Source organism: Thalia democratica, chromosome 3 (assembly GCF_965202585.1).
Source record: "Thalia democratica chromosome 3, ktThaDemo2.hap1.1, whole genome shotgun sequence".
Lineage (NCBI taxonomy): Eukaryota > Metazoa > Chordata > Thaliacea > Salpida > Salpidae > Thalia > Thalia democratica.
The window spans coordinates 72543059-72604742 of record NC_139167.1 but is presented as its reverse complement, the minus strand read 5'-3'; the positions used below and the strand labels follow the sequence as shown (position 1 = coordinate 72604742).

General features: G+C 24.6%; 1 protein-coding gene across 1 annotated transcript; it reads left to right on the top strand.

Annotated features, from left to right (window-relative positions):
* The first annotated feature begins 2984 nt into the window (after nucleotides 1-2984).
* On the top strand, nucleotides 2985-47020 carry LOC145832523 (thrombospondin-type laminin G domain and EAR repeat-containing protein-like). Its single transcript, XM_082939837.1, has 18 exons — nucleotides 2985-3030; nucleotides 3422-3572; nucleotides 3643-3738; nucleotides 3914-4104; nucleotides 4930-5026; nucleotides 5118-5226; nucleotides 5738-5914; nucleotides 6201-6439; nucleotides 6789-6978; nucleotides 7297-7367; nucleotides 7542-7703; nucleotides 7923-8092; nucleotides 8399-8497; nucleotides 8603-8712; nucleotides 45105-45252; nucleotides 45525-45669; nucleotides 46278-46388; nucleotides 46916-47020. The coding sequence occupies exons 2-18, from the start codon at nucleotides 3450-3452 to the stop codon at nucleotides 47018-47020; spliced, it is 2343 nt and encodes a 780-aa protein (XP_082795963.1). The 5' UTR covers nucleotides 2985-3030; nucleotides 3422-3449.
* Nucleotides 47021-61684: the final 14664 nt, after the last annotated feature.

Sequence of the window (61684 nt, the reverse complement as noted above, 5' to 3'; positions counted from 1 at the left end):
AATTTTATTTCTACGTTTTAATGTTTGAATTTTAATTTTTGCAGTAGAACGTCCTAGATTGAAATCTAAAATTAATTTGTCAAATTTTAGAAGATTTTATATCTACTTTAAAAGTTTAGATTACAAAAATTACTTAAAGTAATGATATTAAGCAAAAAATAGTTAGTTTATTTATTTAAAGAAAGTTGTTATAATGATTTATTTAGCGAGAAGAAAAAAAGGAACTGTTGAATTATTTTGAGTTGAAGTAAAATTTTTAAAGCATAAAACTGTAGTATGAGTTTGATTATAAAATAAGCAAAGTAGATTTTTTTGTTTTAAAACTTTTAGATATGTTATTATTTTTAAGGTTTTTAAATTAAAAATTTTATAAACTGGTAATACGTATTTCGAATTTATATACAACGATTTTAAAATAGTTTCTTTTTACTATTAATCAGAGTTAAAGTCATATAAAAATAAAAATAAATAATTTTTTACACTAAGCAATAACTTTTTTCTCTAACTATAATTGTAAATACTTGGCCAAATTTAAAATTACGAAAATTAAAAAGGTTATAGGGAATATGTATATTTTTTACAAACAACATAATAAACATTTTTTACAAAAAAGAGTAGATAAACTAAACTTTATTTTAATTATTAAACTATTTTTTGTTGCAGAGCATTAATATATTTTTATATAAATTAAACTAAATAAACATTTGACATAATCTGGTAGTGATGTCAGAATCTATTGGTTTTTCTCAACTAAAACTACCCGAATATTCTTGCCAATCAAAGAAGCGGTAACTCAATTAGTACAATGAAATGCAATTTTAAAAACTTCTTTCGAATATTATTTTTTCTTTCTCTTCATCGGTTATCTATTACAAGTGGAAAACCCGTATCTCGTCTATGTACAGGTAATCATTATAAGCTAACTAAAGCTAAACTTCTTATACTTTTAATAAACTAAATTAAATTTATTTAAACCAATAATAACGCTTTTGACAATAAGATGTGGGTGTAATTATAATTAAAAAAATAAATATTTTTAAAAGTAACTTGTCAGCGCTTTACCATATATCGTATTCATCGTTTCTAAAATATTGTTTGACATAAATATGCTTGTTTGCACTGAATGGTCTGCAAATATTTACTAAGATTTTATTGTTTGTTCTCAAGTACAAGTTTTATTGAAGTTTTATTTCCTTTTGATTTTAATTTTGAATTCAAGAGGTTTCTTTCCTACATTGTTCATTATCATACAACTACTACACTAAAGCACTGTTTAAACAAAATAAAATTCAAAGTCCAAAGACAACTTTTTTCTTCAACTTCTGTTTAAGTGTTCGAACAAATAAAAACAAGACTTTATTTATGACAAACAAAGAACAGCTGTTTTTACACGCAAGGGTCAATTCACAACTTATTGTGAACCTCTTCAACTTAAGATAAACGTATTGCTTTAATTTGATACTGAATATTTTAAAAGTTAATACTTAATGCCGATTGTCACATATAGGATGCTAGGATTATTAATTAAATGTTGCCAGTATAATACTCAATAACGTGTCAGTTCTATATAGTATCAGTTTTATTATATTAAAAGCAAGCAATATAGTTTCGTGACTATTTTAAAATCAAGTTTTTAGTTTAAACATAAGCGTGCAATATATTGCTTTAAAACAATAATTAAACATTTTTTTTTCTTATTTTAAAAATATACCTATAACTAATTTAATATCAATTTAGTTGTAACATTTTTATTATGTTGTGCAATACGCGCAACATGCTACAATAAACTATAATGCACGGTTAAATAGATATATGAAAAAAAACTTTTTTATTCGAATTAATTCATTATAAATATACTTTTTATTATCTTCTGATTTAAAAAACATTTATAAAATATAAGTTTTACTTTAAATTTTTAAAAGCATTCACCACAGAAAAGTTAAAATAAAATTTATCTTTAAGCTCATAAGTATAGCTCAGTGAAATGTGTGAAAATACAAATAAGGTGTCATTTATATTTGTGACAAATTATACTTTACTTGCAGTGATTAGATGTAACTCGTTCTTATACTTTTCTTTTCAAATTTTAGATAATTATAAACTTTAGAAAACTTTGGCTCACTATATTTTGTATGATAACCAAAGCACAGTAACTATAAGCTATTTAACGATTTCGATAAAAAATAATTTAACTTGGTTGAAAAAGATTGTTATATATTCAAATATATACAGTGCTTAAAACTACATTTTTTCTTCAACTCAAAAATTTATAAAACTTCGTGTGAAGAATATTTTTGTCAAATTTTTTCAAACTGAAATGAAATTTTAGAAAATTAAACACAAATATACGTCATCAAAATTCTTGTTGTAAAACTTAAAGATTTATCTTAAACAAACAAACTTCTATGTGAAAATTTTAAGACTCTCCCAAAAAATCGAAAGTTAATAAACAATATCATTTTGTTTGTATAATAAGGTGTAATTAAATATTAATTTTAAAGTTAGCACCATTGTCAGTTATTCTTTTTAAACAAACAAAATAAAGTAGAAAAACGTTATTTGTATTTACTACCAATACAAATTGTTTGCTTATTTTTGTTATTTTATCTTTTTTATAAAAATGTGTTGGAATTCATAAAATAAAACTTTTGTAGAGACTGGTAAAAATGTAAGTACTTTGTATATTCCATTTTTTACTTGTTGCGTAAATTAAACTAACTTGATATTAATTCATTATAAACTTTAAGGTTGCGTACTTTATCAACTAAGTTACAATTAGTATCAATTAATAGAATATCAATTTTACTATAAAGTTAAAATAATGCAATGTTTAAATTCCAATGTAGTTTTCACTACAAAAGTAATAAGTGTTGTATAACCAATCGATTTAGTAAAAGTTTTGGTTTATTATCAGCATTATATATTAAAAGACACTTCCCAAGTAGATATTCTAGCAACATCAGTAACTTCAACTTGGAAGAAAACTAAAGGAGTTGAAGTTGTTACCGTTGACAATCGTAAAGGGTATAGGTAAGCTAGTTTTAGTTATTAAGTTATTATCTGGTAAGCTCATTTTTAAAAGTGTGGGTATAAAACAAAGTTTTATTACTAACAACCAAAAAACAAAACTCTTTATTTTCTAAAAGAAGGTGGAATTTGTTGTTAGGTAACATAATAAAGGATCTTTCTTAATAATATATCTGTGTTTGTGAAATAGCAAATACTTAAAATTGTTAAGCTTTGAGTTGTCAAACATCTATTTCATAACAGAAAGACTATTTTAACAAAACGTAAAGAAAAACTTTTTACTAACTTTAAGGGCTTGCAAGTCGCTTTGAATATTAAGTTAGATTGATTATGACAAAATATCTAAAGATAACATTATTTTTATGCTTTTTTAACTTATTTTACAAACTTGAAGGTTTGACTCTAAAGATCGCCTTTTAAGTATGGATGCAAATAGTTTGATGAAAAACTGCCAATTTTTTCCATCCGAATTTTCGTTAGCAATTACTTTTTGGAAAAACGAATTTAGAAACGAAAACGAGTACTTGTTAACGCTGATTGCTCCTGTGAGTGAATGTTTTTTATAAACTATTTGTTACAAAAGTAAGTTATCTTAGTTTTATAATACGTTTACAGGACAGAAGGAGTATTTTGTTAGCTGTCAGAATACTAAGATCGACTATATATTTTGACTTTGTTTCAACAAATAGATCAAAAAGTACCAGTAATGAGGTAAAATTTTTGTTATTTTGTAGCTTTCTAGAAAAGTTTGTAGAATTTAACTATTTAAATACTTAATTTTATTACTAAAACACTTTATTACACAATGATCTATCAATTATTCTAAAATCTGTATTAAAGCTTTATATAATATTTATAAGTAATTTAACTTAATGATTTATGCAAGGTTCTGAAAAACAAACGAACTGAGAAAGTTCAAACTAATATTTTTTCTTATACATTGAAACCGGAAAAAAGTAAAACGTCATCAATCGTCGACGGAAATTGGCACACCGTCATAATCGTTGTTGCCGGAAATTACGTCACTTTCACGCTTGATTGCGTTCAATACGACGCCACTCTAAGCAATGTCAAAGGGTATTTTTTGTGTGTTTGTATAATAAAATTTAGTTTTAAGTGTTGAAAGTCATAAGACATCTTTTATTTTCCTAAAATCATTAGTAGTTTAAAGCGTGTCGTTATTCAAAGCGCACCAAAAAAGATCGGCTAAATAGTAAAATAATTAAAAAGTACCGTACTACTTAATGTATTATCTAATATAAACTAGTTTTTATAAACTTGTTAAGAGTTTTCTTATAGTACTATAGTTCTACATTGTATGTCGTATCTATAGCAAAGCTAAAATTCATTAATTAAAGTTAATTTTAAGTCATATTCATTAGTGACGTAGCAACGCTTCGTCATTGTTTTATTGTTCATGCATGAGTTCACACGCTTACTACAACACGATGACAAGTATAATGTGCATTTATCGCTTTGTAATGTAAATTGTTTATAGAACAAAAATGTTTGACCTATTTTTAGAGTCTTGGTGTAAAATCATTGATTTTTGTGTAATCTTAGAAAAATTTTGACATATTGTTTATAATACATAAACTAACAATAACAAAATATTTTTTAAGTTCAGTATTTGAATTTTATTGTAAAAAAGATAGTTGAAAAATTAAATGTGTTTTATCAAAAGTTCAAATTAACATATGGATTACTAGTAAGTTATTAAAAAACTTTTAACATTACATAGTATACTTCATTTAAAAACTTATATATTGTAAAGTAAATAAACTATTAAAATTGTAACTAGTTTTTTTATTAAATTATGTTTAAATTTGATTATAACCACTTTAAATTAACCTAAAGATAAATTAACAAACTTGTAAACAAAAGTAAATTTTATAATTACAGAAACATAACACCAATTGAATTTCCGTCTAATTTACCAGTTTATCCGTTTTCAAGATTTCATGTTGCTAGTAGAAGAAGTAGAAGAAATCGATTTACTGTAAGTTACTTTAGAGTTAAAAGAATAACATATAAAACAATAACTGACATCTTTAAAAAAGACTTATTATAATATAAGTGTATTATTTTAGGGACTTCTTAATGAAGTATTATTAACACCAGGGGCTGATATTTCAAGTCGAAGATGTTCAAAACAATCATTTTTTGATAAATTAGACAGATATCTGTCTAAGTCACTACGTAAGTAGTTTTTGAAACATAAGAATGTAAATAAAAAGCTCTCTTTATTTTGAATTCAAATTTGTGCAAGCCAATTTATTACACAATACGTTGAAAAATTAAACTAATAGCAAGTTAAATTATTTTTTTCATAGTTTTATTAAGATACAAATTTCGTTTTAAGACTAAAACATGATTTTTTTAAAGCTTAACTTTTAAACTAATTAACTTGACTGAAGCTTTTTTTTTTTTTTTACTTTCCTTGACAAATTTTAAAATCTTTTTTTCTTTTTAAACTTTTTGTTTGTGCTTAATTTATCTGCAAAGTTTTGGTACATTTATGTGATTGTATATTTCATTCATTTTTTTCCTTTTAAATACTTAATCGTTTTATTACAGCTAAACATACCTCTTGTAAAACACTAATGTATAAAAATCTCTTTTTAGTCTGTTATTTTTTTTAGTATATTTGTAATCAAAATAAGTGTTTAATAAGTAGTTGCAATATACCATTGATAACACTTTTTTTTAGCTGAAAGCATGCAAAATAGATACATAAACTATGTTGTCAAAAAAGGAATGCCAGTGAAAATACATAATGATGAACCCCTTACCTGTATGAATGACAATAAAGGACAACTTATTTACAAGGAAAACGAAGGAAATGTTGAAATTTGTCATCAGCAGCAATGGAAGAAAATTGCATCAAGTATAAAAAGCTTTATTAACAAAAATTATTAAGTCAAATGTATTGATTTAGTTTTTTTTAAGAAATAAAATATAGTTAAAATTTTTTTTTAAGTTTCAGCAAATTTAAAATTGAGTTACTTATAAGAAAGGTGAGCATTTGCAATTTGAGAAAGTTAAACTACTTAAGTTTGTGATTAGTAATTAAGTTCGTTATATGTTAGTTATAATTTCGTCGCAAGCTTATATTTTTATATAGACTATTATCTTTTTTAAATTCTTACTATTAATTGGATATATTGTTCTAGCAAACCAAAAGTTGGACTACATATCAGAATATTCAGATCTATCAACTCGTAGTAAATCTCACGATGTCGAAGTTTTTCAAATTAATGGCCACGGACAGTTTATAGCTGTTGCAAACCAGGGAAGAAATAATGATATGGTATCAACTATTTTCAAGTGGACTGGAAATAAATTTGTAGTCTATCAAAATATAACCACTGACAATGCTAGAAAATGGGAATTTTTCAATATTAGTACAGAGGTTAGTTTCAAGGAAAAAAACATGTTTGAAATATAGAATATACTTATTTAGTTCTTAAATATTATTAAATGAATTTATTAGACTTGTTAAAGTGTTTCAAAGTATGTATAGATGATTATTGCTCCTTATTTTGTCTTTAAATTGTTCTGTTTAAATGTGTAAACACTTAATTTTTAACTAAAAAAGCAATGCTTGTAAGCTTAAAAAAATGTAGTTAAGAACTAAAAGTTAATAAAATAGCTTCAAGACTTTGTATCTTACTTACTTTCTAAATTATTTTGTTAGTGACAAAATAACAAAACCTTAATTTATTATCACCATAAGATTATTTTGAAAGAAACTTTTACAGCAATTTCTAGCAGTGGCAATTCAAGGATTAAACAAATTTAATGCTGAAACTCAAAGCAAAATATACAGATGGAAAGAAGAAAATGAAAAATTTGTACTTCATCAGCTGATTACTACATTTTCAGCAAAATGTTTAAAAACTTTTAAAATTGACGGAAGAACTTATCTAGCTGTTGCAAATTATCAAAAAAGTTAGTGTTAGTAAAACGTTACTTTATCGTATATTATAAAACTTAACATCTTTACTTTTTGATTGAACAAATCAAATTTATGAACTTATTTCAAATAAATAAAAACTTAAAATGTTGTTTTGCTTTTTAATATGTTATATCTATTATTTAGTTTTGTAATAAGATTATTTAATTAGAGATAATTTTAGTTTGTTACAACACAATACAAGTTTCAGAAGTTATCCACTTTACAAAAAGTTGAAATATAACTATAAAACACATTTATAAACTTATTTTAAAACTTAACATGTTATCAAATAGTTTATGAATATTTTTCAGAAAATGATCATCATACCATTAGTTGGATTTATAGATGGGAACCAGATGAAAGAGCTTTTATTAAATATCAGGTACAAATTTCAAACTTTTACTTTTTTATCTTTATTTTTATTTTTTAAATAAATTAAAAAAAAATGATTGAAATAAGTTAATGCTTTATTTGATAGGAAATAGGTATCAGTTTTATACAGTTCAGTTAGAGTTTTTTAAATTCTAGGATTTTTTAGACAATTAAATACCAACAGCCACTAGAAACAGTGGGAGCTTACGATATTGAATTTTTCAAACTTTCATCGGACGAGTATTTTATCGCAATAGCTAATTCTTTCAATGGGGTAACCACCAAAGTTGATAGTGTTGTTTACAGATGGGATTCATCATTGTTTGTTGAGCACCAATATATTCCTGTTAGTTTTAATTTTATTAAGTTTTATTATTTAATGCATAGTTCAAACATCAAATTAACAGCTTTATGGTAAAACGTCATTTACTAAATATTAACGATGTATTTCATTTAGTTTAATTTTATAATTTATACAAACTAGTGATTACTTATAACTCTAAATACAAATTAGACTTGAATGTTGTCGCCACAGCTATTTTTTAACAATTGCATTTATATATAGACAACAGGTGCTACTGACATCGAGTATTTCAAAATAGAAGGAATTAATTTTATTGCAATTGCAAACTATTACGACCATGAGAGGAAAAGTAACAAAGTATCGTCTACGGTTTATAAATACAGAAAAAGAAAGAAACTTTTTGAAAAAATTCAGGAATTTCCAACATCTGGGTGAGTTATAAAGATAAACTTTTTTTCATAAATACAGTAACTTCTTATTTAAATTTTATAAGATACCCTTATTTGGAAAACTTTATGTGTTTTTTTATTGACATTAATTAAGTATCTTTTAAACAACACAGCTGTTCTTTTTAAAAATTTTACTAATTGGCTAGACAGTTACAACGAACTGTTGTAAGTAATTAACCTAGTCACCTTATACAAACAATTTCAATTAGATCTTAGACATAAAATGTTTCTTAAAAATATACCAACCGTGATAAACCAAAAACAAAAATTAATTTTAATATTTTACAGAGCTTTAGATTTTGAGTTTTTTGAAATCGGAAAAGAATCGTACTTAGTAGCATCAAATTCAGGAGATGGAAATAAAAAACTTAGCAGTAACATATATAGGTTTAAAAATTAATATTTTTGAAATTGTAATGCCACATGAATTTAATCTAGTTTATAAATAGGTTCAAAATTAAATGTTAAATTTAATCAACTACTCAATTTTAGATGGAAAGGGGTAGAAGGGTTTGTTTCAGAACACAAAATTCCAACACTCCCATGCAGCGATTTTGAATTATTTACTACAAAAAACAATCAGCATTATCTTGTTTCTGCAAGTTCTGAAAATCAGCATTCTAGATTGTTTCAAATCGTCACTTTTTGATGTACATTTTGCCCTAAACATTTTCTAAACAACTTTATTTAACAAATTAAAGTGTTTTAGTAGACTTTTACTTTTCTTTATAGTACTATAATCGAAAATATTGTTTTTTTAGTTGAAAATCATTATATAGTTAAATTAAGTTTTAATAAAGTATTTATTTATAGTTTTGTTCTAAAACTTTAGGTATAAGTTTACAAAGTTTGTTTTGTCTAGATAAGCACTAACAAAAACTTGTTAGCTTAAAATAAAAAGTTATCAAAACATACACACATACCTTAATCTTATTCTTTTAATGTAAACAAAGTTGAAATTTCGAAGTAAATTTTAAGCAGATTAATAACTTGTTTTTTAATACTTTTATACAAACAATGCAATTTTACGTACAAAAAATAACTTACGTCACATAAAATAATCATACGATTTTTGAATTAGAAAACAACTAATTTAAAAAATTAAATTATAAAGTTTTTTCTGTTTCTGTTTTCTAATGATCAATCATAATAAATGTTTTTGAATATATTCTTACCTCAATTTTTTAACTTTACGTAAATAAAACTTCAAAGTCACATTAAGTTGTTTATTATTACTTTGAAGAATTTAAACTAAATATCTGGCAAATTCTAAGGTCTCCTTATTTATTTAGTTTTGTAATTTACCATTAAATGTTTTATAGTGTTTAGTTAGTTATTAACACTTTTAAATATCTGCCTAGTATTTATTTTACAGTATTTTGTTATGTTTATACACTTGACAGCCAACTTATCTAAAGTTATATTGTTTATATGTAATTGTATTATTTATGGAAAAAGTACAAATTTATTTTAAACTTATATTAATTTTATATTTGATATTTATTGACCGTAGTTAAAACAAAGTTTTAGTAATAGTTAAACTAGTCATAAATAGTTTTCTACCAACTTATTAGCTTTTATAAATTAATACCAAGTCAAAGGTTTAAGTCTTAAACTGAATTTAAAATCAGTTGTTTTTTATTTGCTTCTCTTATCAATTGTCTGAGAAAAACAGTTTAAAAAGCGGTAAGTAAAAAGAATTAAGTGACAGCAATGTTTATTTTCGTTTACTTTTATCTCTTGCTAGGTGTTATTCGTACAAGAAATACAAACTCAAATTAAACAGAAATGTGTTAACCTTTAAAGTTTGTTTATTTTTTATACCAGAAACAAATAATATTGTTTTTTTTAACGGTAGTTTGAAATAATTCAACTTATTTTCGCATTACTTATATTAATAAAATAAAGTTTAAGATATAATACATTTTAAACGGTATAAGATTTTGTAAAAACTTTATTGAACTTAAAAAAATAAATAGTATCTTAGTTCTTACATATTAACTTACATTATTGATTTATCACTCTAGTAGAACTAGATTTAATTAGTTAGATTTAGTTTTTATTTTATTTCATTTATTTTTCTTCTGTTAAATACTGAAAAATATTTAATGTATTCAGTAATTGATAAAACGTAAAGACCTTTTAGACACAATAACTTTACTCTGATAGATTGTTCATTAAAACTAAAGTTTAAACACAATGTTTAGATAAAAAATTACAAACTTAAATCAAAACATAGTGCTATCAGTAACGGTGTAGCTAAATATATGTGCAATATAGTTTTGTAAATTGATACACAAAATATCAACTAATGAATGTTTGTGACGTCATATCACAACGACACACCCTTGATTGACCTATAAAATGTAAAACTTGGGTATAAAATTAACTATGTAATTTGTTTTCATGGCAGTTGTATTGTTGCTAAGGATAAATGATGAACAATACAAAACGATTGCAGTTGTTATAGTATAAGTAACATGAGAATCGAAACTGTTATTATATCTTTGAACAAATGCTTTTTTTAATGTGAGAATTTTTACAGCCTTCAATACTATTGATATTTTGTTGTTAATTTATAGCTTTTTTAATTAAACTTAATTGTAGTTAAAACCTAATGGTATTGACAAAAAACCTAAATATATCTAATATTCTTTTATCTATTATTTAAATTAAGTATTTCTACTTCAATTGTAATATAAAAATATTCTTGTTTGTATTGAGTGGTCTGCAAATATTTACTAACACCTTATTGTTTGTTTTCAAGTACAAGTTCCATCGAAGTTTTATTTCTTTTAGGTTTTCAATTTTAATTTAAATGGTTTTTATACCAAATCGTTCGTGTTTAAACAACTACTTCAGTAAAGCATTGTTTAAAGCTTTTCTCAGTGTTTAAGGACTATTTTTTTAAAGACTTAATAAGCGTACGAACAAATCATAAAAAGTTTTTCTTTTAAGGCAATGAAACAGCTGTTTTTACATGCAAAGGTCAATTCACAACTTGTTATAAAACTCTTCAACATATATATACTTTTCTAATTAGATAATAAATGTCAATTGTCACATAAAATGTAATTGGATTTTAATCAAATATTGCCAAAATAAAATTCAACGATGTGTTTTTTTTATCGGTCTGAAACAGCAATATAATTTTGTGGTTTTGTAAAATACAGGTTTGCAACTTAAACATGATCGTGCAAAAAAAATTTATTTTATAAAACAATATTTTCTACTTTTATTTTGAAACACTGACTCATTGTATTATATAATAATCGCAAGGTACTACTATAAACTGTAGTTATTGGTTTATTTAATACTAAAAAAATGACTTATTTGATCAAAGTTAGTACGACTTGCGTTCTATTTTTTCCTTATTTTAATAAAGTTTTTAAAAATAAAACTCTAACCTTAGATTTATAAACAACGGTGACCATAAAAAATACTTTCATTAGAAATAAAATGTCTTTGAGCTGAAAAAAAAATGCGCTTGCAAAACACATAGTGAAATGTGTGAAAATATAAATAAGGTGTTTTTTATAATAGTGACAAATAATAATTTACTTGCAGTAAATAGGTGTTATTTGTTCTTTAATTTTCTTATCGTATTTTAAATAGTTAGTGGCAATAAACTTAAGAAAAATTTTGCTTACTAAAGTACTTTGCTGTCAAAAGTAGTACCTATAAGTGTTAGAATTATTTTATAAAAAAAAGTTTTGTAAAATTTAATGATTATCTCTTAAATTTATAACAAAATTTTTAGGTTGTTAGTTTCTTTTCTAAAACTCGAAAATTTATAAAGTTTGGTTCTTTGTTTTGAGTTTTTATCGAAAATTATTAAAATTGTCCAAAATTTGAGCACAAATATACGTCATCATAACATCGTCGTAAAATTTTCCGATTTATCTTAAATAAACAAACTTCCATGCGAAAGGTTTTTGACTCTCACAAAATTCGAAAGTTAATAAACAAAAGTGCAAATATTTAAAACAAAATGTATAGTTTAGTTTGAACAATGAGGTGTACCTAAATATTTATTTTTATTAAGAGATATTGTCAGTTGTTTTGTTGTAAAAACAGACAAGACAAAGTACAAAAAACGTGACTTGACTCAAGCAAGAGTCGTTTGGTTAATAATGAAACATTATTTTCTATACTAAAAACCCAATTTTTTTAAAACTTTGGATACGACAGTATAACTAAAAGTAATTATATCTTTACACTTTTAATATGTCACAAACTCTTTTATAACACTTTATAAAAACTAATTAAAATTGGTTAAAAATCACTAAACTTATTATTTAATTAGCCTAATCAAAAACTAACAGCTTTTTTGTTTCTAAAGTATTTTTGTTACTAAGATTGAAATACATACCTGTTTTTACGTAACTTATTAGTTTCTTTTTAAAAGCTGTTTATATTACACTTATTATATATTTTAAGATGCTTCACGAGTAGATATATTACAGTTATATTATACTTCGTTCATCAACAAAACATGTTGCGAAAAAGAAATATGACAATTATGTTTTGTATTAACAAGTATGTTAGTTTGTTAAAAAATGGTTACTAGGCATGACTTTTAGACGTAATGCGTCATTATTACTATCAACCACTTAATAAAAGAACTATACTATATGTTGCAAGTTTTATATTTAAAGTTGAATAACTATGTTTATTTTTTGTACTAGTTTATTAGTAGACAAAGTTGTAAACTTACAAAAACTATAAACTGTTTAATAACGTTTTCTTTTTATTATAACTTTTAATTCAAAAAAGACAAAATAATTTACATTAGACTTAATGTTAATTTCATAAATTTATTCTAAATAGAAAAAAAAAATTTTTACTTCCTAAGTCGATAAAGATAACTTTCAAATAAGTAATAACAAGCTTTTGAAAAATGCAAAGCTAAAAACTCAAGCTAACAAAACGTGTTAATGCTTTTTGTTGTAAAAAGTTTGCAACAACAACAAATGTTTGCAAAATACGTCAAAAGTGAATGACGTATTAAAACTTTAACAAATGATTTCGTATAATTTTTATTTAAGTCTTCCAAAGCATTAATTGTATATATATAAAAGTATTACTACTTTAAAGTGACCAGTGAATATTTAAAGTGTATTTTTCTTTAGTCAAAAACGATAAGACTTCAAACTAGTTGACACAAAAAGACTTTAAAAGTTTTCATATTTCGATTAAACAAATTTCCGTTGAAAATTTTCCATCTTACGTATTTTATTTTGCAAGGAAAAAGTTTAACATACAAACATTATCAATTTTATATTTTAAGTTTTTATACCTTACATAAACCTCTTTGAGTTAAAAATTTCAAAAAATCAAGAATCAACTTTGTGGCCAACTTATATACAAAAATAAAACAACTAAACTAAATATTCAGATTTCACTTAAAAAAAGTGTTTAGACTTTTACAATTAAATTAAAATATCTTAAAATTATAATTAAATGCTTGCCTGACGGTGCAGGGATTCTAATAATGGATTTGAAATCTCTCTGAGTTGAAAACTTAAAAAAATCAAGAATCAACTTTGAAGCCAACAGACATATATAAATAAAATAACTTAAAAAAAAATATTAAAATACCATTAAATGTAAAATAACCAAAACATACTTAATAAACAACATTTTTAGTGATATTCTAAGAACGTTTTTTCTTTTTTCTTTTTTTTAAGGGGTTCACAGGAAACAGGAAATGAGTCAAAACGGTAGTTTGTACATAAATGTTTTAAGAGGTTAAAATATTTATACTACTCTTCTTCAAACCCGTTTAGTAGACAACTAAAAACAACATTCATTTTTTAGTTTTAAATTAATTTAAATCAGTAAGCCTGATAAATTAATTACATAAACTCTGAAGTTACCGATATGATTGAAAGTTGTATTAAAAAATTAATATATTACAAACAACTAAATTATCACATTTCAATACGCTATGTCACATTTAATCTTTATGCAAACACGTCGAACTACTTATTTTACAAAAATAAAACTTCTTATAGCTGCTTATTAAATTATTACTCAAGTATAAATTAAATATCTAATATCTAAGTATCTTACTAGCAACTAAATTGAATAGTTTTTTGTCTAAAACCGTAATATAAACTACTTGCATTAATAGTTGATATTAAAAATGTCAGTTTTAATAGGTATTAGTTCTCAAGTTGTAAATGAAAAGTCTGAATATAAAAATTCTTAGAATTTTTTCTTTAAGAACAATGATAGTTTGACATTCATGAATATGTTGTTGAATGTAATTTATAAGCTCCTACTTATATTTAAATTTATTAAACGAAGATAAAATAGATTTAAGTGGAACTTTTATGTCTAAGGTTTTTCAAGACTTGAAATTCTATTTTTGAAAAGATGTTTCAATATTATTTTTATTTCCGCTGCAAAACAGATTTCTTTTTATCATTAAATGTGTTAAAAAGTATTTAAAACGTAATTTTAATCTAAATAGAAAATTTAATGATATAAACTTCTACAATAAAAGACACAACTAAATATTGCTATTTTTATGACTTAATAAGTAAAGTAATACATCAATCATGTATAAAGTTATAAAGTCGTAAAATAAAACTTAAAGACTAAAATACGTGTTAATGTTAAAACCAATATTGTAACTCACGTGAATATGTATGAACTTTTTAGCAAATGATACACAAAACTTTTGTAGAGATAAGTAAAAATGTGACAATTGTACTAAAACTAGACTACTAACTAGATTAAGTTTTGTTTTAATTTAAAGTAGATTAAAATAAATTTTTAGTAACAAATTTTATTTTAAGTGCATTTATAAAAGTAAACAGGACAATTAGTACAGACCTAACTTTGGCCAAGGACATCTGTAGGTTTAAAACAAGCTTTCTGAAAAATACATTGCTTAAATATATTTTTTACAAAAGGTAACACTTTGTAAATAGTTTAAACATTATCAATCATCAAAGCACATACTATTACTATTCCTGATCACAAATTTATAATGTAGCAAATAAATGTACAGTTTGTTCTACATTGTCACTCAACCGATCAGACATAAAATATTTATGACGTCATATCACACCCTTGTCTGACCTATGAATGTAACAAAAGGGTTTCAATCGACCGTCTAATTTTTTGTTACTGCGACCAAGCTATTGGCAAGGTTGAATGATGAACAATAGAATGTGTTATATAGCAGTTAATTACAAGATGAAAAATTGTAAATGTTATCAAAAAATTTAATTTTCATCGTAGTTCTAATTAATACAGAAAAAAAATGAACTGAAATAATGTTTTTAGTCACTTTATATTAGTATATTAGTGATAGATAACAAAATGGGCATTTTTTGTAAAAGTAAATAGAAGTTTTGGTTAAATTCTCCTTTCATTACAATACTTTCTGTAAATTGCTTATTAATATTTTTGTATACGGTATACAATTTACAGCAGACCGTGATGTTTTTTTTTAATGGTCTGGCTGCTAAATATTTTTTAAGTAACTTTGATTATTGTACTTTTTAGAAATCGCTTAAAATTGATATTGGCACTGAAAATTGTTACATAATAGATCTCAATTATGCTAGAAAGTGAAGTTCTAACTTTATTTCTATTTTTTTTTTATAGAATTACTACAAACATTCGTTGAGTGGTCTGTTTGTTTATGATTTTCTTGACCAATTTTGATATTATGAGGTTTTATAGTTGTGCAGTTTAGTATGTTACTTTATTTATAAGTAAACAAATTTATTAGTACATCTAAGATAAGTAGTACAAACATATTTTACTGATTACGCTTTGTTTTATTTTTACAACAAGTGGACACTGAGTACATCTTAAGTATTTTTTTTTCTCAGACCCTTGAAAGTTTAATTAACTTGAACTAATTGTCCGAAACATATTTAGATTACTACTTGTACGACTTGAAGTTAAATAGTAAAACACTCGTAGATGACCTCAACAAAATTTATTAATGACGTCACACAGTTATCAATTACAAAAACAGATTTGCAGTTATTCAGTTTTTTGTCAATAAGAGCTAATTGGTTACGAAGGTCATGAAAACTATTTTTTTTAAAAATTTTATCCTCTCAAACTTAAAATATTACTAGTCGATTTCATTAAACTATGGTTGAAAAAAAAATACAATTATAAAGTAAATAAATGTTTCTACAAGCTAATTATGGTCAGATTGTTTCAAACAATAAGCGTTATAAAACTATCTAACCTGAACAAATTTATATCTAAAACTTTAGATATTTATGAAAGTAACTTAGCATATTTAGCTTTATATATACAATAAACTATTTTAACAAAATAAGTGGTTGAAGTACAATACATCATCAACTTAAAACTTGTCGATACATATAAAATTGGCATATTTTAAAATTTGACTACAAATAAATTCATTATCGACTTAAATTGACCAAAATAAACAAATAATTCAATTACAAACAACCTTTTTTTGAGTAAGTTAAACTCAATGTTTTTTTTCAATATATTATTTTTAGCGCACAAGCCGTGAGTGTACAAACTTGTCAAGGAATTTAAATTACACATTAATGTCAGCAATAAGTATTATCAGTAAACAGATAAAGTGTCGTTATATGCTAATTGTTGTTTATATTTAGGTTTAGCCTTGACAATGTTTTCTACTTGTATCCTATGATACGTCATGCTTAATTCATTTTTCAATTTAGTTAAACCTCATTGATAACAATTGTACTTAAACTACTAGACAGTTAGTTTTATACGATTTTAGACAATTAAATGTATAACTAAGTGTAATGTATAACTAAATGTATAAAAAGTTTTGTTGGTACAAATAACTTTTGTTTGTATATTTTAATTGTTAGACATGCAAATTTTATTGTGTGAAATTTTTCTATAATTTTTTAAAAAAATTTAAAAGCAAGATTAACTAAACTTAAACTAAGTTAAAGATAAACTTATGTTTATAGTGTCCACCATATAGTTTTGTGAGATAACAATATTTTTTCACAGTATTTCATTTTACAAGTATTTGTTTAAATACAAATATTATGAAAAGCAAAAAGAAATATTTTAAAGAAATTAAAGAGTTTTGCTAATTGTATTAAATATGCTTAGCATTTATAAGTCATAAAAATAAAGATTTTTTTTTAAACCATTTCAATTTAAGGTTCATTGAAAATAGTATGTAATTGTTTGATTAACCCCATAAAAACAGATTAACATTCTCAAGTGCAAACTAGTATATGTTTTAATATTAAAAATGTTTTAAAATTTGTAAATCAAATATTTATGAATAAATGTTAACGCTTTTTATTGTTGTTAAAAGTTTGCAACAATAATAAATGTTTGAAAAATAAGTTTAACTCAATAGACGATTTAAAATTATATTAAGCGCCTCTTTTACTTTTGTGTATAAGTTTTATATGTGCCTTTTTTAGGGTTTAAGTCAATAAAAAAAATTTACTTTGAAGTTATAGTTGTTGTGTTTAAACTTTGTATTTTACGCTGTATAAGAAGAAATAAACCTAAACATCAATGGGTTTACAAATAACTTAATACATTTTCATCTTTTTGTTAGGAAGTTTCGACGTTTTAGTGCCTTTTTTATCACTTTTTTGAACATATGTTGTTTTTGTATTTCTGTTGAAAGCTTTTTTTTTTAAATCAACACAACTTTACAAATATTTTACAAAAATTACTGAAATACAAAAAAACGTCAACCTAACTTTTGATTTAGTAAAGTAATTTAAAATATTTACATTAAACTGGTGATTCGTCTTCACGAAAAATACTTTAAGTTTATATTTAACTTTAGTTTTAGTTTTGTAGAGTTTTTGTAGAGTAATCTAAAGCAAAATACTTTCAAAATTTTATTTATATTGTAGTCATAGATTAAAAAAATTGTTGCCCCTTACTAACTTCTAGATAAAAAATATTTATTTGTTTGAATCGCACGTTGTAGTTATTTAAGAAAGTAGTTGTAAAATGGTGTTATTTTAATAAACAGTACAATAACGTATATCAATATTTTAAGCTGAATTTTGGTAGTAAAATTAGTTTATCTAGTTACTTATTTAAGTACATCAAAAAAAAGCTTAGCAGTCTTCAAATAGTGTCAGTGTAATATAAAGCTGAAAGTAGTTATTTTCTTATTAATATCACAATTTCAAACGTAGATTTAAAACTAATTTGTATTTACAGATAAATTATACAGATGCTGGAAGTAGTTAGAAAGAAAAGAAACAATCACGCGTTTTCTTGTTATCACGTGTTATGTTCTCTCATAATCACGTGTTTTACTTTACTTTTTTACCGGCAATGAATGAACCAAACCTTGCATAAAACTTTTCAAGTGTTGTGAATCTTTTTACAACAAATTTATATCTGTCTTAATTCTATTTATTCGCACATTGTCAGTGGTTTATTTGACATTTTATTGAAATTTTATAATATTTTAATGAATGCCAGAAACCTAATTCGTAAAAGTGTAGAATTACAATACAAAAAAAACAGTTACCTAGGTTTGTTAATTTTAAAATTATGCTACGAAACTCAAAAACTATAATTGTCATATATATTTTCCAATTACTTTAAATTAACCAATTTATAAGTTATATAAAACATTTTAGTTTATATCAAACTTTTTCCTTAAAATTTAGTACTTATCTTGTCAGTTGTTCCTAAAGAGTTGTGACAGAAACTGTTATTTTTAATAAAAAAAAAAATTATAATGATCGTTTTAGAACTTGTGAAAATGAAGTAGAAATAAATATTTTTTAAGTTGAACTTATATGTTAAAAAGCTTTTTAAGTTGTTAATTCTATAATCAGAATAAAATAGTTTCTAAATTTAATTTAACAACCGTTGGAAAACAAGTAGAAATATATAAATGTTTTAATCAGTTTTTTACTTGTAATACTACTAGAAGACAACAGCGAGCTCAAGTTTTTTGAGCATACGATATAAGTTCATAGCTCTAACATAACAAGTACAAAAAATTTGTTTGTTTCATAACTGAAGTTTTATGACTCTTATAGTGTTATATTAAAACGCAGCTCATGTTCATAGAACAAAAAGTTTTAAATTCAATCACCAGATACTGTTAGAATTATTACATGTAAGCTGTAAATGATTTTGTCGAACTTTGTTTTAAATGTTACCATAAACTTTATGTTTTTTTTAATAAAGAACGAATTCTAAGTAATGTTTTAAAATAATTAAGTTTAGTTTATTATCTTCTAACCTTTTAAAAAGCTATTAGTTGAAATTTAGATATTTTAATTGTTAAGTAAAATGTGCTATTCACAAAACGTTTTTTAGTTTTAAAATCCCAAACACAAAATCAATAGTTATAAATAAATATGTAGATTTTTTGTTTGAACTGTTAAAAAAAAATCTTTTAAAACACTGATTTTAACAAACTTTGTAAAGCTTACTTTTATCTACTAACACAAACTTCTTATCTTATTTTAATCTGTTTTCTTATCAGTGATTTTTTGTTTAAGAAGGCTTCATGTTGTATTTTAGAAGCAACTCTACGAAAATTTTAATTGATGTTTTTGTTAAACGACTATTGGGTGAAAATCATGCAAAGAAAAAGCTGTTAAGACGATGTAAGTTTTAATTTTACAATGTAAACATCATAAAATTTACATTATACTTGTGTAAACAGTTACTGTGTGAAAAAAAAATTGATACATAAGTGTTAAAAACCTAAACCAGTTTAGTTTTATAAGTTTTATTTAGAATAACATGTGTTTTAGTAACTAATTTTTTTTAAGTTTGTAATATAAATCGATAAGTTTATTTGAATGTGTTAATTACATTTTTTTACTTAAAAACCAACACCTTTTTCTATTTATTAAGTATAATGTTTACTTTTATTTATAATTATTCTAGTTACACTAGTTAATATAAAAATAACGTTTCATTTTGAAAATTATTAATAACTTATTTGTAATCAAGTTTATACATATTTTAAGTTCAAGTTTATGTGCAGTTTGTGTTTTATATAAACAAAGACATAAAAGTAAATAAAAAAATAAACTTACGTACAAATAAATTCTATAATAGAAAAGAGCACACAAAAATAATAACAGACTTTAATGTCAAAAAATAATAAAAATTGAAATTTTTAGCAGTAATGTGTTAATTAATTTAATAAAGAAGTAAAAAGCTGTATCACGGTGACATTTAGAAAAATAAGAAATTTGTTTATTTGTCGAACAAAAAAGAACCAATTGTTGTTTCTAAAAACTCTTTTCTTTTCAAAGTGTTTTTTCCCAATGCAATTAAATTTTAATTACTTCAATTAACATTTGCTTAAATAATTTCCAAAACTTAAGGACAATTTCTTCCAAACAATGTTTTTATTACGTTATTTACTTGTCCAAACAAAGAACAAGAATACTTTATCTTTGTGACAAAAACAGCTATTTTCATTCCTAAGGTCAATTCACAATTTCATATATACCTATTCAACTTATAGTAAAAAAATTAATGTAATTTAAAATTGAATAGTTACAACATCAAAACTTTATATGTCAATTGTTACATATATAGTACTACGATTTTAATTCAATTTTGCCAACGTGAGGTTGAATTACGTGTCAATTTTTTAGTCTTAAAAAACAGCAATATCATTTGGTGACTTTTGTTTAAAAAAAGCTTTTCATTTAAACATAAGCGTGTGATATACCGTTTTAAGTTAGTGGTTAACAAAACGACACTTTTTTTTATTCTATAAATCTCGAATTATATCTAATTTATTGTTTATATTTTAATATATGGTACTATAATCTATTATACTATGTTCAAACTTAGTTCCACTTAATTTTAATAGTTAACACTTTATTTCTTTGAAAATACAACAACAAATTTTTTTTACTGTTACTGAATGAATTGAAAAAGTGTTTAAGAAAAAATATTTAATACTTTAGATTTATAAAAGGCAGTGATAATATAAGAACTTTAGTTAAGTAAAGAAAATCATGTTTAGCTGATAAAAGTAGCTCATTAAAATGTGTGAAAATTTAAATAACGCATGTTTAGATAACATGCGAAAGACACAAGTGACTATATTTTACTTGTAGTAATTAAACGTTATCCATTTCTCAATTTTTCATACCTGTGATTATAAATAACTAGCAGTTATGAACTTAAGTAAACTCTGGATCACTAAACTAATACGTATAATCTTCAGAAATACTTAAAAGAAAATAAATTTAAACTTCAATGAAGAAGATGTTAAGTTTTAAAAGAATTAAGTTCTATATAACACACAAAGCTTAGCGGTTACTATTTTTTAATTGAAAAATATATAAAGTGTTATTTTTTTATTTTATTTTACTCGCGACATTTAAAGGAAAGTTTTAGTAATACTTAATTGGTAAATAAACATTACGTGTTGCAAATTATTTTCGTATACGTATAAAAACAGAGGAAAATTTTTAAACCATAAATAAGTACTTCATCGTTTGCTATTATTATCTACTATACGTGAAATACAGTTTAAAAAGCGGTAAGTAAAACGAAATAAGTGACAATTATGTTTATTTGCGTTTGCTTCTATCTCTGATAGGTGTTATTGTACACAAAATACAAAATCAGATTAATAAGTTTTGTTAACCTTTCAAGTTTGTTTATTTAGCATATCTAATACTTCAAAATATTTTTTTTTCAATTTATCTTTCTTTTGTTTTACTTACTGTGATACCTCAGAATTTAAATTATAATACTTTTCAAAAAACAAAAGATCTTGAAAAAAAATTCAAGCAACTTATAAAAAAACGTTTACACATAAATACTTACTTGGTTATTTTAAACAAACGTATCTGAAACTGTAGACTTTGATTTTTTATTGTTTTTAAGACACTTAGCAATTATTAATACGCTCATTTTACTACAAAATTTGTAAGGCCCCTAGACACACAATTCTTGCACTAACATATTCATTTTTTAAATCAAGTTTATAAAAAAATGTTAAACTAAAAAACTATAAAACGTACATAACTAACTAAAACGTTATACTATCAGTAAATGTCGTAACTAAATATATAAGCAATTTATATTTTTTTGTAAATTGATACACAAAACATTTATTATATGTTGTGACGTCATATTGTAACGACACACCCTTGATTGACCTTACAAATTGTCATTATTGAGGTATCAAGTTAACCATGTAGTTTGTTGTCATGGCAATAGTGTTGTTGTAAAGGTTCAGCACCAAACAATACACTAAGGTTGCAAATTTGAAACTTTAATTAAATTGAGAATCGGAAATGTCATCTTTTTTTTATTAATTTAAGTTTTCTTTTCTATCTTAAAACTTCACGTACTACAATCAAATTGATTTTTTGTTGACAGATACTTGACTGTTTTTGGCCAAGTTAATTGTACTTAATAACTTTAAATTACTTTTGTTGTAACTATTTTAAGTCTTTCATATAAACTAAGAAACTGTTGTGTATGTAGTTTCAATACTTAAAAGAAAAATATGTTATCGTTTTGAACAACTAAAATAGAATTTGTACCTGTTTCTGAAAAACTCAACACTTTGATAAATTTATAAACCGTGTACCGGTTTCCTATTTACATTTGGCTTCTTTTTACAAATAAGTTATGTTACTATTGCTAACAAAACATGTTTTCAAAAGGAATATTACAAAAAATATTGCAATTACAATTATTACAGTTTGACATCAATGGATACGAGACATATTTTTCTGACTTGTTGTGTCATAATAACAAACAACAGTTCAAAAGCATTAAAAAATTTTAGGTATTTCTTACTATTGTAAATTAATAAAAAATTAAATAGAAGTTTTATTGCTTAATATATTTTTGATGTTGTTAAAAATTTAATAAGTTGGAACAACGCATTATTATTTTATATTTTTAGATTAGCTTACTCAACGATTTATATAGTCTTGTTGCTGTAAAGACATATATAAATGTGCTAAAATTTAGACTAATGTTAAATGTAAACAACTAGTTTTTAAGAATAATTTAGTAGAAATATTTTCAAGCTTGCTTTAACAAAATAGTATTTTGCAAATAATTTTTCTTTCGTAAAAATGTTTATTTAGTTTTTTAGTAAATTTTGTAGCAGGCAGAATAACTATTCTGAATGCATATTGCCGATATTATATGTTTTAAGTGACATTTGTTTTAAAAATTATAAACTCAGATTATAAATGTTTTGTTAGAAATATAAAAGTTCTTACAGCCGTATGTTTTAAGCATCTCAATACAAACTATTCAAACGTTATTGGTGGGTTTTCTAATAAACGTTTGCAAAATAAGCTAAAGTTAAATAACAGTTTTTAAAACTTAAGCAAGTGTTTTTATAAGGTTTCTGTTTAAGAAGAAAGTTTTGAACATTTTTATCAAAGTATTATCACTTTGAAGTGACCATTATAAAGTTTTAATAGTTTTCTTTTGTTAACATCGATAAAGTTGACATGAACGAAGTTTTAAGTGCTTTTCATTGGTAATTTGCTTTTTTATCGACTTAATTACGCAGTGTAAAAACGCCATATATAACAATCAAATAACTTTTTGTTTTTATAGACTTAGATAATTTTTTATACAATCATGATTGTTTGAGACTTCATAATATTACTACCGCATCATTTGTTGACCTTTCTAATCATAACTGTTCAATTTCAAATTAAATATGTATTTTGTTTTCATGGCAACATTATGGTTGCTAAGTATGAATGATGAACGATGATATGAGGTGTTTTATTACAGGTTAAATGCAAAAGAAAAAATTACATTTTTTACCGTTTGCTTGTTTACTACTTGAACATGAACTTGTATTTATTTTTATTTTGACGTCTAACTTGCAGAGCAGTTTAAAGTAAAGTTGAAAATGAAAATAAAGTTTAACAAACTAGTTAAATATTTATAAAACAAATCATTTATTTACTATTTAATGCCATAAAAGTAGTAATATTATATCTCTACTACTTTAATTTTTTCTGTGTTAACACTTTTACTTAAACTTACACTTTGTTTTGTTATGAAGCAAAAACTATTTTAAGTAAATATCAAATAGTTTTAATAAAAAGGTACTTTTTTATAATTAACCATTTTTTTCTATTTTTGGTGCAGTCAACTTATCTTCTAACTAAAAAAAAAACAACATTACAGTTTGTTAGTTTTTAAAGACTTTTAATGAAAAGTAGCACTTAGCTTTTTTCGTATATTTTTAGCTTAATTTGGAAAAGCAACTTTATTTTTAATATGAAAACATTTAATCACATAAAATTTATAAAAAGTTCTTATCAATTTATAGTATTTTTTAAGAAAAGTTTTATGCTCCATTTGTTAATAAAGCATGTTTTTACAATAAAAATCATTTTGATTAAAACGACTTTTTAGCATGTCAACAACAGTCTTGCAAAGCAGACTAGTACAGCTTTCCTGGTTATATTATACAAATTATTCTAGTTTATTTTTTAGTTTTCAGCAACGTATTTTTGTTTTTTAACTTCTCATAATGATTACAACTATTTTAACAAAAAAAATAAAAGCTTTAAACTTGTTTTTTTGTTAAGACATTGCCTATTAGATTTAAAATAAATAAAAAAACTCTAATAAGACGGTTATTAAAAAGACCAATGGTAATATTATTCTAATAACTAATTTTTACTAATAGAAAACACATAATATTAATAGTTTACGTTTTTGAATTTTTTATAAAAAAAATAACGCCGTTATCAGTAAGTAAAAATATTTTTTTTTTAAATCATTCTGAAAAAAAAAAAAACTAGTCATAGTAAGTTAAAAACTTAGCTATATCTATATTTTTAAATTTTCTAAAGTACGAGAAAAACTTTACAATAAACGCGTTTTTACAAAATAAGCATTGAACAAGTTAGTTAAACAAGAAACTGTGTCTTAATTTTCTGTTTAGACATTCGAAAAACTACATCACTATCTATTTTTTTAAATGCTTTATACTTCAGAAACAATAAGTGGCTCAACAATAACTTATTAGATTTTTTTTGTTGCTAGATTTTTGCAATGGCATATCATTTAAAATATTTGTCAAACTTAAATGAAGTTTTCAAACGTCTGCAATTTTTTGTACTATGTTTTTATTTACGTTTTTTAATAGCCTTTTTTTTTTGTACAAAAGTTTTTATGCTTTGAAAAACTATTGGAAGTTTTTGTCTAAGAATATAATGAAATGAAGAGGTAATTAAACTAAGAAAAGTAAAACAAAACAATTTTTTTGAACGTTTATTAAATTTGAAGCAACTTTTGTTTTTATTTTCAGAATACACGTTGTAATCAGAAACTGTCTTAAATTATAAATGTCATAATGTTTTTTATCTCTACACAAACTTAGGTTGGGTTTTATTTACATTATCTATGAAGTTCAAAAATATAATTCTTAATCCTTCTGAACTTTGTTGTGTTATTTATTTGCTAAACTTTTGAAAGCGTTTATTGTTGTATGCAAATGAATCAAGACTTACTATTGTTGAAACAACTTGAACCTAAAGGTAAATTACTTTAAAAAACATTTAAGTGCCAGGATATTTGAAAAAAAAAATCATGAAATAAACATACATTTTTTTTATACGTAGAAAACGTTTATTACAAACTTCCACAAATATTTTTAGATGATTAGTAAAGTTTTTTTAGTCTATATAACTTTTTTTTCAAAGTATTATTACTTTGACATTACTGTTGAATTGTTTAAACTGTTTTGTTTTTAATTAAAAAACAATAAGATTACGAAGAAGTAGACACAAAAAATTTATAAAATTTTTAAATTTTTTTATTTTCTTATTTCACTATCAAGTGAATTTTTTTGGAATTTTTTTCTTATACAACATATAAAGTTGTACTTTTTTTAATTTTGTAACTTAAGTAGGTTACGTTGCGTTTGAAGTTAAGACTTTTTATTTTAAATAAATTGATTTTCAGCACAATTTTTTTTTCATAAGTTTAAAATGTTTCTTCTACCATTCTTTAAAAACGTAGAGTAGACAACTTGAGAGAAAACTTATAATTTAATTTTCAACTGAACTTGTTAAATCTTAATTACAGTAACCTCTCGCATCTTTACGCACTCGTGATGTTACGCACTCTCGTTTAGTTACGCATTTGAGAATTCTAAAAAATTAAAAAAAACTAAAATTTTAGTTCTTTTTAATATTGCACTAAGTAGGTTTATTGTATGTTTTTAATTTAAAATATGTTTTTAAATGCTAATTCACTTATCTATATATTTAGACTTTGTAAACTTATGTTCCTTGACTAATTGATTAACATTTTTTATATTTAAGCATATCAAAAAATTTGTTAACAATAAGAAATTACATTAGAATTCTGAAAGAAATGTGACTGTGTTAAATAATGAAAGTATAATGAAAAATGAGAGTTTAAAACACGAATAAAAGATACAGCACTCTTATCCTATATACAAATAAACATCTAAAAAGAAATCTAATGAAAATTTCTAGCAAAAAGTAGCAGTGATACTTAATAAATATAGAGCTTACTATTAACACAAATCTTAATTTTTTATTATTACTATTAAAATTAGTAAAATTTTTTTATAATTATTATTGATTTATACAAATTGAAGTCCTTTATTTTTAGTATATGTATAGTTTTATCTTTTATTTTCATATTTATAAATAAAGAAAACAAAATGTTAAAATTGGCGTTTCCAGTCGGCTTTTAACTAGAAACAATATTAAAAAACATCCATTATAGTAAGTATATTTGGTACCTCTCGTATCTTTACGATCTCTCGTATCTTTACGCACTTTTTCTGTGGACACAATGTGCGTAAATAAGCGAGAGGTTACTGTAATTAAAATTTAATGGTACGTCTAATGAATTAACACAATGAACTTTAATGTTGGTAATATGTATGTAATGGATATAAATTGGTATATAAATAATAATCTATTGCAAACACCTCTATAGTCACATCCAATCTTTAAGCAAACAACTTAAACTGTGCTCAACTTATTTAGGTAAAAAACTACGATAGCTGCTTACTGAAACACTAATCGTGTGTTAATAAGGTGCTTAAAATTAAAACAACTTTCAAGCAACTAAAATGAATGCTTACTCAATTAAAAAGCTAAATTGAACAATGTTTCAAAAACTATTATTTTCTAACAAGTGCTAGTCCTCATGTTGTAACTAAAAAATTATGTAGTTCCACTTTTAAAAATTTCCATCTAAAAACAATGATAGTTCGATTATCGTCAATATGTTAGTAATAAATATATTATAAGCTAAAAAATTATATTTGAATTTAATCAATGAAGACAAAAAAGTTTATCAGAACTTTTGTGTGTTGATTTTGAAAAGACTTTAAATGCTAGTACTAAAAGTATAATTTTATTATTATACTAATTTGGCTGCAAAGTAGATATATTGTTTTATTTTAAATGTGTTTGACTAGCATTTATAACTTTTCGTGGTATTAATAAGAATTTAAATGTTACAAACTTTTAACATAAAAAATCTATAACAGCAGATTGCATTTATATTACACAACAACAAAAAATACATCAACCACGTGTAATTTTAACAAGTTGTGAAAAACTGTTGACCAACTTAAACATATGTTATTTTTAAACAGCATTGTAATTCATGTGTAAAAGCATGTTTTGATAACAAATGGTACATAACGATTTTGCAAAGAAAACATACCTAGTAAAAATGTGAAAATTACTCTAATATTGGCCTTGAAATTAAATTATACTTTTATTTTACTCAAAACTGCATAGAGAAAAAAAAGGTAGCAAGTTTTTTTTACTAAATCTTTAAAAAAAACTAATCAAAACTTAGAAACTAACTACATCTTTACCACTAAATCTTACGTTTTTGTACTAAAAGGGTTATATTAAAAGTAATATTAAGTCCTTATTATTAGAACTAATTGTAGTAATGAATATTGTAATATTTTGTTATTTTAAATTTATAAAAAAAAATTATTTTGAGATTATTGATAAAGGCAATTTAATTGAACAAAAAGTTACAATTTAGAATTTTCTAATAGTTATTTACTATCATAAAATACTTAAAGCTTTGTAGTTTTTATAAATCACACAAAATATGCAAACGGTCTACAATCCTTTGTAACTTGTAAACTGTTTTATAGTAATAGTTTATTAAAACTTTTACTTTATATACTTATAAGTATGTAAATCTTATAAAAAAAGTTCTAAATAATAATAAAGTTAAAGCTGCTGTATTAAACAAGTTCTAAAGTTACAAACTTTGTTTAACTTACTTTATTGAAAAAATCGTTTTTAACATCTTTTAATAATTGTAGTTATACTAAATACTCTAAAATTTTTGTACAATTTTCTTGAAAAAGTCTATAACAGATCTGTTTTAGGTTTAAATACATCAAACAATATAAATTAATGTCAACAAAAATATTAAAACTATAAAAATATTTTTGTTCAAGAATAACTTTGATCACCCTAACATCTGCAACAATTGATATTACTATAGTTTGTACCTTAATACTTTAAAAAACATATTATTAGTTTGTATATATTTTTTAAACAAAATTGCTAGGTATATTTGTAAAGGTTTATAGCAGTGAACCTAGAAATAACAAGTTAAAAATTACCAAAATTTCGATCATAAGTTAAAAATAGATCAAAAAAAAAAATTAATGTTTGGTCCTCGACAAGACGTTAAAATGTATTTATGTTGTTTTCGACTCGATAACCGAAAGGTCTTTCGTTCATAAGGTCCTTGGACCAAATATTTTGAGCGCTTTTATTGTCATTCAATAAACTATAACTACAGAAGAATAATAAAATATTATTCAGAAGTGTATTTATATAAACAAATAGGACTCTTAAGACCAAAGTACACTTGACTCTACAAAACTTATACCATAATATTTCCCTCTTAACAATAAAAAAATAAACAATTTTTTATAGTTAAAACTTTTTTCAGAATTATAACAAATGTCATTTAAACATTATCAATCTGCACAAATATTTTAAATTCTTTACAACCAATAGGCAATGTAACAAACAATTGTTCTATTTTTTATATCTTGTTACACGACCGATCAGTCATAAAATACTTATGACGTCATATTAAACCTTGTGTGACCCATAATTATGACAAAACATTTTTTATTGAACGTCTAATTTGTTATCACGGCACTCAAATTGTTGACAAGGTTGAGTGATGAACAATAAAAAAAATAAGAAGCGTTTTTAGATAACAGTGAATTGTGAAAACAAATTTCAATCTTTTCATTTTTGTAATTTTTCATTGTTTAAATGAAAAGAAAAGGGTTCTAATCAAATATTTTTAAACTCATTCTATTTTAACCAACTAATTAAAACGAAGAGTTTTTAGAAATGTATATTTATAATTTATATAGAATTTTTATTGAGCTGTTCTTTTATTACAATGTTTCTTATAAATAGTTTATAAACATTTTTGAACAACGTTTAAGGTTTGCGGCTAAATTAAGGTGTAACAATTTGACTAAAAGTTTAAAAAATTTTGTAGTAAAAAGCTTTACGTTGAAATATATAAAATAATGTCCTAATAATACTAATTGCTAAAGTTTAATCTATTTAATTTTATCTGATGATTAAACTTATGTTGATTGATGTTTTATTTTCGGGTTTTCGGCTTGGTGTTTTGTTTAGAACGCTAATACTTCTTAGTATTTGAATTTGTTTGTTTATAAATATTCCAAAACAAACCTTAAACATATTTTGTTTATACAATTGCAGTTTAAATAACTTCATGAAGTTTTACAGAAACAAAATAAAAGAAATATACTTATGGAATAAATCTAAATAAATATTACTAGTGTTGAATTTACAAGCGTTACTAGTGTAATTGTAAGCACTATCTAGTATTTCAGAAATTACAAAAGTTTGTTTCACAAGCAAAATCTATACCATTTCAACTTTCAAATACTTTTTTGGCTTAAGCATTTTATTTTACTTCACTACACTTTATTTAATATAATTATGTTTCATTTCAAGAACTTATTTACATTTTTAAACTAATTACTATTTTTTAATCTATTACTTTTATATTTGTTAGCTTTTTTTCTGATTTAATTGAAACTAAAGTAATTTAAAATTTAATATTTAAACTAAAATATTCACTGGAAACAAATATCACAGGATTATATTTATTATAGCATTTAATTCTAAATTATTATAACAAGTGGATACTAACTACATCTTAGCTACAAGTTTTTCGCAGGCCCTTGTAAGTTTAATTGTTCTGAACTAATTGTCTTATGTTTAAATTTTTCAAGATTTCCACTTGTTGAGTTTGAATATTGTAGTAACCAAACACTTATAGATAACCTTAGTCAACTTTAGTCATGTTGCGTTAAAACTATATAACAAAATTAGCATCTTGTTTTGGTCTTTTACTTTGGTTTCTGATAAACCTAAGCATATTTTACAAATATAAAACAGTTAAAAACATATCATATAAAACATAAACTATTTACAAAATTATTTTGCTGATTTTTCATAAACTAAAGTTATGTGCATTAACTTATGCAAAAAAGTGATTACAACTGCTTTTCATTAGTCATTTTAAACAAGAGTTTTTATAAATTAATATAAATAATAAAATACTTAAAAATTTAAAAAAAATTATGAAAAAACTGTTTTTTCAATGTAAATGCAGTTTAGTTTTAAACTTTGTTGAATTATAATATAACATTCTATTTTATACTTGTTAACAATCACGATCGAAATATACTAATACTAGGTTGCAAATTAGTCAACTTTCTAAATTATAAACCCAGCAAGCAAATAATTTAAATACAAACAAGAAAACTTTTTATAGCTGAAATCAAAACAAAAACATAAAAAGTAAATATATTTAAGTGCTTATATCTTGAGCGTATTAACATTTTAGAAAAGTTATGTTACATATTTTATGTCAGCAACAAATATTATTGGTAAACAGATTAAGTATCGTTTCATGCTAATTATTGTTTATATATACGTGTAACCTTGACTACTATTTTGGTCTGTTCGCTCTATTTTCGGTTTAGATAAACCTAAGAATTACTTATTTAACTTTAATTGATCGACAACTTTTGATTAAAAATAGAAGTTTTACAACTTAGGTAATTATTCTAGAGAAGTTTTTTGATCTGCTATATAAGAATCGAAAGAATCTTAATTAACTTAACTTTATCTAAACTCAAAATTTCTACAAAGTATGTAGTCAACATTAAAACATTCTTTTATGGCAATGTTAATTTTCCAATCTTTCATTAAATACAACGATTATATTATTAAAAAAATGTTAATTACATACAAAATATTTATTGTTTTTAAGGCTAAATAATTCATTCACTCATTTTAACATCAATTATTAGGATTGTTCTTAATAGATCTTTTAAGTAATTAGTCTATTTTTAAGCTTTTTACTTTTTATACAAACTAAGCTGGTACTAAAAGGTTCTAGAAATGTCATATTTTTTTAGTGTGGACAAATAATGAAAACATAGTACATTATATAAGAAAATTATTATTGGAAAAAAAAAAACAACTAAGCGAATGTGTTTAATGTGCTTAACATTTCATAAGTCAATACATTTGCAAAACAAAAAAATAAAACAAAAGTGCTACTTTTCTAAACATTGCATTTTTATTTCATTAACAAGAAAATTACTTAAGTATAGCCGTGTAACTAAAAAAAAGAAAAAAAGTACATTTACTAGTGCAGAGAATTCATAAAAAAGAAGTTTAACTTGTAAATTTGCTAAGAAAAATTTAATCGCTTTTTGTCAAAAAAGTTTTCAATAACAACAAAAGTTTGTAAAACACGTTAGAACTTGAAAGACGTTTTTAAAATTACTACAAATTGGTATGCTACTGTTGCATTTTACTTTTTTGGCAACTTCTTAACAGTTTAAATCAAATATAAACACTTTTACTTTGAAGGTGCAATTGTTGTGGTCAAGCTTTGTATTTTACAGTAAGAACTGATAAGCTTAAATGTCAATAGGTTTAAGTATAACTCAAAACGTTTTAAATTTTTGTTAAGAAGTTTTCACGTTTAAGGTTTGTAATTTTTTACAGCACATGATGTTTTTTTTCATTTCCATTGAAAAGTTATCTCGTAATGACAAAAGAAAACTACAAACAGTTTAGACACTTAAACTAAACACAAGTAAGAATTACGAAAAAGTTTTCAAAATAAAATTTACTACAGTATGTATTAGTTATAAGAAACTTTTGCTTAATCTTTGCATGAATGTTTATTCGATTTTTGTTCATGCAACATTTCTAGAAAAAAAAAATAGCGTAGAGTTTCTAATTGTCATTGAAACTCTTGAATTTGAATGTTATTGTTAAACTTTTTATTAATTTTATACTTTGAAAACATAATCTTCAAGTTTTAACATTTTAACAAAGCTACTAAAAAGTTATTTTTTTACAAATATTTTTTAGGGCTAAAATTCCATACATTTTCTTTTCTTAGAATAAATGAACGCTTTAGTTGTACAATAGCATTGTATGAAAAAAACTTATATACTTAAATTAGTTAAGAATTAGAATTACATACCGTACGAAAAAATAAATTTATACTGTTTTTAACGCATAAAATGTGAAAGTAGTCTTCAAATAACGTCGTTGCATTTATAAAACTGAAAGTGAATGGTGTTATATTTGCAAACTTTTGTTTAGTTTTAAATACAATTAAAAAAAATATTTTTCTGATTTTTTTACAGACTTGAATGATCTAAAATTGATTTATGGCGTTCTATCATCATCTGGCGTTAACTTTCACAAATGTTAATATAATATAAATTTCAAGTTTGTCACTTCTTTAAAGAAAAATTTAAATAAACTCCTACTTAGATTAGTTTGTACTTCGATATTTTTATTAGACATTTAGAGCAGACTGTTAAGCGAAGTAAATAATCCAATACTTCTAAACATATGTAACAAAAATAATTTTTAGTCGTTCACGTAGTTATTACAAAAAAATTTTACAAAATTATTTAAATTTAAGTATTAATTGAAAAATAAAAGCAACTTAAATATATATACCAATTTGTTATAAGTAAACAATAAAAAAATACTAACAAAATAAAAACTAAGCGATAAAAAGTTGTTAGCTTTCTTGTTATTTCTGATTTTTTTTAAAGGAGTACTTAGTATCGTTATAGTTTTAAGAGGCTTTAAACTTTATATATGCAAAAACTATTATTCTCTTGGAAAGACGATTAAGTGACTGTTCAGAATGGAAACCGCACAATTCCGATTAAATCCGACAACCGCTTACCGACCAAGGGTAGGGGTTAGGAGTATGAGTGATAGTAAAAAAAGAAACATGATTTTAAAAACGCAAAATTTAATGAAACCCTAAAAAATAAATCATGAAAAAAAATGGGTGAGAATTGTGCGCGGATAGGAATTGTTAGTATACCGTCCATAACACACTGGCTAATGGAAAGAACAGGAGCAGCTTGATTTTATAATAACTTCCTATTTTTTTGTATATTTTATCAAGTTACGTAACAATTTTGTCTTTAAGACAAAACTTTTTTAAATAAACTAAATGAAAACCAATTAAAGCTAGTCTGATAAACACACAAACAGTTTAAAGCTTTATAAAAACTTAGTTGTAAAACTTGTTTTAATAAAATGATAAATTTTTAAAGCTACCTTTTCACTTAAAGTTTGTTGTTATAAGTCAGAAAATTGTTTTTAGAAAAAAAATATACTAACTAATTTAACAAAAAGTTTTTGTTTCAAATGAATTAAGTTGTTTGTTTAAAATTTGTTTTAATTAAATTATTCGAATAAGTATATAAATTTTGTTTAAAAACAGTTAAACGCTTTCAATTAATAATTTAAGCACTTAAAAATTTTTTAATGGATTAAATTTTTCTGAATCAGTACAAAAAATAGTGGTTTTGGTCTTACTTAGTTTTATAATAGTTTAAAATATTTGAATACTTTGATGTGTTTTTAAATTAAAAAAATCTTTTAGATTTAACTTGTTAAAAACACGTATTTGTTAAAATCTAATTAGCTTTTGTTTTTGAATAAAGTTTGGATGAAAAATATTTATTTTTATTTTTAAAAAGCGGTTCACAGATATTTTCTTTCGACCTTGGTGAACTTTGTAATAAATTAAGTTATTATAGAACTTGTAATATTGAAAATTTAATCTACTCTTTTTTTACACGCTAATAAGTTTTGTTTCAAAAAAAAATGCAGTTAAAGTAAAAAAAAATATTAACTCTGAATTTGATTTTTTTCAATTTTCACGGATACCCAGAAAACATACAAAAGTGCAATATGCATGTTTGTCAAACTTACTTACTGTTTAAGTTTACACTCTAGCTTAAAAGTATGTTTAAATTGTAAGAAGAGTCTTAAAACAACATTAATGTAATTTAGAAAAGCAGTCAAGTAAATAAAAAGTAAAAATACACAAAACAGTGTAACCAAATTTTATTTTAAGCCTAATTGTCTTATCTTTAGTTTCATAAAATAAAGTAAGAATAGAAGAGAATATATTTACATTTTTATAAAATGGTAGTTGCTTAGTTTCTTTATGTTTTTGCTTATAATAAAAAAATAACTTAAACTTTTAAAAGGTTGTTATAAAAAATGTTACTACACTTTTCAGTTGTTTTAATGATTAGTATACAATACACCTTAAAATTTAAAATGTAAGAAAGTAAATGATAAGATTCTTATTATTTTAATTAACACAAACGTCTAGATTTTAAAACTTTAAAAAACAATACGAAAAAATTTACAAATACGTACGAATATTTGTAGAAAGATAACGGTGTTTATTAAAACTATTAATAAAAGCCCCTAATTAAGCATAATAGAACGTTTAAAATCAGTTCAAATTTTGATCATAAAAAAGTTCCTGTGAAAAATCCGCTGTTGCTCATATAAAACAAAGGAATAACATAGTTTTAAGAAAACTAACTTTTAATGTTATGCAATACATACACTAAAGTTTAACTCATTTTGTACTTAACTGTTTTAAATATTTATTGAAAACTTTTTTACGATAATGTTTGGTTTTTCAAACTTGTTTTTTATTTTCACTAGTTGACTTAAAAATCAAATTAGTATTTAAACACTGCTTATTCAATAGTCTTATCTTCGCATCAAAAAAATCTTTTAAATACAGATCAACAGTAAAAGATTTACTAATGCATTTATATGAAATTCAAAACGTTGTCCAAATGTGTTTGTAAATAATGAATAAAGTATTTTTTTTGATTTTTTTTTTGAATTGTTTAGTCTAAGTTGTAATTACTTCATGTCATAAAGAAAGTAATAAATGAGTGTTTATGTAGATAACAAATTTTGTTTGTCCAGTGCTTACCATAGTAGGCACATTATATGAGAAACTCGCAACAAATTTATTCGAGCATGATAATTTAAGTTAAAACAAACCAACGTTTATTTAATATTCATGAATTTAACAACTCTGCTATCTACTTTTACTGGAATACCGGTTTCACTTCTGTTACATTTAGTTGAACACCGAATATTTCAAAACCAGTCGACCAGAAAGCAAGTTAATCTTAAGCAAAATTACATTTCTAAGTATAGCTATATAAAACCAGTTACAGTTGATTACAATTATGTTCTAGTCAAGACCTTCCAAATGAAGTTCCAGAACTAAACTTATTTAATGTTATACTGTTTATTTTAAAGTTCTTTTTTAGATAGTGTTTATTACTTATAATAATTTTTTTATTTATGTTACAAGGAGTAAATATTTTATTTAACTATAAAATGTTATAGTATATTCTTGTTAGATTTAATTCCTGTGTAAAAATGTTGACCACATTTAATGCTCTTTCTAAAGTATTATGTTCTATATTTTTAGGGTATAGTGTGTTTTATAGTATAAACCAGTGCTTCTGAACCTTTTCTTAGTGGCGGAACCCTTTTCCAAAGTTCAACTTTTCCGCGGAACCCCTAATTTAATTTTACATAAAATGTTTAATATAATATTTCCTGCAAAAAACAAAAGAATTTCAGTGAAAAACGATTTTTTTTGCAAAACTATATCATTGTTAGAAATCATACCAATTGTAATAGTATTAAGTCGAGTCAAACTCAAAGTGTGCCAGAGGCAATATGTTTTTTATGATTCTATAATAAATAAACTAAAACAAACATGATTAATCTCAACGTCATAAAAATATTTCCTTGCATAACAAAAACAAAATATGAGCTACAAACAATAACGAAATGAACATGAACCTAATCGAATTCACAGATTACTTTAAAAAACGGGTAAGATGCCTAACGAAAAATAAATAAAAAACATTTAGTGCGAAACTTGAACTTGTCTCTTAGCAACAAGCATGTCAATGCGCGGCTGGATTTTGGATAAACTGTGACGGAGACAGGCATATAAGGTTGGAGTCAGCATACAGTCCCTTTGCTTCGTTTTAATGTTTGTTACATGCGAAAAGCTGGACTCGCAAAGATAAGTGGTGGTGAATGGTAAAGAAATTTTACTGCACGCTTTGCTAAGACGGGGTACTCTGAAATTGCACATATCCAAAAACCTAAAAGCTCCTTTCCTTTGAAACTCTATTTTAAATTACTATCTTAAGATAGTTGCAGCAATCCGTTTTCTGTATCTGTAGGAAGATTCACTTCTTCTGAAGCAATATCACACATAAAAGGAATCAAAATTTATAAATTTCCGATGCAAACATCTTCAGGAAAATATTGTTTAAATTTTATAGACAAAAGATCAAGGTGGTTGTATATTTCGTCAGAGAAGTTGAATTCTATGCATTTTTCATGGGCCTCATCAAACCGGTGAAACATCGCAAAACTACCATTGCCAACATTTTTCTTCTAAAAGTTAATTCCATTTTTAAACGCCTCAATCTTGTCTGTCATGACAAAAATGGAATTTTGCTTCCCTTGCATGCTTAAGTTCAAAGCGTTCAATTCTTCGATAATATCGTTGAGATAAGCTAGTCTGGCCAAAAAAACATCATCTTCAAATAACTTCACTAATTCTGAGCCTTCATCTTTAAGAAAGGTGAACACCTGCTTCTTTAATTCAACGACACGAACCAGTGTCCGCCCCTTCGACAGCCAGCAAACTTCGTTGTGATAAAGAAGTCGCAGATGGTCAGCATCTAAACTTTCACAAAGTTCTTTGAATCATCTGGCCTTTGTGTCACTTTTCTTTATAAAATTAACAGTTTTAATCAACGCTGAGAGAACTTCTTGTAAACAAGAAGGAAGATGTTTTGTTGCCAAATTTTCTCTATGTAAAAAACAATGTATCCATTTAGCTTCAACTGCTTTATCCTTCATTTTCCTCACTACACCATTTTTGGACCCAGTCATAGACGCTGCACCGTCAGTGCAAATGCTGACACATTTATTCAACTCTAAACCCTTGCTGATGAAATAATTTTCGACACATTTCATTACTTCAACAGAAGTTGTTTTTGTGGGTAATTCTCCACAAAATTATATATCTTTGTTGAATCCTTCCTGCCCACAATATCTAACAAAAACGAGTAACAAGGCTTTGACGCTTACGTCAGTAGACTCGTCTAGTTGCTCAGCATAAAATAGGTTTATGACAACTTTTATGTGTTCCATTTTTATGAAGTTTTATGATTTATGTTTTTTTTTTTTCAAATTTATTTCTTAAATTTCGAAAGGCTTTGCGGAACCCCTGAGAGGCGTCGCGGAACCCTAGGGTTCCGCGGAACCCCATTTCAGAAGCACTGGTATAAACTATAACTGCCAAAAATTATGGCAATTTTTTATAACTAGAAATAGAAGACCTTTAGGTATCATTTAATTCTAAGTTAAGTTTGAATTTGGTTTTATATGTTTATTGTTAGTATGATTTGATAATATGGTTTTTAGTGTGGTTGTGCACTACTTAATAACCTTACTAACTGTCAATACCAAATAGTTTAATAGAAATATATAAATATAAACCAGAGACTATTCTAGACTAGTTTAGTTTATCCTGTGTTATCCCTGTAAAACTTAAAGAAAAGCAAAATAATACTTAAATACTTTTTAACTAAAACCTTCACTTTTACTAAAGAACTTGCTTGAACTTAGGTAGAAATAAAAAAATTTGTTAACATTTTTTTTTAACAAGGTTAAGGCATAGACAAAAATCATTTGAATTATTACAGTTTTGAAATGAACACTTCTTAAACAGATATAAAGTTCTTTTAAATAAAGTTTTATTAAATTAATTTATATTTTTTATAATCTTTTCTAATTGAAAACTTTCTTTAGTACATCAGAATTTCAAAATGTATAATCTAATATAAAAATAGAATAAGTTAATTGTTTTTAACAAAACTTTTTAAATCAACAAACAAATGTTTATTTTTGTGTCATAGATAATGAGTTTTATATATTTAATTGTTGAGCTTAATTTTATGTGATGTAATTTTTTTTTTAATAAATTTACATTTGAATATATTTTAAATTAAAGCAGTTTCTTGTAGTATTTTAAGTGATATTTCAGTTTATATTTCCTTTTAAAATTTTAATCTTAATTTTATTTTTTATTTTCAATTCTTATAATTAAAAATAAACTGATAACTTCATTTCAACTTTTAAAAAACAAACTTATTTTATATGTTTCGGTTTTAAGAAAACAAATAGTGAGATCTCAACTACTAAAAGAGAAATAATGAATTTATTTTTAAAGAATTATTTTAAAATCTAAGTGTCGGTCAAAGACCCCGTCAGTGCTTAAATAAATTGAAAAAAGATACGTGACAGTCATGGAAACTTATCTGTTGAATTTTAAATAATTTCATTAAAATTTAGCATATGATTAAAAGTAAATTTTTTCTTATAAATTGAAAATATTATTATAGTAAAAGGGCTGAAAAGTTTCAATTTATTTAGTAGAAGTTCTACTTTTTTAGTTAACATAACTACCAAACAAAAAAAATAACTTGATTAATTAAGGTACATACATGTAACAAAATCTTAAATTAAAGCTACTGTAAAAGGAACATTTAAATTTATAGTAAACTTTTTAAATGCAACAAACATAACTACTTTTAAAATCAATATTTTTAAAAGCCTTTGAACTATGTTGAAATAAAAAAGGTATATTTTTTTGTCTTAATTTTATAAATCTTTTAGCTATATATTAGCACTATCTGTCTACTCGATTGTAAAAATAACATTATAATAACTATCATATCTATTAACCATCAATATCTTAAAAACAACTTCAATAGTAATAAAAATAAGTTTGATTAATTAATATTGACTAAAAAATAGCTAAGAAAATCATTTATTTGATTTACAACTAAAGTACTTGTGTTAATATTACTACTAATAATTAAATTACTAATTAAATTTACAATATTAATATAATAGCTTTTGTTCTCTTTTAATCTTTTATTACATGATTTTTAATAAACTTTTATTTTATATTTATTTCTGTATTTTAAGTGAAATATTTAAATCTATATTTGCAAAAGATTAAATTTGTATTTTTTAACTAAAAATTCATTACTTAAATTGTTTTAATAAACAACTATACTGTTATCTTTCATTAAAACTTACGTATACTCTATTTTGTGAAAATAAATATTTTTAACCTTTTATTTTTAGTTTAAGATAGTTAATACACAGAAAGAAAAGTACAAGAGAAATGTACATTGATAGAACTTCAGACTTTTGGCAAGCTATGAAAGCAGTCAGTAATTCAAAAAATAAAAAAGCACCTCAACTGCTAAAAGTTGACGTTATAGTTGATTTTAAAACAGAGTTTGGGAAAATGTCAAAAACTTTTGTTAGTTTTCACAAAGTGATATACTAGTTGTTAAGAAGCACTTATAATAATTGATACAACTATAACTTTTTATTTTAAGTTACACAAAATTTATTATGTATTTAAATTTACGTTCGTAAAAAAAGTTAAATATAACTAAAAAAGATATTTACAGCTGAGCTCTGTCCGGCAATTTTACACATACTTGCAAAAAAACAAAACTGACTACCTTAGAAACTGGAGTTTAGAAGAGTCCTTCACAGATAGAGACAGAGATTTACTGGAGAAAAAATTTGAAGATTTCTTTAAAACTTGTTCGGAAACCCTGGTTAAACTTAAACAACTTGGTTTGAATATTTTTTGATATACTTTATATATATAAATATAATAGTACATACACTTTAAAAAATACATTATTTTAAATTGTAATTATTTTATGAAAAATCACTATTAGTTAAATGACGTTATGTTTATTTAACGACATTAAAGCGCTTAAAATATTCGGTCCCTGGACCTGATGCACGATAAAACCTTTCTGTTATCGAGCCGTTTGGATACCTCTTAACGTCTTTTCTAGGAATAATGTGTTACATTGTTACGAATTATAGTCTTTGCTTACTAAAACACTTTATACTTTTCTGCTTTTTTTGTTTTTCACTTTATATGAAATTTTTATCTATTCTTTAACTTTTACAACTTTTTGCAGATAATCCTGAGGTAAACAAATTAAGAAAGTACAATGTTTTTATTCTTATAACACATTGAATTTTATAATGCCCACAATGTTTTCATTCTTATAACATATTGAATTTTATAATGCCCACATTGGGTAAAAGGGATTATCAAAGTAAAACTATAAAAGTTACATAGCTTTTGTATAAAATACTAAGTATATAACTTATACTAATAGCCAAAAATTTAAACTAAACTTTTTACTTGCTTCTGAACTTCTCTTAAATATAAAATGTTGTAATTTTTGTCTTTTTGTCTATAACTGGAGCTAAATTTTTATAAGTGTTAAACATTTATAAAGTAATTTTAAATAATTTTAAACTAAATTAATATAAACTAAGTACACCTAAATTTCATAGATAATTATGAATATGCTGAACTTTAAAACTTTCTGAATAAATAATAATTATTATTAGTAAAAATAAAGCTTTATTTTAAAAATGGTAAAATACTACTTACAACAATATGTTTTAACAAGGATAAGTTTTGAACTTTAAAACCAATTATTTTTGTGTAGATCAGGGGTCGGCAAACTGCGGCCGGCGGGCCAATTGCGGCCCTTGAAGGGTAAATCTGCGGCCCGCGAGCACGCTTATTTTTTGAATGGGATGCGGTCCGCGAAAGAAAACTCTGTGGCCCGCGAGCATGTAAATTAGGCCCGCTGAGCAAAAATATATTCTAAATTTATTTTTTATGGTAAAAATGCTGTAGTTTGTTTATACTTGATTAGTTTTTATTGAACTCCCTGTATAACATTTTGAAACAGCTTAAAGATTTCACTCCTTTAGATTAAACAAGTAAAAAATACAGATAAGCATTCGAGCTGTGTTTTATAATAACTTTCTTCTTACCATAACAAATTATTATCTGAAAAAACAGTTTTAAGAATACTTGAACTCAGTAAGTTATTTATACAACACCTATTAAGTAAATGAACAAAATGAAATTTTTTTCCCTCGTGTATAAAAGTAATACACAGTAATTGACAAACATGTCTTTTCTTTAAAATTTATGTATTTTGTCAAATATGTAACTTGTACCTAAGATATTTTATAACTGTATTTAAGTGTACATAAAAAGATTAAAAACGATATAATAAAAAGAAACAAGGTTTATTTCATTTAGATTTAACAAATTTATATTTTTGTATAAGTTTTCTGTATACTTTAAGTTAATTCCTAAGCACTTCAATGTACAGAGAAGTTCATTTTTGAACTACTTTAAAAACATTATTTAAGTTAGATTTAGTTCAATTTAAGCATAGTTTTCGATTATAATTATTTTGACATAAAAGATGTAACAGTGTACAGACACATTTAAAACAATAGATACGACATAGTTACATTTTCATTTTACAAACAAAACTTTTTGGCAACTTAAGTTAATTTTTTTTGCATTGCACACTTATATACACAGATGCTCTTTTTTTGGAATTACCTATTTAATACAAACTAGATTTAGGGATAACAAATTTGTTAAGTCTGTTTATAATCAATCAAAATAGTTTGAATTTAAGAAAATAAACAAAACATTGCCACACAATCAGACTAAGTCAGACTAGTTTATAAACTTTTTAAATATCAGGCCAGTTTAGGCATTTTTCAGTTTTTGACTTAAATTGTTTATTTTATTCTAAAATGTATGGATAGTTTTTTGATCACTCAGGCAGGATTTTTTACTTTGAAATAAACTTATGATGTATGTTTTGTTCTTTTCACATTTTTGGTTTTACTTATGATATATGTTAAGTTTTAAGACTCGCAGCTGCTATAATTGGAAATATTATTTTATTATTATTTACATATAAATGTGGAGAATCATTGTTGCTAAAAAACCTTGAATTTTGAAAAAAACTTGAAATTTGACAATTTAGGCTAAAAGTATCAGGAACTTGAGAATTTTCGAAAACACCTTGAGTTAAAAACAATTTTACATGTAAAGTAATGAAACTTCAACTTTACACAAAATATTTCTCACAATTTAATTTATCAAAAAACACATTTAAAATCGCCTAGCAGTATCTTTTAATGTTGCTTTACTATTTTAGAAAGTTTTATTTTACTTTAAACTTAAGTTCATACTAAAATTAGACTAAAAAGCCTGCACTTTTCAAAAAATGGAAGAAATTCAGAAAACCTGGAAAAGATTTCTTAAAAACCTTTGGCAACCCTGAAACTGTTTACATTCTTTCTAAGAGTTAAAAATAGCACAAATATTTTTTGTTTGACATATGTTACGTGTATACAACATAAGAAAACTTTCTTTTTTACAAAATATGTAATAATGGTAATTTTAAGTATAATGACCAATCATTTCAGTTTTCTTACTTTAACAGCCCTTGTAGGCTATCAGATTCATATTATTTCGCAGTACAACGTTCTAAACCTTCTTAATAAATACATGTAAACCTTTTACAGAAAATACCATAGCCATTATTTCAATCACAGTAATTAACTAAAATGTATTTTTTAAAGCTTCGGTATTTTGTTTGACATGTAGTATATACCTAAGTTTCTCTTATAGATATTTTATCACTACATATTATATTTGAGTATACACAAAATTATTTAAAACATTACAATAATAAGAAATGGTGTTTATTTCATTTTGGTTTTGACACGTTTTAATTTTTTTAAAGTCTTCTGTGTATTTTAAATTCATTTAAACGCACACCATTCTACAGAGATGCTTAGTTTTGAACCACAATTTTAAATTATACTAAATTTAGTAAAAAAACCTCAAATAAATATTCTCAGATGAGCAGCATTTGTTGGTGCTTTCATCTTAATAGATCGATTTAAGTCCCAATTTAATTTATTTGACTTTAAAATATCAGAAATTGCCTAAAAGCGATTTTTTTTGGTCAATGAAGAAATTAATAGAATACTTTTACAAACACAAGTTCTTTAAAAAAGTTTTCAAATCTAAACGTGGTCTCCTTTTAAGTATTTACTTTTGCTACTTTATTACTTACCTTGAGAAGTTTTCCTGTTTAGTATGTATTTACTGAAGATAATCATGTGCTTTCTTAAAACTGACTTGAGCAATTTGTTTTTTTCGTTTCTCGCAACAACCCCTAATTAACGTTTTATGATTCTTAGATATCGTAATATATTTTTAATCTTCTCTTTTTTGTAAGCACTATTTTCATTGCAGAAATATAAATGAACAATTGCTACAATTATTAATAAACAAAAAGTCTATCTACTTCTTTTATGGCTTAACATATTGTTATACTTTCGTCAACAATATTAGAAAAACTTAACTGTCCATTCTAGCTGACCTACAATAATATTGTATTTTGCTGTATATATTTACTTCACTGTCAAAGAACTTTGTTATTCGTGAGTTTTATCTAAAGCAGGGTTGCAAAACAAACTAACTATTTGAAAAATTCGCGCTTGGTTAAACCTATTCAAGACATTTAAGAAAACTTAGGTTTAAATGTGAAATTTTTATTTCAAACACTTTGAATAAATCTTTAAATTCTCAAAATAGTTTTTATGACTGTAGTGAAGTTGATTAACTTTTATTTCTACTTGTCGTTTTAAATATTTTGTACTTTTGTATGATGATACTTTAATTAAGTATGTATTAAACCTTTTTTTTTTCAAAGAAAGTTTTTTTTAACTTTTGATAAACTCAGGCTGGATTTATGTAATTTTTTGCCTTTAAAGTGGCAACCATGTAAAAAACTTATTAATTTTTACCTTAATTGCGTTAACTATTTTTTTTACTTAACATATAGGTACTAAGTTTATTATGTTAACTAGTTACTAAATTTTTTAAAAAGTGCTAACTATTTAAATCGCAAAAACTATTTTTAACAGTTTAAACTTTTTTAAATATGAAAAAGTGGTTAACATTATAAACAATATATAAAAGTGACTTATAGATGGTTTTCAAGCTTGGTTTTTTTAGAGAGTTAGGTTGTAAGAAAAATAAAAAACATATTAAATTTATCCTATTATTAAGTTTTAAAGATAGTACATAGTTTGTTAAGTCTTGAGTATAATAGTCTATGAAAATTTTACTCCATTAAATGTGTTTGATTTAAATAGGTATTCTATGTGTAACTAAAAGTGATTAAAGACAATAAACTGAATAAAAACAAAAGTTTTTTATTAATGTCCTGAAACTAAAACTGCGGCCCGCGAAGATTTTGGAAACTTGAAATTTGGCCCGCGAGCACCAACTGCCTGCCGACCCCTGGTGTAGATAAATATGCTTAGAATATTTGTACTAGCATCTGAAAGATTTTATTGTCAAATCAGTTCTATTTTAAAACATTTTTGTTAACTAAAAAAAAAATTTGTGCAAAATCTTTTTTAAATATATTCTTATAATGATATATGCACCTTTAAACTTTACGTTGTTAAAGTTGTACAACTTATTTATAGAAGATATCGTTTGTTTATTATGTTTATATTCCTGTTTATTTTTATTTATTAAATTATTGAAACAGCTGTAATCGATGAAAACAAGAAAAACGAAGATCTTGTTTCGCACATGAAAGCTACTGTTAAGTCACTTGAAAATTATTTGAAAGAAATATTCATAGTTTTTGAAGATCTTAAAATGAGGAGACAAAAAAACTATGCTTATAGAAAACTGTTAGTTTTTTTAAGTTTTTTTAAAAAACAAATGCTTTTATAATTTTTGTACGCATAACTTAAATTAAGTTTGGTTTTTTATTTAATTCAAATCCTAGTAAAATCGTAGAGTATTTATTCTTCAGATGGTATTTTTATTCATTTTATTAATGCTTAGTATAAGTGAGTTATAGATAAGTTGTATAATAATAAAAGTATAATATCTGTTGTTTATATAGTACATTCAATATATTTTTAATTACTTTTAAACTAACCATATTTTTAATTTCTAGGTCAAGTCTTGCATGCTTATCAAATTTAAAAGCAAACCAAAGTCAAACACCAGTTGATGATAGTACACAAACTTCTTTACAGACTTATAATAACTTTTATGATGACAGTGATGAAGAGGAATTGACTTCAGATGACGAGATGCAGGTTTGTGAATTAAACTTATGAAAAAGCAACGTTAAAAAACAATCAAAAATTCAAAATAATTTTATGTTAATCGAGGTTTAAGCGAAGAAAGCTCGCTGGAATGTAAATCAAAAACAGAGTACTTTTTAGATCATGATAACTCCGTAGTGCTGTGAAACTTGTTTAACACTGAGAAACATATTTCAGTTCAATATTGAAAAATACTGTGCAAATTCTTGTTTTTAAATAATATTATCCATTGATACTAAAAGTACTGTCTTACTCAACTTGCTTTTTACTAATAATAATAATAAAGTGTTTTTTTCTGTTAATTAATTTAAAAAAAACTTGGACTTAGTTATATTTTTAACAGCTTTCAGTATAAGCTTTATTGTAATTTAAACCGCTTATTAGTTTTTTTTTTTGAATCATTTGATTATTTAGTAAACATGAATTTTATGTCATTCAAAATTACTACAAAATGATGAAACTTTAATTATTTCTTTACAGTATTGAAGTGTTTATAGTTGACTATGACTTTTTATATACATTGTATCTTTTTTTCAAGTATTTTCTTATTATATCAGAGATTTTTATCCTTAAATAAAATAAAACATACTATTTTTCAGTTTGCCTTGGAAAATAAGCAGATACTAGCCAATGCAGAAGCGTTAGAACAAACTAAAATTCTTACTAAAGTCTATGAAATTGCAAGACTTCAAACAATGCTAAACGAAAATGTAAGTGTGCTACTTCAAATTAAAACTATCTTTTTTTTTATTTAATTGCAGTACTTTTTGGTTAATTTCTTTTTAAATTAAATTAAAACAAGTTTTTAATTTTTTAAATATTTTAACTTGTACTGAAATGTACATTTTTGTTTAAGTTTTAACAAGCTTTTATAATAACAAAGGTATTATTTGTTATAATAGTTGCAAACTTTGTTAGACTTTTTCGTAAATATTTATAAAGTTATACTTTACTCGATACAAGTTTTAATTAAGACAATAAATGTAAATTCTATAAAAATTTAGTGTTTCATATCAACGTAAACTATAAGTAAAAAAAAAGAGCTTTAAGAAAAGATTGACTTAAAGTTTGGACTAGTATATTACACAGTTATGAATTTTGCAAAGTTATAACTTATGTAAAACACAAAACAATATACTTCTATTTTTGTCCTTTGTTTGATCGGAAAAACGGTCAACCCAAACTATATAGTAACAAAGTTCTTATGTTTATATTGATAATAAGACTATATAAACAGATCTATGAACAAGAAGAGAAAATTGATTATGTCACCGACAAAACTATTCAGGCTACTGAGAACATTCTCTGTGGAAATGATCACTTACGACAGGTGTTTGTTTGAACTTATTAACTATTTTTTTATAAAAAATTGTACAAATATATGACATAAGTCATGAGTTTGTAGATTAACAACTAGTAGCTTCATAATAGCATCTGGTAAGTAGACTATTTTTTATAGATTCATAGTATTTGTAACTTTTGTATAGTAAGTAAGTATTTTTTAGTACGTATTTGCATTTCTTTTTAAAACCGTATCTAACGTATTTAACTATATATATATATATATATATATATATATATATTATGAATAATCATGTAGTTTTATACGCTAAGTTAGAAACTTTTCAATAGCTTCAATTAAATAGACAACTATATAAACTTATAATACTTACTATAACCTACTCAGTTCATATAAACATACACTTTTGGAAATAGATAACTATTACAGCATTTTTTTTAAGTTTTTTTGTTTTGAGTAAGATTAAGTTACGTGTTTAAATTTGAAAACAACTAAAAATGTTTTTTTTTATATTAAACAGAAACGAACGAGCATTTACATTTAGTTTTTCTACATTTATTTGCATAAAGTTGTGTAGAACTTAAAAAAGTAAAATATGTTGTTGTTTGATAGAAATTATGACATTTGATCATTTAGTTTACAAAACAAACCGGTTGATAATCAATAAAAATTTTATTACTTTGCTGATTCTCTAGGTAATTTTATTGTTTTAGTTTATACTAAACTTTATAAAAGGTACAGCTTTTAAACCAACTTTTTTTTTGTAAAATTATCTCAACAAGCATTCGTACAATTTCTTTATTTTATTACAGATCAATGAAAGAAGGTCAAAATTCAACGTCATGTTATTCCTTTTGCTCATGTTTTCTATTACCCTTTTATTTAATGATTGGTACTCTGGACAAGTACATGGTTTTTAAAACTGTTTTTAAAAATAAATTAAAAAAATTAGAGTTTTATGTGAACATTCAAAATTTTTAAATAATGCATAGTTTTTAGTAAAACTACAACATTAATTTTAGAAACACCTTTAAAAATCTGATGAAGTAAAGTTTTTTCATAAAAATTTTACTTATTTTTCTAAAACTTTAGTTTTAAGTATAATTCTTTTTAGTATATCTTCTAACTTTTAGCACAAATATAACTTAAACTGGTGTTCTATTAGTCGAGCAAGACTACAATTTGTTTGTTTTTGTACGTGAGAGTTTAAAAAAAAGTTTCTAAAACTTATCAAAAACATTAGTACTTTTCAGTTTATTCATAAATTTTAACTAACTGTATATCTAAGATTATCTATTTTTAGTATATGGTGAATTCCTTTCTGCCAACAATACTGTTTTTCATCATTAGTTTTGTAAAGCCATTCCTTCTAATAACATTTATGAGATTTAGAAGACATTTATGACACAGAGAAACGTGTTTTACGTCGTCTTTAGAAAATAATCCATTTTTAGGATGACTATCAAGAGGTATTTTTAAAAATAAAAATCTTTTATCATTTTTCACTTTAGTAATAGATGGTAGTCGAGTTCTACTTATTGGCAATAAATTTCTACCTGTTCGTTTTGTACAATCGTGACATGATCTTCGAAAAAAAAATCTTGAATCACTCTCGTAGATAATCGGATAAACGATATCATTTAAAAGAATTTTAAATTATCAGGAATCTTACTTTTTAATATTTCCGACTACTTGTAAAAGAAGCGTAGTTTAAAAAAAACGTTTATGACAATTAATTCAATAATTTTTTATTTTGTTTTTTCTTCCTAAAAAAATTTTTTCTTTAATAAATCTCGTTTCTACAAATTCTTAAAAAATTATCAAACATTACTCTGAAAAAGTTTAAAATCAATTTCCCAAAAACTAAAGGAGATGATAGACTTTTAGCGAAATAGTCTATTTTTGCTCTATAATTTTCCATCTCCCTTAAAAAACTTAATGCTCTAACTTTGATCGTTTATGTATAAAATTCACTTTTAATTTTAACAAGCATTAAAAATAAACAAGTAGCTTATCAAATTATGTAAAAAATAGGAGTAAGTTTAAAATAAAAGTGTTTTATCTCCTAAGCCCTTAATTTTGTTTTTTATAATTTGATGCTTTAGCAACCCCCTTTAAAAATATTTTTTTTGTGATTGAAATAAATAGAGTTATGATGTATTTATTTGTATCATATACTGTCATCCTAAAGATCTTTTGTTAGTTAAAACTAAATAAGTTGAAAATTGAATAAATAACTATACTGCAATTTTACAACTTAAATATTAATTTTAAAACCAATCAAAAAAAACTTTATTACATTAATAATTGGTAAGTTTTTAGAGCAAAACTATAGACTATAGTTTAGTACACAATTTTTTTTTCATAAACGTATAATAATTTTTTTTTTGAAAATAACAAAGTAATTTTAATAATACTAGTCTGAAGGAGTGAGGGTTCTAATGACGACCTTGAAATCTCTCTAATATAAATATTACCAATTCAAAACCCAGTGGTCAACACATATACGAAAATAGTTCTAAAAATTCGAATCTAGATAATACGTATAAATTAAAGTATTGCATCTTTTTCTTAAATCTAAAATTTATTTTGAAGCATAAAAAAAGATGTTAGTTGTAACAACATATTATTAATAAACTAGTCAAAACCAATTCAGTGTACATATTTTTTTCAGTAAACTTTAACCTGTATCATAATAGCAAAAAAATACTATATATTTATAGTATATTTGGAAGATAAGTGGCTTATACAATAAGTTACACAAGACATAGTATTTCAAAAACATTAAAAATTTTTCAAGCAATTCTCATCAGTAGAGTACAAAACTAACAAGTAATAGCATTCTACAAAGTTATATAGTAATCAAGTACTCATAAATAATAAGTTATCATAATTAAGCAAGAGATTAATGATAAACAAAAGCATTTTTTTTAAAGTTAAAATCAATTAAATTCTACAGTTATATTTGAACTACAGTAAAACTAAAGATAATTAATATGAAAACAGCCCTTACAAAGTGTTACGAAAATAAAGAAACTTACATTTGACAGGTTTACATTTGAAAAGTTTTCATAGAATAAAGACAATAGGACCGAAAAAATGTGTATTACTTTAAAAGTTCCATTCATTAATAAAATCTCAGAGATTTAAAAAAGAAAAAAAGACAATTGATAAGAAATACTTTTAATGCAGCAAACCCTAGAATTGTTTTCACCTCTAAGCCACTTTTAACACCAGGTGGTAAGGGTTCAGTATCAAACTTAAATAAAAGTATGGTAATCTACCGATACAGCTGCTGTTGTCAACAAGTTATATTGGATTAACAACCAGACATCTAAGAAAGAGAATAAAAGAGCATGTACCAAAAAGTGTAGAGAATTTTTCTTTTTAAATAAGAATGATGATACACCGGTCAAGGTTATAAACGCATTTTAACGTTCATCTATTTCAGAACATTTAGTTAATAATTGTGCAAACAATAATAATATAAACGAATTTAAAATTATTTAAAGTTGTAGTAATGTTTTCGATTTGATTAAATTTGAAGCTATTTGTATTTTTTTAAGAAAACCTGTTTTATATAAGCAAAAATATTTTGACTATGGTATTTCTTTATTTTCTTAACACTTTATAAGGATTGAATCACGATCTAAAACTGTGAATAGGTAAGTTTTAAACATGCTATATGATTCTATGCTATGTCAACTCACTGAAGATTAAAAAGCCTTTTTCGCTTTAAATTAAAATTTCAGACTCTAGTAATTAAAGCAATTCATTTTCACAAGTTAGAATATTGTGGTTTCTTGAACAAAAACGAAAAATTGCTCAAAACTTTTTGGTTTAAGGATCTGGATATGCAAAAAGACCGCAAGTCATCGAGTTGCATACCCAACTTAATCAAAGTTATAATGAGCTACAAATGAAAAAAAAACAAGAATAAAACTTTACTGTCAATATTTTAACTCTAAAACGAAAAACTCTACGAAAAATAATACTATTAAACTTTACAACATTAATTACATTTCTAAAAATAAAAAATAAAAATTAAAAAAAAATTTACATACATATATCTAACATTGTATACACATAAAATAGAAATAAAACTCTATGTCAAAAGTTAAAGTTTCTAAATGAAATGTTTTTTATTTAAAAACTTATCATAAATTTGAGTAAACAATTAAGCTTTTATATGAGTTAAAAAAGTTAAAAAAATTAATTAGTAACTAATTTGAATTTTTTTCTATTTTCAAGTATGTTTAAAAATTTAGACTCTACTATAAACTTTATTCAACTTATTAAAAAATATGCAAAAAAAATTAATGCTTTAACATAAAAAAAATTAATAACAAAATAAAATAAAGCTGCAATATTCAAAAAGTTAATAAATCAAAGCTATATCCATAAGAAAAAATATTTCTCTTTAACTGTATGAATAAATATATCCTTTTAATAAAAACTATCAATTTTTACCATCTTTTATAAATGTCTAAATATAAAAGTTTAACTATACCATAACAATAATGTAAACAACCACAGAAAAACACTTAAAATAGTAAATAAGTTTTTACTTCAAAAAAAATATTTATTAACATAATAAAGATGTTAAGATAAAAAACATAATAAACATAAAATACATCAAACTAATACTAGTTTTAAATTTTATCACTGATTTTAGCTCATGATTTAATATTTAACTTTCTTTGTTTTCTGACAAAAATATATTTAAAGACTAATAATTTCATTTACACAGATAAAATGTAGAATATTTAAAATTGTTTACTATACACTAACAAACTACAAACAAAAAAAAAACATATATATATTACAACTTTCTATAAACTAGACTGAACCAATGCTATTGAATTCTAGTTGATAAACTCAAAAAATATAAAAAACCTACTAGATGAAAAATTAATATTAATCTAATGTCTATAAATAATAATAAAAAATGTTCATGTTCATCTTACGTAAACTCTATTGAATTAGTTGATCATTTGATAAATTGTCCTTTAGTTCAACCTGAAACCTTCCAAAACGACTTTGGTCTTTTAACTTAATAGGTAAGTCTATCCAACGTTTACTACCTTGATAAGCTAGTGATTTACAACCATAACTGATTTTAATTCTTGGTAAGAAAAAAATTGTTTTTGAGGACCTTGTTGAATGGCTATGTATTTTAGTTATATTTTTAAAGTAACACTTAAAATTAATTACAAGTTTTAACATAAAAACTTCTAACTCATACTTCAATAAATTTTCAGCATAAAATAGTTTTTTGTTATTTTCAAATTTCTTACACTCTCGTTGTACTTTTTAAAGTGAATGCAGCTGATTTGCTTTATTTAAGAGTACATTAATTTCATTAACTTTTCTTTTTTTGATACTACCCTAATTTCACAGACCATACCTTATAGGGCTCATAAATAGTGAATTGAAAAATAATTGTAAAAATTTTTCATTTAAGTACCTTGTTTTATAAAAATTACCAGTTACATTTAATAATTTACCATTTCAATATGTTCCGCCCTGCTTAAATTATTATATATTATTACTCCAAAGTACTTGTAACTTTTCGACATTTTTACGACTGTTTTACGTATTTTGACACAAATTTTTATAATTTCCAAAGAATTGTTTTATCTAGATCAAATAGAAACTTTTAGTTTTACCTATATAAAATTTAAGTCTGTTTTCTTCAAGCCAATTTAAGACTTTTTTAAGTTCAAAATTAAAGTTTTCACTGTCTTGTAAACATATGATTTTTTTTTATATGTTCTATACAATAAGGTATCGTCTGCAAAATTTAATATTTTTAAGCAAGTATTGTTTTGTGGGTCATTAATGTGTATAAGAAATAAAAGAGGTCCTAGGACTGAACCGTGTGGTACTTCTACGTCAATTTGTTCTTGTGTTGATTCACAAAAATTAACACACTGTTCCCTTTCAGCAAAGTAAGATTTAATTGACAATTGTATTTTCCCTTTTACACCATAACATTCTAATTTGTTTAGCAAAACCCTTCTATCGACACTGTCGAATGCTTCACTTAAATCAAGTAATACCGCATACACTGCTTTTCTCTTATCAAACCTGTTCAGAACATCTTCTACAAATTCAGAAAAAGCCATTGTAGTAGACTAGAAGTATCAACTAGAGTGTTTTGATGAAATAAACTTTTATTGAATTTTACAGTCGTATTTGTAGTGACTCAACTTATAAAAACTGACATTCGACTTTCAAACAATTAAATAGCAGTTTCATTAAATTGACTATTAAATTTTTATCTTGGTCTAAAATCTACATGTAAAAGTTTAATACAAGTTAGTATTTTTTAATCCGTTTATCAACTTATTAACAAAGTAACAACATTTTTTAGATAAGTATTAGAATTCCATAACTTTACTCGTTACGCATCATTTTTGTGTAAATCCTTAATACAGTTTTACATTCTTTTTTTTTTTTAATAAACATTAAAATAACTAGAATAGGTTTAAGTTATTATGTTAGTTAATTTTTTTTCTAAAATTTTAATTTATTTTGTTGATTTTATACAAGTTTCTAACTTTGTGCTTACCGAGTGTTTACAAAAGTATATGAAAATTATCTAATAGAACAATGAAAATAAGTATATCTTAAGTTTTGTTTAAATTTTAGTTGATTATTTCATTAAAAAACGGTATAAGTCCAATTTTACTTTTTTGTAGTTATATTGTTTACTGAAAATATAAAGTAAATATAAAACGGAAAATTGTACTGTATTAGTTTCAATGACACATCAAATTTAGACAATCAAAATTCTTAAACAAATATTTAAGGTATCATATGTCAAAAAATTATTATATGTTTAAAGAAAATAAAAAAAGACATATTTGAGTTTTGTTATTATCTAAATGGCATTTTTTTTTAATTTAAAACTTTTTGAATTATATAAAGACAATATATCAAAAATAACTTTATTTTGAAATTTCTTTTGCCAATATCATCGAATACATATAAAGTTGCAAAAATTTGTGGTAAATATTGATAATATCTACATACCCATTAATCCTTTTACTCTCTAATATACATAATTTTTGAGTTATGGCCCTTTAGATTTTCTTTAGTAGTTGACTGTTGGAATTTAATTAATCGTTCACTCCTATGGTTTTATTTTCCCCACAATTCAGCGTAGTGTATTTTTGAGCATTTATTTTTTCTGAGAGTTTATATAAAATGTTCGAAATTCTTTACGACAATATTTTCCGCTTTAAAATCAATTTTTATAAGTACTAACTTTAATAAATCAGTATACTATCAAAATCCACCCGTGTTCAAAATCAATCAAATTTTTTATTTTTATTTTTAGTTATATTTTTTACTATGACTATTACTCCTAACCCTTACCCTTAATCGGTTCTCGAATTTGACTTGGTAGATTTTGAACGCAGGTGGATTTTGAATGTGTCGTAATAAACCATTTAGCTTTCTGCAGTATTTATTTGAAAATGTATGTTGTGGTTTCCTTTCATTGATAACAAATAAGTTTCTAACATGTACGTATACTTTTTTATCTTTTAATTATTGCTTGTTTATTTTTCTCTACAGAAACAAATAATTTGTAATATTAGTTTAAACAATCGATACTAAGTTAAGTAACATGAAAAACAAAGTGAATTCTGTGTAACAAAAAGACTAAAAAGAATGTTTGTGGTATGGTTTTTTCAAATTTTAGTTAAAACTTTGTAAACTAGTTAATATAAATGACTATGGTTCACGTTTTCTAAAGTTTATCTTTTAAACATTTCCAATTGTTAAACTTGCAAAAATAAAATAAAAAATTATACCGAGATTTAGAGTCCGTTCCGAAGTAAGTCAATGCCATTATGTATTTAAATAAAAATTATAATACAATAAAAAAGTAACTATGTTTGCAAATTCAATTACTTGTATATAATGGTACAAGTAGTCTATTAATTTTACATCTATGATAGTTATAAGTATACCTTGATGAAAGTTGTCAAAATTCTTAACTGGCTTTTCACATAATTTTAGCACGTGCGTTTTTATCAAAATTTTTACTAAGCATTTTATTGAGACCTTAACAGTTTACGATATATCTTGAATATAACATATAACTTGATTCAAAAATGATAGTTCAAATAGCTTTAATATTTATTACTGCATAATATTTTTATGTAATCTTGCTCATTACCAATCTTTGGTTTCAATCCAATCTGTAAACAAATTTACTAAATAAATAAACACAAATGGATATATATCAAATTAAATAATAAGTACAAAAATACTAATAACTTTACTTTAGTGCAAATTTATTCAAGCAAAACCAAGTAGTAGAAAACACAAACAAAAATATTCAATCTTTGTAGAAACAATAATTTATAAAGCTTTACTTTTTTAAAACTTAAGAATCATGTCGTTAGTAAAATAAATTCAAAATTAGAAATCCATGAACTGAAGAATACACTGATTTTATAACACACAGAAATCGTTTTACAACAGTTACTATTTTCCAAATCATAAAAAAAAATCCAACACTTGTTAGTAAAAAAGGAAAAAAAAAAATTTTTCTACAGACAAGCTTGCAACATCATTCACTCCATCCCTTAAAAATCCAATTAGTAAAAAGAATATATTGCAATGCTTGACAATAACAAAATTCTTTTATTTTTTATTACAAGCTTGCAACATACTACGATCCGGAGGATTCATAGTTACTCGGAATCGTCACTGAGATCCTTGATCGAGTGGACCGAATTGAGATCGTCTGAAGAACTTTCTTCTTTCACCGCTCTCTTTTCCTTCTTGTTGTAAATATTCGGGAATTGCTTCCTCAGCTGCTCGTAGTGGGCGTCCAAGCTCATATTTACTATGTTTTCTTTTTCCTCCCTCTGTCGGTCCAGCGTCTTATGAATGCCGCCATCGATTTGCTTGTCGTCGGCTCTTTCGTTTTCAGTTTCCGACCTTGCCTTCTTCTTCTTAATTAGTTGTAAAAGTTTCTTCTTTTGAGATTTGTAAACACTTTTCTTTTGGGAGGTCGAGTCGAAATGACCTTCGTCGTCGGAAACCTGAAAACAGTCATTGAAGTCGAGATCTGGTAAATACTCCGGCCTCTTTCGGGACCTTTTTTGAATGTAATATAGATTTTTTACATGGTCCCGTTTATTTTCGTACCCGTGGTCCATTTGTAACCTCTTCTTCGCTTCCTCTTCCCTCATCGCCTTCAATTTACTCCTAGTCCTGTTGTTGTTCACCTCGATCCGCTCCCACATGTCGTCCAGCTCCTCTCTTCTCACGTAGTACAAAGAAAACGGGTCGGACTTCAAAATGTCGATCATGGGCTTTTGAGTCACGTGCCCGTCGTTGCAAGTCGTCCATAGGCCGCTCGGAGCCTTGCAGTGGGCAAAGTAGTGATAACCGCTCAGTATCACCACCGCATACAGCTGGTACACTACCGGCGGTCCCTCCTTAATGTCCATGTGACTCCTGAGGTTGATAGCCTCAGGAAACTCCGAGGTCGAGATGTTGCGCTGCCACAGGCTGTCCCTTTTAATGTTGATCCTGATGGTCAACACGGGAGGGGTCGACTCGAACACAGTCTTTTCGGTGGTGTCTCTTTTCACCTGGCAGCTGTTGCAGGTGCGCTGATCGTCGCATGGGGTGTCCCTTGTCAGGTTTGATAAGTTCTCGGTGACGTCGCCCTTGGGCAGGATGACGTGTTGAGTCCTAGACTGTCTAATCTGGTCACCACAATGCGTGCATGTGTAAACATCTACCAATTTGCTGTAGAAGATGTCTCGTATGATGCTATTGTTGTTCTGGTCTTCCAGCTTGTTCTCTAAATGCATTAACAGTTCTTCCGGGTCGCCCATGTCCCCGACCTTCATGTTCTTGGTGAACTTCATCACGGCGTTGAAGAACTTTCCCGACGAGATGTCGGTTCCGTTTTGTTGGCACGTTTCAAACTGTTTCACGTAGTCTGTCATCAAGCAGTTGTAGCATTCGATTTTGTCATCTTCGGCTGGTGGTTCAACGGAGGAATTGTTGTTGGTTACAGACTGTTCGTCCAACAAATAATCTGGTATCTCAATAAAATCATCATCTAATAGCATAAATTCAGATTCTTCTGCTATCTTAGTTTTAGGTTCTGCTACTCTCTTAGTATATGTTTCGTCTTTAAGCATAGTTTTAGGTCCTTCTACTAGCTTCTTGTTAGATTCATCTAAAATCAGGGTAACTGACTTTTCTACTAGCTTAGTGTCATGTCGATCTAATTGTTTAGTGTCAGATATCTTTTTGGTATTTAGTATACTGTCAGGTTCTTCAACTTTCTTGGCAACTGGTTCATCTAATAGCTTAGTATCAGATTCTTCAACCTTTTTGCTATCAGGTTCATCTAATAGCAAAGTATCAGATTCTTCAGCCTTCTTGCCATCAGGTTCATATAATAGCATAGTATCAGGTTTTTCTACTGGATAAACTTTAGGTTCTTCTACTTTCTTAGTATCTGGTTCGTCTGAAAGCATAGCTTCAGGTCCTTCTACTGGTTTATTGTCAGGTTCTTCTACTTTTTTATTTTCTTCTAATTTCATCGTAACTGTTTCTTCTACTTGCTTAGGTTCAGGTTGTTCAACATTCTGGGTGTCAGGTTCATCTACTAGCATAGCGTCAGATTCTTTAACCTTCTTGGTAACAGGTTTATCTAATAGCATGGTATCAGGTTCTTCTACTTTCTTAGTATCTGGTTCATCTACTTGTTTAACTCTGGATTCATCTAATAGCATATTATCAGGTTTTCCAACTTGCTCAGATTCAGTATTTTCTGCTGGTTTATTGTCAGCTTCTTCTACTGGTTTAGTACTTGTTAGTTTTATTTTAATAGTATCTAAAACTTGAACCTCTTTGGTATCAGACTCTTCTACTGTCAGAGTATCGACTTGTGATTCTTTATTACTGTATTGTTCAGTATCATTTTCTTCTACTGTCTTAGCATCACAATCTTTTTCATCTTTACACTGAGTCTTCAGCTCTTCACAGTTGCAAGTGAGGTTTCTGAAATAGTTGATAAATGCAGGAGTGTGATTCAGAATCTGCATGCAGGAGTTTGCGAAGCAAGTGTTTCCTATGTTTGGAATTCCCGGAAGCTTGTTGCAGCCTTGAAAGGTTTCTGGCCAGCTTGAGTTTAGCTCGTTCCTCTCCATTATAATTTCGTTAGTTTTACTGGAGTTCTGAAACAGTGAAATTGTTACTGATTCTTTCAGCATCTTAACTATTTAAACTGATGTAAAGTTAATATTATCATTAGAATAAAAGGGTTGCCGCATTTTTAGTTAAAAAACTGTCCTAAGTGACCGCTAGCTATAAGAGTAATCCTAAGTTTGAAAATCCGTAAAAAAAAGAATCTTTAATTTTTATAAAGAATATAAATCAAGTACTTAAACAAATTTTGTTGTAAAATAACAAAATATTGCAAAAGAACTAATTAAAACTCGTTCAAAATCTAAAAATACTGACCTGAGATTTAAAAAAAATATCATTGAAACTATCTTGAGTTTGTTATAAAAAACTATCTTGAGTCAGTTTAAGTTTGAAAAAAAAATACTAAAATTTTCTGAGTCATCTTGAGATAAAAAAATATGTTAAGTTTTCCTTAATATCCTTAGTATCCCGAGCATGCGGTAACTTAGTGTCAATTTGTTTTAAATAACTTAAAAACAGTAAAAAAATATATATGTATATCTGTCTGAGTTTTTAGCAACTTTATACACTCTTAACATTTAATTCTGATATAATAAATCTACAAAACTGACCTGATATTTTCAGAAAATAACACTGTAACTATCTAGAGTTTGTTATAAAAAAACTAATTTGAGTTAGTTTGAGTTAAAATAAAAATATTTAAGTTTTCTGGGTCATCTTGAGATACAAAAAGGATAATGTTTAAGTTGTCCTTATTATCCAAAGTATCCTGAGTATGCGGCAACTTTTAGTCTGTTAGTTTCAATTAACTAAAAAATGATTAGATACATATATATATAAATACATCTGTCTGAATACTCAGTGACTTTATTCACTCTTAACGTTTAAATTTTATATAAAACTTGTTTAGAATCTTTCAATTTGTAAAAGCTAAATATCATATTCTAATTTCTTTCAACATCCTAAGTAAATACTCCCTAAGCTGTCTACAACTGACTTTGTTAAATGTCTGTTCAGGGTTGCCAAATGTTTTTGGCATATTATTTAACAGGATTTCAAAATTTCTTTTTAGGTTTTTTAAATTACACCTTTTAGGGTATATTTTTAGTTTAAGTTTAAAGTAAAAAACTGTGTTAAATAATATAACAACATTAAAGAAATATCTTATAGCTTTTTCAAATATATTTTCTAAGAAAAAAAGTTGGTTATGACAATAAAAATATCTATACGATCGATTTTTTCTGTTAAATCGAAATTTTTCTATTTAATATGTAAAAGTTGCTTAAAATTCAAGGTTTTTTAGTGATTTTTGTTCAAAATTCTAGTTTTTTTTGTTTATTTTCTGAAATTCTAGGCTTTTCATTGATTCAAGGCATTTTGGGCAACCCTAACTTTTGCTAAAAAACAGGCTTAGTTTCAATACATATAAGATTTGTGCTTTTAATTAGTTCAAATCAAGAAATATCTGAAATTTATTATCAAAAATATGTCTTTAATTTTATTGCATATTAACATTTGCACTAACATGTTTTGTAGTTATAAAGCTAGCACGGGTGACCAAAAACTAAGGTTAGTTACAAAAAACTAGCAATAATTAAACATAAAATTTTTAAAAAGACTAGATAAGTTAAAGCTTTGTAATAGGTACTGACGAATAGGAATGTTAGGTAAGTACTGAATAGTAGTAAAAACAAATATATAAAATTTTTTATAATTTTTTTTTCAAAAACAAAAAAGGTTTGAAAAAAACTTGTTTTTAATTTCTTAAACTTATACAGACATTTAAACAACTAACTTACTTAGTACATTATTAGCAATTTTTTAGACATCATAGTTAAAATTATAACAACTGTTATATTATAGATACTTAGATATTTTAAGATATTATCGAAGTGTCTTTTGAAATTGGATTTTATAATTATTATTTTAGTTGATTTTTTATTTTATACATTTTTATTAAATTTATAAAAATTAAGAAGTTATTAAAAAAAAAGACTTTAGTATCAAACTTAAGTAATAAAAACAAATATCGAAGAAACATTATTTTTTAAGTCGAATAACTGTTTTTTCAAGGTTAAAACTTTACAAAATCATGACTAAGTTATTATCTATACTAAATAAATGGTTCAGTGTTTAGTAAATAATAGAAATTAAAAACTTAAGTAATATATAATAATGTATAATTCTTTTTTACAACAATACTCTTTGTTTATTCGAACTTTTGAGCCGAAAATTTGTAAACTAGGAGATTTTTACAATTTAAAACTTTATAAATAGCGTGTTTTTAGTATTATTGTTGTCGTTTATTATAGTATTTTTGTAATGTACATTTAATTTAATTTTGTTTCAGGTAAAATTTCTACTATCTAAAATGTTTTTGTTTTAAACAGTTTTGTTTTACAAACAACTTTAAATTCATAAGTATAATTTAACTCTAATTTTAACATTTTAAACAGACTTTTATGCTTTATGACGTAAGAATTTTAAGCTAGGTAATTTAAAATTACTGTTTTTAAGTAATTTTACACTATAATGTTATCAGTTTTTATCAAGTTTATCCTGATCATGAGCTAAACGAAATTAATAAATAAACCTTTTTTAAATAAGTGACTTATGTTGAATTTTTTAGTTCAAATCAGTACTAAAACTAAACTATTTATTTTATATGATCAAACTTTTTTGTCAATAGTTTAAACAAATCTACTTCTAAAACTTAGAGTAATAAAAATATATAAACTTATGTTAATGTAGAAAAATCAAATTAAAATTCCTAATACGTACTTTGGAAAATGTTAAAGTTATTTTTTTACTTAGTTACATTTGTTTATTAATGTACACTTCTACGACCAGTTTTGAATGGTTTCCTGTGCACGCGCTATGGTGATATATGTGTGTATGTTTTAAATGCAGACTTTTTACTTAGTTGTTAAATAAGTTAAAAAAGATGATTGTGCATTGTTTTGAAATTATAGGGTTAAATTTGATTTTTTTTTAATTAAATTTTAATTGATAACGTAGTAGTACGCTTAGTTACTTGTACAAAATAAGTTTACTTTCACTGAAGTAAACTTTTATTAATTTGAATTATGTAACAATTAAATATTAGCTTATATTGAAGCAAATCCAAAAGTCTTTTAATATGGAATTCAAATTATTATTAAATCAATTTTTTCAGTTTAGTTCTAATAGTTAACTAAATACTGACCATGTAAGTTTAGAATATAAATTTTAGAACCCGTTTATAAAATAACGAGTATTTTTTTTTAATTTTAGCTATTCTAATTAAATCTGTAACACTTTTTGTAGATTTTGTGTTTTAATAATTTTTTAGTTTGTCTTATTAACATACTAACAGGCTATTTTGATGTAACTCAGACTGTATACTCACAATTTTCACCCAAATCAATTTAACCTGATTAAATTTTAACCTATTAACTTTTTTATTTTTGTTTATTTATTATTTTTAATTAGAGCCTAAGGAGAATGATTAATAACATTTATGCAATTAGT

Bases quoted from the DNA above. Each gene is read 5' to 3' on its own strand.
- LOC145832523 (XM_082939837.1), top strand. From the start codon at position 3,450: ATGGATGCAAATAGTTTGATGAAAAACTGCCAATTTTTTCCATCCGAA. The intron at 5,027-5,117 runs GTAAGTTACTTT...GTATTATTTTAG, and splicing joins GTAGAAGAAATCGATTTACT to GGACTTCTTAATGAAGTATT. The intron at 8,713-45,104 runs GTTCTGAAAATC...TTATTGAAACAG, and splicing joins GCATTATCTTGTTTCTGCAA to CTGTAATCGATGAAAACAAG.